Consider the following 72,089-nt stretch of genomic DNA (forward strand, 5'->3'; position numbering starts at 1 on the left):
CTACTCGTCAAGTCCATGGCCAGGTGTCACCATCTGGTGGCTTGCCTTAGGGAGAAAGCCTTGACCCATATTCAGCCATGTCACCCGGTTTCGTACAGCATCCTCGACTTCTAAACCCCGTAACTTTCGCATACGAGCTTCGTTTTTGACGTTCTTTATATCTACATGTAGGTAAAAACAATATCTACAATTTTCATTTAGACTCCGTTGGCTAGTTCTTGACCGATCTTAAATTTAACTAGGAGGAGGTTATATTGTTAAATGTCTGCGTAAAATTAATAACTTCTACATGCAGACTTTGTTTTCATCTGTCTTTTTATCGTTGAGTTCCTATTAATGAGATCTTCAACTCTAATTTAGGTTGCATAGGCCAAAAACCGTTCGAACTAAAATTTGAGTTTCGGGCCGTGCACTGCTATGCCAAATCTTAGAAAATTCATAACTTCCTCATACGAAGTCAGATTTGGGCGTTCTTTTTTTGTATGTTCTCCGTTTAACATATACTACAAATTTTGTTTAGATCACTAAGGCTAAAAAGTCGTCTATCGTAAATTCACTATTTACGTCTCCCGGTGTCATGTCGGTTTTACCGAAAAACTTCGACGAGCCATAACTTCTTCGTTATAACTCGGATTTCGACGTTCTTTATATGTACGGAACCCTTGAGACATATTCTAAAACTTAGTTAAGATTATTTATTCAAAATAATCTTTTTTCGAAAAGTCATTTTCAACCCCTATTATCTCTAAACTGACTAGCCCGGATCTACGGGCGTTACAATTATCTCCCCTTTAGGATGATTATGTCCCAAAATCATCAACGAAACAGGACTCACATGATGACTTAATATGTTATCTCTTCATCCGAAGTAATAATAGTAACTTTGATGTTTCTTCGAACGAGTATCTAACTCTAAGACTTCTTGACTACAGGCGGTACCCGATCTTGGACCCACTCTCTATCTCATGTTAGACTTCCAATCATGATCTTCATGTCACGATCTTGATCTTTATTGTAGACTCCTTATTTAACAAACTTGAGATAAGTTTCTTCCTTCGATGATCATAATAGACCGATGGGTCATGTTCTAATGACCTCTCGTTGTATGTGCATTGCTTGGACTCAGGTCTTTTACAGTCAAATTCCAGAACAGACTATACCTTCCTTCATGTTCTAATCATATCTTAAAAGGTAGCATTTCTAGCTACAAGCAACTATCGCGATACCTCTACCGATCGCCTTGATAATCTTTTATTTCAATCTTCCGGCTTAATTCAGATGCTACATCAAACTTGGTTCTCTGAACCACGTAACACACTTATCGTAGTCGGACTCAATTCAATATGACCACTAGTGTCGGAATAACAATTATCTTCTTAGTCATTATCAAAACGATGGTAAAGACATATTTTGAATAAAACGGTATCAACTACTAGCTTCTTGGTAACCTTGTGACTTTCCCTGATCCAAACGTGAATCCTGTGCTTCTGGTAGTATAGGCCTCTACTACCTTTCACACCTACTCATACTCGTCCCAAGTATTGTCTCGTAGTTTTTCCAAGTCACCATACAAGAAAATCACATAATAGCTTAACACATCAGATAGCAAAACAAAGGTTTTATATCATTCCTTGAAACAATTACATAGGTGTTCAAGTTCACCCTAGACGATGCCTCTAATAGGCTACACCTCCTAATACTAACCGCATGACTACTTTATAACTTGATCTTCGGAGATCAGTTCTCATTCCTGATTCCTTGCATTGTCATCTGCATCATCAAGGATCATATGGAATGCTCTTGCCTACGGCTTTGGCGGTATATTGGGCTTTGCGACTTCATCTTTCCTTGGGCAGTCTTGCTTGAAGTGTCCTTCCTCACCACACTTATAGTAGACTTCTCTCTTGGTGGTGCATTCGTTGGTGTAATGACCAGTCTTCCCGCATTTGGAGTAGGTCATTTCTTTAGAGCATCTCCCAATGTGCTTCCTTCTGCACTTGTCACACCATTATGATCCTTCCCCAGACTTTGAGAATTTTATCTTCTCATCAGACCTTGTGGATCCTTAAAACTTTCTCTTATCGCCAACTTCAACCTTGTTGGCGGCTCTTCCCTTGATCATATCTTCAACAGACTTGGCAGCCCAGATGGCTACCTCTAGAGTAGGTTCTAGACATACCGGCATCGCATACTACCAGGGAAGTCCTTTTGTGTACTTGTCAACTTTTTGTTAGCTCGTCTGGGATAAGGCGCAAAGCAAACTCCATTTTGTCCGTGAAGTTTTTGGTGTATTCATCTATGGACATGCTTCCTTTCTTCAAAGTTAGGAATTGGTTATCTAGCTCGAGCAGGTTTTAGGCTGAGTAGTACTTATGCTTGAATTGCACCAAAAACTCTGCCTAAGTCAGTTGCAGGGGCTCATTGGGGCTTAGAATCTTCCCCAGGGTGTTCCACCAGTGAACAAAGCCTCCTCTAAACTTTCATACTGCAAACGTGGTTTGTAGCTTGCCTTTGTAACCACATGTCATGAAGGCTAATTCCATCTATGAGATCCAATCCATGACTTCGATCAGATCTTCCTTTCAAGTGAAAGTCGATGGCTTGCATGTTAGAAAATCTTTGTACTTGCATCCATTCCTCTCAACTCTGTCATCTTGATTGTTCCTCCTAATCACCGGTGGATCAGCTTGACCAACGGTCCTACTGTCATTCCCTTCCTCAGACTGCCCGTCATTCAGCTCAGGCTATTCAATAGGCACCGTAAGTTCCTCTTGATTTTTTTGAAGTAAACGCCTTGTTTCCTCCATTTGACGATCCAACATCATCTGGGTTAACGCGATTGGCTCAGCAGCAGCTACTACAACATGTATTTGCTCAATCACTGGTGGTTGATTCCTGTTTCCATTCGTGTTCCCGGCTCCACTGCAGGTTCTTGACATTTCAATCTATTCACAAATTTAAACGTTCGGTGTGTAATGACGAGAATTAAGATAGGAGAGATTTTATTTACCATCGATGTGTAAACCTCCCCATCACTCCGAAAAGTTACATGCCAGTTCTAATACCGTATTTAAACGTTTAGAAATCTGAACACATAAAGTTTCCAAATCCGGTCAACAACAGACCATAGATCCGATAAAACGATAACATAAAGCATCACAAATCATTTAGTACATAAAAGCTTTTTAGGCATATTCCCTAATTAAGCTAGTACTTGTGTTAATTCAGGTGTACTTCCTAAAATATATTAGACACACTCCTCACGATCATCGCTTAGCATTCAAAGTTTAAGTTTAGAAATAAATCCTTATTCCTAGTTCGCTTAAACTAATGCTCTAATACCAACTGTGACATCCCCATTTTTATGGCCAGAAAAGACTGATTTTGTTTATGCTTTATAAAGATCATAGTACCTCTTTTAATAAAAATATTGCGGAATTTGTTCCCAGAAAAACATGATAAATGTGTTATCAAAGCATTTCCGAAGAAATGTATTTTTATTCCTTTTAAAAACTTGGGATGTCATCGTCAATATAGAAACACAAGCATAAACAAAACTCACATTTATTTACACTAGTGATCTACAACTCTAATCTCTCAATGTAACGTAACTTCATATCGACACATGTGATACAAATAAGCTTGAATGGGTCAGGTTGGGAAACCTGGTGAGTACATAGGGATTTCAATCCCGCAATGTTATATCATATATATATATATATATATATATATATATATATATATATATATATAATTTAGAACTCACAAAATATACAATTTCCTCATATTTATAATCAACTCTTACCCCACCCTGTCAATCCTCATAACAAGAATATCAATACTCTCCGACCTTAAATTTTACCTCTTACTCCTAGATCTAATCCATGTTCTCAAATCAATAATTGTGCCGATTCCATACTCTCGGATTAGGGACAAGTGTCTACGTCTAAATTCATACTCTCAGATTAATGACAGATAACTATGTCCTGTTCGTACTCCCAGACTAAGGACAACTGACTATGTCTTAATCCATACTCTCGGACTAGGGACAATGACTATGTCTAATCCATGCTCCCGGATCAATGATATATATTAAAGTTCTATTCTTTGAGTATAACTTACTCGTACTCTGTAACATCCGGATTCCCAGGTATCTCATTTTAAGTATTTATATTGAAGATTAGAGAGGGACTCGGCGAGTAGGCGCACATACTCGTTGAGTGGGATCGCGCATGTGTTGGTCTGATTAAATGGAGGACTCGGCGAGTCCATGCTGTTTAATGAAACCCTAATGTCTTGGGTTTGGGACCTATTTAAGGACCCTTATATCCACCATTTGCTGCTACCAAAACCTTGAGAGAAACCCTAATAGTGCTGGAGCGTTTGTGAGAGAGAAGAAGCCATTATTGGACCTTTGTGGATTTGTTTTGCAAGAAGAAGTTGATTCCGACTTAGTGGATGCCAAGGAGGTTGCTTATTTTTGCATTTCAAGCAAAGGACATCATCCTTGAGGTAGCATATCGATCCTTTTTCTGTTTTGTTAAAGAATCCATGGATCTAGGGTTTTCTATACCCTTTATTGGGTTGATTTGTTGGGAATATGGTCCCTTATCATGTTTAGATATCAGATCTGGATCCATAGTGGTCCAGAGAACTTATTCCATTTTCCTTTATGAGGAGTTATGGAAGAAATGGACTTAGGATGTTGTATTTGGGGCTAAATCATCAAGTAGAGTCATTTGGACGTTGCATGAGTATCAAGTTCAAACCTTTTCGTGTTTATTGAGCTTGGGAAGGTCAGATCTATGGTTTAGAGGAACATATCTAACCTCAGAAGGTCATTTGAGTGTGAGCATGGAATGAACTCGCCGAGTCCATGAGCAGACTCGACGAGTCGAGTCGGGGTTGCCACGCGATTTGTGACAGGTGTAACTTGTCGAGTAGAAGAAAGACTCGACGATCCAAGAGAGACTGAAAGGATTCGGAGGACCCGCATGGACTCGCCGAGTCACCTTTGTGCACTCGACGAGTCGGGTCAAAGTTGACCGTTGACTTTCGTTGACTTTAAGGTTCTGGTCAACACTGATTCAGGAGAGTTCAGGGAAGGGTAAAATGGCCTTCTACCCAGTTTGTAGAGATGAGATCATGAGAGAGTATTGATCGGGAATGTTATTTGAATAATAGGAGGAGGCTAGGTCGGGACGTTGAGCACGAGAGCTTATCCGACTTCATTGAGGTGAGTCTTCTCACTACACTGTACCTGGAAGGGTACCTATATGTGACTGGAAGGTCATGTATGCTATGATGTATGTGCTATATGCAGTTATGTGATATGTATGTGCTATGTATGTTATGTATAATAAGAACTAGAAGGTCAAGATGATATTTATGTATGTGTTGTGTATGTTACGTATGGTAAGGACCGGAAGGTAAAGATGATATGGACCGGAAGGTCAAGAGGGTACGGACCGGAAGGTCTACCGGGATTTGGGACGGAAGTCCCCTGAGACACATGGATCGGAAGATCTTACAGAGTCATGGCCTGGAAAGGCGTATGTGGGGTATGTGGTATTTTGGGGAACTCGCTAAGCATTTATGCTTACAGTTGTTGTGTTATGTGTTTCAGGTACTAGCAAGGATCGTGGGAAGGCGTCGGCATGATCCATACACACTTATAGAGTTTTTCTCATTTAGATTCTGGGGACATGTGTTGTTATGATACAGTGGACACATTATGTTTTTATGATTATCGTATGAATGAAAGTATGTGTTAAAATGAAAAATTGTTTTGAAAATTTACGTCGTTACATACTCGTAAGAAGATACTACCCAATATTCCTCATAATTAATTTAGGTTTACTCTTTATCCTAAATCATCATATATAATCCGGTATGTTCTTTAACACGTATTTCAGGAAACATCAGATAACTCACACATAAACATATATTTAATACTTCAATCAATACTCGTATTAAAATCATGTTCATGAAAGGGACTATGCACTCACTTGATAAGCTGGTGACTCGGCAATCGGACAACACTTTGTTATTGTTAAAACAATTTCCCTCGGACAAAACCTAGTATCATTACCACTAGAGTTTAGTCTAATGTTTGACGAGACTAATTAATAGTCTAGATATTATTACTATTATATAAGCGTTCAACAATACTCTTCACCCACTATGTAGAGACAGGGGCCAGACATGGAACATCGGAGGGCAAGATCATTTTGACATATAACACTTCTGAATCCAGCAACCCAAGCGACCCTCCAAACCAAATTCCCCGTACCATGAGTGGTTAAAAAGATATTATAACAACACTTATATAACTCATAATAATAGCCCAAATACTCATTATAAGATCCTAATAACATTACTATGTTGAAACATAAGCTATACTAAAGATAGGTTAGACATAGCTCACTTAAAGCGGGTTTTCTCAAAAACCAGGCTTCGCTAGAGCAATGTTCCCGAGCCGAAAGGCTCTTTTATCAGGGCTTTGGGAGCCTTGGGGCTTCCTTCGGGTGCTAGGGGGTTTACCTAGGCTTACGGGGGTGGGGGGTTTGGGGGCTTAGAGAGAGAAAGTGAAGTTGGGAAGGTGTGAAGAATGAGGGAACCCGACACCTCTATTTATAGGTTGGAATCTTGCTCTACTCGTCGAGTAGGAGGTCCTACTCGTCAATTCGAAAGCCAGGTGTCACCATCTGGTGGCTTGCCTTGGGGAGAAAGCCTTGGCCCATAATCAGCCACGTCACCCGGTTTCGTACAGCATCCTGCCGACTTCTAAACCCCGTAACTTTCGCATACGAGCTTCATTTTTGACGTGGATATCTGATGTTGAGGGGTGTTTTTACACGTTTCATGTCTGGAGAACCAAAATGTGAAGTTTACGCTAAACCTTCATCGCCCGGGGGCGAAGGACTGGTGAAAGTTTTCCACTCAGGGTATTTCCATTACGGATCAGGCCGCATTAACTTGGGATCAGTTCACTGCGATGATTCTTGTTGAGTATGTTCCACTGGTCGAGAGAGAGAGAGAGAGAGAGAGAGAGAGAGAGAGAGAAGAGACATTAGCTCCACAATATCTGTTGTTGAAGCAGGAGATATAATCGGTGATGGAGATCACCAAGATGTTAACTGAGAGAGCCCTCTTCTACCCCGAGTATGCTGCTTCGAAGCATGTTTAGATGTCACAATACTTGAGCATGCTCAAGACCGAGCTTCAGGAGTTTATGTCGACTCAAAATTATCATTCTCTTTCATAGCTATAGTCATTTTCCCAAAGAAAGGAGATTGAGATTGAGTTGCAGACGAAGGAGAAGAGGTAGGCCCTAGTTCAGATTCAGCCTGGAGCGAAGAGATTTAAGCCCGCTGATTCCCGATCTCGAGAATAGAGAGGTCATAATTGTGGAAACTACAGGAGTGTTGGGTTTTTATTCAAAAATCCGGTTTCACAACTGGTAAAAATGACAACGGAAGCTTTAAAAATGTTGAATAAAACTAAAACTATTTTACCCACCAAGGATCGTTTTGCAAGAGTTAGAAAGATTAAAACAACCATAGAAGGGAAAACATAACAAACTTTGAAGACTTTGATCCTCATGGGAGGTTGTGAGTTGATGAAGTGTGGCATGAAACTCTAAAACAATAATTCTCTACAAGTACTCACCAATGAAGAGTAGAACCATCAAAACATGCTAGTATTCACTTGTAATTTGTTTTTCATAAGCCTTTGAAATATATACGAAATATATGTTCAAAGGTGAAGAAACAAAGGGACATTCTTAAACATCAAAATGCAAGAGAATAGAGGAGAAGGGAGGATTGCAAAACTCGAAATTTGGCAGCCCCATTGGAGCTCTTCATGCCCACGGTTTCATAGCCAAAAGGAAGAAGAAGAAGATGCAAGAACTTATCTCAAAAGCCTTCCAAGCCCTTCCTTATATAATGGCCCAAAAAGTGTAAGGGAGACAATAAATTAAAAGGAGGGACAAAATTGTCCCAAGCATGGCAAAAGAAGACCATGTTTGGTCTTCTTACAATATTTGAAAAAGCATGCACAAAAGAAGACAAAAATTGTCTCATAGCTAGTTCATATACACCTGCTTGTTATGTTTATAAAAATCAATCATTTTTATAAAGAATTCCAATATATATATATATATATATATATATATATATATATATATATATATATATATAACTAGTCATATATAAATATCTTATTTTATATAAAACTATCTTTTATATAAATTGTAACTAGCTTATTTTTATATAAAACTATCTTTTATATAAATTGAATTAGTTTATTAAGATATAAATATAACTTATAAATGATCATACTTTATGATGTATTTCATAAGTTGTTATTTCTCCAATAAATATTATTTCCACAAATAATAAATTCCCAATAAGTAAAATATTATTTTCATGAAATAATAATTTTACAATTAAATACAAGTGTTGATATATATATTAATAATCAAATTATATTAATAAACAATCAATTGATGGTAACTTGGTATATGGTGTGACCCTATAGGTTCATATATTATTAGCAATATCATTCTATAATAACTATTGGGTATACAAGATCTTTCAATCTCCCACTCGCACAAGACTCATCATAGATTGATATCGATAGTGGTGAATGTATAGTAACATTTCACAGCCCCCAATAACATATGACGAAGAATTCCATTCATCAACATCCAATTCCTAAAAGCTCTAAGCTTCAATTGATCTATTAAGGTAAGTTTATCAATTATCCCTTTGTTATAGACATCCTATTGAAACATGAGCCTTGGATCTCAATTAATCTCATTTATAATTCAGCTTTGGGTAACACGCGTTAGATGTCTAAATCTCAACAAATAAGAGGAACAAATCCCATCATGACTACATAAGCCTCTTGCATAGTTCACACCATACCTGAGTATGAATTTTATAACTGCCTGGTCAAGGAACATCATTTGGCTATATCAAAGCACATCACTCCCTACACTTAAGTTCGATTATGTGTCTCATGTGTTAAGGATACAAAGATAATACATTTTAATCAAGTGTCACTCACGACTGTGATCTATGAGTTGATCTTGATGCGGGTCCGTTCAATACTAGTTCCCTGACAAGTACTTATGAAACTTGGTTACAATTTCTTGCCTACTTTCACCTGGTGACAGTCAACCAATCCATTTCATATTAGTCTTACTTCATAATTGCTCCTACAATTATGACCGACTATGAACCTTTAGAATAATAATATTATTCATGGATTAAACATGTTAATATAGAACACAACAAGTATTAATGTAATGATTATATCCCAGTATATCAAAACATTATTTAATAGTTGTTGTTACAATGTTCCAATATCCAAATACTAAATTCAAATCGAATCCCATTACTAGAATAATGAAGTCCTATAGCTAATCATGCTTAGCCCATATATGGACTTTATTAATGGGCCCGACTAATTTTAATTTTTATGAATTCTGAATACAATTATCTCCATATTTGACACTACTCTAAGTATAGTTAAATATTTTAGAGAATATAATTGGTGCTCTTATGTGACATAGAGTTTCTTAGTTTGATTAAGTACACTCTATCACTCACAAAAGATTTCTAGGTTATCCCTAAATGGAAGGATTCAACCTATTTTTTCTCAATGATCTAGCTCATCCAATTATATTTGATTTCAACTTCTGAAAAATAGTGTATTCTTATTTAGTAGATTGTGTTGTTTTGTTTTGCTTGGACCTCATTCCAACTAAACTTACTCTTCATTCCATAATGAATTTATAATCCAATTATAATTCATAATTATCTATATTTATTTAGAAATCAAAATCATATGTAGCTCTTTACATTCGTTCTAAACTAATTATCTCATATACATTCTCTTTGCTCTTCTTAAGTACTCTTAGAATGATCACAGTCATCTAGTGACTTAACCATGTATTCAACTTTGTATCTCATGATATGACATAAATGATCGATTCATTTTCCAAACAAATAGAATATAAATCATTTCATCTAGCTCAACCTATGTGCTAGATCCTTTGAGACGTACTCAAAAGGTGTCATGTAACATTGCAAAGAATTATCCAAAGGAATCCTGTATCTTGACCTTTATCAAGATATTGTCATTTCATGCAAAAGGAATTTAAAACCTTTAACAATCATCTTTATCTATATCTTATAGATTTTACATGCCAAGAATGTGTATTTTCATTCCTAAGTCTTTCATTTTAGAAATACTTTTCGAGTCAAGGTGAAGACCACCTTGCATAGTCAGAGTGTCATTTCAAATGATTAAGTATGTCTCTTTCGTACAAGATTAGGAATATCACTATTCTCCCACTAGTTCTTAGTAAACACACACACACGTTCTTTTTTTCATTTTGATATAATGGCATACCTTGTATCTTTATATTAAAATGACTATTCCAACCTTGAGATGTTTTCTTTATATCCACAAGTGGATCTTAAGCTTTACACATTTGGTTAGGATAACATGGATTAAGAAAACCTCCAGGCTAAGCTATACATATATCTTCTAGTAGATTTCTATTAAGAAAAAAGGTATTTCTTGAAATCTATTTGTTATATCTCATATTAAGAATATGAAGTTATAGTAAATAATATCCTTGTTGATCTAATCATTGATACTTGTGAAAAGGTTTGATCACAGTCAATGTCATAAGTATGATAAGGACTATAGTCAATGACATGAGTATGAGAAAATACTTATATAAAAAGTATTACTAAATGTGTATATATATATATCCATGTATACATTCTTTCTAGAAGAAACTCTTACTCCTTCTAGCCTTGCTAAAGAGAGGAAGATTAATCAAGCCCATACTTGATTATTAAGCATGTATTACATCTCAATGTTCATGACTCTAAGTCATTTGTCAGATCCAAGATCTGATATAACATTTTGATAGTTGGTGGTTTAACTAGAAACCATCAAGAACTCATCAATGAGAGATTCCACATTTCTCAAGTCATAGATGATTTCTAACATTATTGTGAACAATTTGTGTTTATGAATAGCTATTATTCATGCTTAACAATTCCTTATTGAAACTAGTGCTAACAATTGTTACATTCGGCTATGGTTCTTGAGTTGCTTCAAGTTCCATGTGCCTCCCACTTGCTTTGTCATTAGAAGCTTGCTTTCTACTAACTCGGCTTTCAGAGGAATAAATGAACTTATTCTTGGTGGGTTTGTATATAATAATCTAAATGCCCTTTTAGAATATTCTACAATTATGTAATTTGTTGATGTTTGTATTCTAGATACAATTAATAGTGATTAAATTATAATCCCAAAAAGGTTAAAAGGAGGACATTTCCACCGATTAGAAAGTAAACTATATCAAGTAAAGTTTAATTCATCCTTTATCATCACAAATTCCTTAGATGATATTAATGGGTTGTATCTTGTGCTCAATCATAGACATTCATTAGAAAGTAAGTCATACACTAATGTGTATGGTTCCTTAATAATTATTTTAATTCTCTACACTTTAGTGAAAATATTATAAGGAAACTTTTATATATAAATAAGATTCACGTATGTTAAATAAACTACTTTATTTGCCTTCAGAGATCCCTTTCTTGAAGTTGGAATATGTGGATTTCATTTATATAATAAAGATAACAATGTCATGGATAAGTTTGATTTAAAACAAGTTTAAATCAAAAGTACTTGCATATAAAACTTAATTTTATTTATAAACTATTGATATTTACTTTGTAATTCTAATAAGAGATCTAGTCTCAGAAACAGAAGTCAACCATTTAAGAATATGAGTATTATCGTTACAAAAAATGATCTAGTAAATAATCAAACATTTAAATAAATAACTGAGACATAAATATTTAAAGATGCTAAATTTAAAACATACATTGTTCCAAAACAAACATTGTTTTATATTACAAGCAATTTATGTTCTAAGCATAAATAATAAACTAAACTTTGAGAGTGTAGTTCCAACTTGCTTGTGCTCAGCTAGTTACTCTTCTGTAAATATTTGCAATCAAGTTACAAATATTAGATTAACATTTAAGTACCAAGTACTTGAGTGTTACACGAAAAATATGAGTTCTATCCAACAAATACCTGAAGTACTAGTCTCTTCCAGACTTTCTTTCTAGATAATAGGAGCAGTTCCTCTACCAGTGTCCAGTTTTTTCACAAAAGAAACAAGATCCATCTATGCGGGCCTTATTGGATTTCTTGGGCTTAAAGGTGTTTATTCCATAAAACAAGGGTCTTTTAGATCACACAAGGTGACTCTTTTAGGCTTGCAAAATATCACTATATTTATTGGAATATTACTTAACATGTTATATTATCATATATATATATATATATATATATATATATATATATATATATATATATATATATATATATATATATATATTATCCAAAACTTCCTAGAAGTCATGCATAATTGTTCCTAGTATGATGTTAGTAGCAACTTGAGCATCACTGTGATGCATTTACTAGGTATCATATTCAGGTTTATTGCTCAAAGCAATTTGTTTAGCAAAAGGTCCTTTAACTGTATACAATTTCACATCTCTCACGAGATTGTCTCTTAAGACATGAACCCATTCATTGAAGTTGTATCTATTGAATGTTATGGTTTCATAAGTCATTTAAAGAGAAATGACAATTCATGATTATGAGAGTGGATTATATATCTACACAATTTTAACAAAATTCATTTAGTATTTTCAATATTTAATCTTTAATAATTAATACCCATTTAGTTTCTAAAAACATTAATTATCAAAGTCTAGGATCCAAGTTGCAAAATAAATAAATAGTTAGGTATCCTTTATCCCATCCATCTGAATTCAACCCGGTAGATATCGATTATCAATTATATACTAATATATAATTCCTATATTTATGGGATTGTTAATAACAAATTTAATTAGAAATTTTTAATCCCATCTATGCCTCGGAACTCTTTTGCTTAGGTATCCTTTATCACAAGAGATTTCAAATCAAATAATCTAATTTGAAAAAAATTGTGTAATCGGCCTATAACTTAGTTATAGAAATCGCGAAAACAACCCTACTATCTAAAGATAACACTAAGCGGTTAGGTATCCTTTATCCCACTAGTGCATACAAGAGACGTGCGAGTGTTCTTCAAAAGGATTGCATAGATTTGAGGTTTGTATGGGGTCTTTGATGGTTTTATAATTCTAGTTTTAAAAACATCTTATATCATGGTTATTGCATGCATTCAATAAACCATATTATATTTTAAAAAATCTCATTCATGTTAAAATCATATTTTTAACAATGTTCTAAATATAAACCCAATTCTATATAATTGACGGATCAAAGTTTTAAATTAATAATTGGTATTAAGTTATATCGTTTGAGCGCTTTAGAACATACCTTTTAATAAAACTTTCTTTTATAACATAAAGTTTGAAGTTTGATAAGTTTACAAATCTCATTTTTACACTTATATAATATTAATCCCGAAATTTTACTAGTTACTAGTTTTAACGATAAAGTTTGTTTTATTGTAAAACTATTTTTAGTATCTTATGTTAAAATGTAAATTTCAATTAAACTAAACTCTTGTGATGTTTATTAATGTGCAAATGTTCTTTTGCATTTGAAAAACTAATTTATCAACTAACATAATAATAATAACATAAACATAAAACAACACAATCATGCATAACAATTATAACATGTGCATAAACCAAGCCTTTAACTAGTAATAATTTTGTGAGTCATCACAAAATTACGAAGTCCATTCCTAAAGGGGCATAATAGACCTTTATCTTGTAAATTCTTCATATGTTCTCATTTGCTTCAACACCTTGTAACAGGTTTATAAAAATAATTTTATAAAGTTTGAGAAACTTTAATAAAATCAAGTTTAAAAACTTTTAATATTCAAAATGCCCACCATCTTCATTATTGTTACATTTTTATAAAAATAAACTATTTCTAAAACTAATCTATTACTTACAAAAATTAACAAATGAAAACTATCTATTTAATTATTACATACCATATGAATAACTAAACAATTACAACCATTTTAAATAAATCAACACATGCAACAACACAAATGTCCATGGCTAGTTTATGCACATCATACATATTTATATACTCAAAAATATATAAAACAATTCTTTGTTTTTCTAAGACAACTTTTATGACCAAAAAGATGCATGTAAACTTTTGGTCAAAAAATAACAATTATAAACATTTTAAAGTAGTCACAGAAAATATATATGAATTTTTATTGCAAAGAGAAAACCATCTATGTTTTCCAAAAACAAAGATTTCATCAACTAAAGAAATAATCTAACTAATCTTGCAAAAATGGCTCGGATACCAATTGTTGGGTTTTTATTGAAAAATCCGGTTTCACAACCGGTAAAAATGACAATGAAAGCTTTAAAAATGTTGACTAAAACTAAAACTATTTTACCCACCAAGGATCATTTTGCAAGAGTTAGAAAGATTAAAACAACCATAGAAGGGAAAGCATAACAAACTTTGAAGACTTTGATCCTCATGGGAGGTTAGAAGTTGATGAAGTGTGGCATGAAACTCTAAAACAAGAATTCTCTACAAGTATCCACCAAGCAAGAGTAGAACCATCAAAACATGCTAGTATTCACTTGTAATTTGTTTTTCATAAGCCTTTGAAATATATACCAAATATATGTTCAAAGGTGAAGCAACAAAGTGACATTCTTAAACATCAAAATGCAAGAGAATGGAGGAGAAGGGAGGCTTGCAAAACTCAAATTTTGGCTGGCCCATTGGAGCTCTTCATGCCCACGGTTTCATAGCCAAAAGGAAGAAGAAGAAGATGCAAGAACTTATCTCAAAAGTCTTCCAGGCCCTTCCATATATAATGGCCCAAAAAGTGTAATGGAGACAATAAAGTAAAAGGAAGGAGAACATTGTCCCAAGCATGGCAAAAGAAGACCATGCTTGGTCTCCTTACAATTTTCGAAAAAGCATGCACAAAAGAAGACAAAAATATTATCATGGCTAGTTTATATACACATACAAGTTATCTTTATAAAAATCAATCATTTTTATAAATAATTCCCAACATATATATATATATATATATATATATATATATATATATATATATATAGTTAGGTTCAAATGTTTTGACTATCTATTGTGAGCATGTATGATTGATTCTGGACCAATCCTTTTAATTATTTTAACAAAGTAATTAATGGATATAAAATGCTTAAGATGTAATTAATACCCATTATATTTTCAACATGTAATATAAATTAATTACTTTCTTAAAATAACTAAAATGATTGGTCCATAATCAATCATACATGCACACAATAGATAGTCAAAACAAAATAACCTAACCCTATATAGAGTTATATATAAATATATATATATATATATATATATATATATATATATATATATATAGTCATATATAAATATCTTATTTTATATAAAACTATATTTTATATAAATTGTAACCAACTTATTTTTATATAAAACTATCTTATATATAAATTAAACTAATTTATTAAGATATAAATATAACTTATAAATAATCCTACATCATGATATATTCCATAAGTTGTTATTTCTCCAGTAAATATTATTTCCACAAATAATAAGTTTCCAATTAGTAAAATATTATTTTCGTGAAATAATAATTTTCAAATTAAATACAAGTGTTGATATATTTATTAATAATCAAATTATATTAATAAATAATCAATTAACGGTAACTTGCTATATGATGTGACCCTATATGATCGTATATTATTAGAAATATCATTCTATAATGACTCTTGGGCATACAAGATCTTTCAGAAAGTGCATGACGGTGTATGTTGATCAGCGACCAGGTTCTACAAATGTGGCATGAAGGGCCATTTTGATAAAGTCAGCAGCAACAGACCCCGCAACAGGGCACTTGAGTTTTGATCACTGAGATCAAGTTGGTAATGTGAAGGTCAGATGTCCATTGCTTGTTGCTAGTCCCGTGCAGGCAGCGAGTCCTACTACTCTTCGGATCACGGATGGCCATCAGGGGAGGGTTGAGGCCTTGAAGCCCAAAGGTTGTGTGTTTTGGATGACTGTAGAGGAGGTCGGGCGGCGCCTGACGCCATTATTGGTATATATTCATTTATAATTCTATCAAATTAGTTTTTGTATGTTTATATTTATGCTTCTGGTAGGTACCTTCTTAATGAATTCATTTCATGCTCTTGTGCTTTTCGATTCGGGTACGGGTCGGTCTTTTGTGTCTTAGTCTTTTAGTAAGGATTTTGATGTGACCCTTAGGGAGTTGAAATGTCCGTTGTGAGTTTCCATCACCAACAAAGACAAGGTTTCTGCTTCTAGCTTTTTCCATGACTGTACCTTGGAGATATTCAGAGTGCTCTACCTGATTAACCTGATCCCATCTCTATGGGGGATGTGTGGTTTTAGGGATGTATTGATTGAGAAATTTCCGAGCTATGATCGATCGTGAGAGGTAGCTTGTGGTAGTTTAAACCCCATGGGGGGGGGACTAACCATTTATGGCGTTGGTACCAAGGTTGGTTTAACTTTTTGTCCAATTGCCAGGGATAGGCAGTACCTACAACATGAATGTTCTGGTTAGGGAGTTTCAGAATGTTCACCCGAAAGATTTACCTGGTGTGGTGTGCCTCCCCGTGAAGCAGTTGGAGTTTAGGATCAATCTGATTCCAGGTGCGGCCTTGATTGCTACGACATCGTATCACCTTGCACTACCATAGATTCATGAGTTGTCCTCTCAACTCCATGAGCTACTGGGCAAGCAGTTCATCCGAACGAGCAGTTCGCCCTGGGGAGTGTCAATTTTTTGTGAAGAAGGACGGTTCTCATAAAATGTGCATAGATTATTAGGAACTGAATAAGTTAATAGTGAAGAACCGTTATCCACCACAAAGCAGCATGCTCCTGCTGAGTAGGCTGCAACAATTCAATGGGGGGGGGGGGACTACATAAAATAATATATAAAGGTTAATCTTAAGTTATTTTCTCATAGAAACTTATAAATTATAAGGCGAACTAAGCTACATACATCAGTAACATCAAAAATACGTTCACACTTAGCAGCATGCAGACAACTCATCCTAGGGTATGCAACTGCGCGAGGGATAACACCCGATCTAGGGAACCAACTATACTACTATTGGGAAATGTCTCCATGATCCAAATTGTAACACCCACAGATTCAGGCTAGTCAATTAAAATATACGTTAAAATGATTTTTTTTTTATAGAAGATTATTTAGGATAAATAATCTTAACCAAAGTAATAGTTAGGGTTAACAATTGTAACCTATTTGACATCATAAAGAATAATTATTTGAATATTATATGTTTCATGATTATTATAATATAATAAAATAGGAAAAATCTGTCGAATCGTCCGTAAATCGTAAAAATAAGTGTGTCAAAACATATATATATATATATATATATATATATATATAATATTTAGGAAGTATATATCGTCTCGATCTCAAAAATATAAATTTCGTCGAGATCCGAATCCGTATGAATTAGATATAATTTTTATATATAAAAGTCAGCCGAGCACAACGAGTATATGATGTAAAAAGTTATGAAGAGAATGGTTGACTTTTAGCTAATGCGACCAAAATAAAAATCGTAGTACTCCTTAAAATAGGAATTTTGAGAAAAACAATGTCAAAAACGGAGTCTGTACCAGAGAGTTATACTTTTAGAAAAAATATTTAATTTTATAAAAATATGGACAAAAGTATAAATTCAAAATTAGCCGACGGAGTCTAAACGAAACTTGTAGATATCGTCAATAGCTACGCGTAGATATAAAGAACGTCAAAAACGGAGTTTGTATGAACGAGTTATAATTTTTAATAGCACATTTACGTATTAAATAAAGTGTAAATCATATATACGTATACATATATATATATATATATATATATATATATATATATATATATATATATATATATATATATATATATACATACATATCTATATATCATTAGAAAGTTATCGACGATGCGGTCATTATAAGACTAGTGTTGAGTACTTTCGAAATTAGTTTAGTACAAATATTATTAAATTTATTTAAAATAGTATTATAAAGGGATGTTTAATCATTTAAGTAAATATAGAGGGTGGTTTTTGAAAATTCAATTGCTATAAATATGAGCCTCTAGGATCTCATATTTCTTGCTCCAATCTCTTGATTTGAGAGTCTTTCTCTTCTTATCCCCCGAGCATTTCGGTCCCTCATGATTCAACTTCTCTTTGTGTAGTTTTTAGTATAGTAAGGTGAGCGTTGAAGCGCTGCAAGAATCTTTCTTAGAAAGATTCAGTGATGAAGTTCTGCCTCTGTAGAGCTTGGCTCCTAGATAAGTAAGTTATGCTACCCTACTTTAAATATAGCTTATAATATCATTATTATGAACCTATAAATAAAATTTATCAGTGATTCAAAGTCATTATACTGATTGATCTACTTAATGAGATAATGTCTAGGTTGTGATTTAGTGAGGTGTTTAAAGTGGGACTTCCAAACAGTGTACTTTGTATACCAAACGGACCCTACCTCCGATATGATCCTACCTGGTTGTTCCTTACTTGATAGATCATTAAGTAGACTTTGAGTTAATGGTGAATCTAGACTAATAATTATTCTCAATAAATATTAGATTAAAACTCAGCGATAATAATGCTAGCTTTTGTCGAAGGGAAATAGAATCATTAAAAGCGAAGCGCTGCCCGAGTTTGGAATCATCACTTTAACAAGTGAGTGCATAGTTGCTTTCATCTTACACATAGATATGAAGCATTTAATATAAATTACATGCTGTGAGTGCATAGTTACTTTCATCTTACACATAGATATGAAGTATTTTATATAAATTATGTGCTATGTGTGCATATAACCTGTATACTTGCTATCTATGCTGGATGAACGATCTTATACATATTATAAATAATTTAAACTATATATGTATTTTATTTCTACGAATATGTTGGGTAAAACATGGGTAGATGAATGATGATATGAGTGAACATTGGCAGCTATAGACTTAGTGCCTAATAAATAACATCGGCAGCTATGGACTTAGTGCCTATCGGTAAATGTTGGTAGCTATGGACTTAGTACCCGTTAGATAAAAGTTGGTAGTTATGGAATTAGTACCTATTAGATAAACACTAGTAGCTATAGATTTAGTACCCGATGAATGAACTTTAGCAGCTATGGAATTAGTGCTTTACGAACGAGCATTGACAGCTATGGACTTAGTGTCTGTCGTATAAACCCTGGAAGCAATGGACTTCGGACTGAACGAATGTAGGATAAATGATTCTTAAGGTAGATCCTTAAGAATAAAGAAGATATTGGGGATGGGTAATTGGGTTTATTGTTTGATGATTAAACACAATAATTATAATATTGTGGGTTGAAAACCCTATGTACCCACCAGGTTTCCTAACCTGACCTACTCAGTTTATTTGTATCACAGGTGTCGATATGAAGTTACATTACACTGAGAGATTAAGGAGATGTAAATCACTAGTGATAATGAATGTAAGTTCTGTTTATGCTTATGTTTCTGTATTGACGATGACATCCCAATGTGTTAAAAATGAATAAAATACATTTCTTCGGAAATGCTTGATAACGTATTTATCATGTTTTTTCTGGGAACAAATTCCACAAAACTTTTCTTTAAAATGTTACTATGATTTTCAAAATAAAACATAAACAAATCATTTTTTCTGGCCGTGAAAATAGGGATGTCACACAAATCTACAAAATTAAGATGTCAAACAGCTAATCAACTTAACAAAATTACTATACTTGTTTCTTAAAAACATATTAAACATAGCGGACATACCTTAAATGCATAGACAAATCCTTGCAGAGTATATGTGTGTCTATTGCTGACTCTTGGCGCATCAGGGTTCAAATGCTCCTCAATATTGTCAAGCATAGTACACAGTTTTCTGTAAGTGAAATCTCATATCACTCTACCACATAGGCACCTATATCAACAATTACATTTAATAAGTATATGTATCATTTGATATAACGTGTGTAAAAAAGTTTTATACATGTTAAACTCGTCTAAATTAGAGACGAATGCCATACGTTTATCGGTAACCGGCTGTCGAGAGTATTTCCCCAAAAATCCTTGCTCTAGCATATACAACAAGGAGACTCTCACTGCGTCTGCATTACTTAATTAATGAAGTAAGTTATTAAACACATGCATAACATCAACCACTCTCACTGAATGTGAAAGCGGCACGAATGGAACCACACATTTTCTAAACTCTGCAAAACCAGAATTGGGTGGGAAATACTCCTCGAACTGCAAGCTGGTGACCAAGCAAGATGTTTTTATGTCAATGTAAACCCAATAGTTGCCAACCAAAAATAGAAGCTCTTGTAGGTCAACTGGATTAAAAGTAGTAAATTCATTTCACATAAGATAGTGACAGAGTAAAGGGTGACATTCCACACACATTTACATGTTCAGGTAATCACCAAAACATGATTTCCTAAACATGTCTCCACAAACTGGTCGGTTTTGTAACCTAGCCATGATTTTGCTTCCAAGTTGAGGCCTACAGGTTGTAGTAACAACCATTTCGTACGTTCTATTGTTCTACAATCAAAAGAATAATTAATTAGACAATTTTGTATGTATGTTCTAGGGAGGACCTTAATGAATACACAATTCCGGAACACAAGTCTGAAGTAACAATCCGGAACGCAATTCCAAAGTTGGATTCCAGAATGTTCATCGTATTCCGGACATGTTTTTCGGATTCCGGACTTGTTTTGGACTACTCAAAATGAAGATTTTTTGTAAGATTTTTTGGTATTATTAGTTTATTTGTAAATTTTATTGGTTTAAAAACAATTATATGATTATATATATATATATATATATATATATATATATATATATATATATATATATATATATATATATATATATATATATATTCCTACATGTAATCATATAATTATCTTTAAACCAATAAAATTCACAGATAAATTAATAATATCTATATAAGTGCAGAAATTATATAGGTTATAACGTATAATCTAAAATAAAGATGTATAACTATAAACATAAGGAAAACTTACATATAAAAAATGCATCTCATCACTGCTATCAGAAGACATTTTCAATTTTATTGGTGTCCGGAATGTTGTCTGTAGCGTAATTCAAAATAACAAAGTTCGAAATGAAGTCTGAAACAGTTTAAAATGATATTATCGCGTTAGATCAATTACCCATAGACTAAATAACCCATTCCGGATGGAGTGGTCATTTAAGAAAAAGGTTATTATTATTAAAATAACATTAAAAAGTTCATTATATTTTCCGGATGGAGTGGTTAGCTCACTATATTTTCCGGACTAAATTTTATTTAATTATTAAAATTTGCTTAATTAAATTTCATTTAATTAAACAAGGCTTATACGCTATTGCTCCCGATATTACCTCACCTCCTGTTTGTTCAACCGTCGCATGCCCCTGTCTCGCACTCTCGATCAAGAATCCGCATAGCTGCATAGTGACAGGCGATTGGCAACCGTGCTCCGCCACAGCACCATTGTCTGCTGCTAGTCTCGTCGCCAGGCTCTCTCCACATCGTTCCTCCGCTGCCTGTATGTGTTTCATTCTCTATTAACCTTCCGATATTCTTAAAGTTTCCTTTTTTTATTGCTACTGACTACAATGCATATGTGTATGCATGTCATTCAGTTTCGCTTTTCTTGGATTCCTTTTAAATTGCTTTGGAGTATTCAGTCAAAGTTCATTAGCTTTTCTGGAATCAAGAATAAAATTCATTGTTATTTTTGGCGCTATATAAAGTTTTCCGTCAAGGGGCTTTTTTTTTTCCTTCATTGCTTTGTTGTTTTGGTGTTATCAATTGGCATTGGATACTCTGTATTTACTTTAGTCTTCAAACAGCGCTTGTCCTAGGGTTTTCTATGACCTGGGTGAAAAATACAAAAAAGCCCTATTGTTAGTAGCATACAACTATAACATAAAAATTCTTATTAAAAAATATCCAAATATACATTTTTTCATAGGAGCAGCTTCAACCATGACCTAATCCTTGACATACTAGAGTTGAAGTTTGGTTATTTATAAAAAAATGGATACATAAAATAAAACCTATGAATTCCATATGCATGTGTGCTAGAAGACATAAACATAAGATATGAATAAGTATTTTACATAGATATATATATATATATATATATATATATATATATATATATATATATATATATATATATATATATATATGGCACACTTCAAGCTTCCGCATAACACTTAACATATTCACTCTATTAAAAAACAACTCTACTCCTTCCAATCTATTTGTGATAGTTTTATTAATCAGGTTGAATGTTATTGTATTTTACGAAAGATAAAATGCAAGTTTTTGGTCATATTTTATGAACTTATCCCTATTAATAAAGTTGCTGCGTGCATAATTATCACTCCCATTTGCAAGGTGCGTAGAAAATGACAATCACTCTTTTTTCATGATGTAAAATAAAGTACATTTATCAAAAGTTACTACACTTGTAAGTAAAGTTTTGGGGCTTTTAGCAAAGTATGCTTGTTGCATGTGTGAGACTTGGGTTTCCATATATTATATTGTCAATGAAGGGAATGCTTATTCTAAATCCTAAACCTTGTTAAAACAGAAACTTATAAACGAATCTATTGATGGTAAAGAAAAAGACATTAATCAGTTTCATCCGATGTCAAAACAGAAAATGTTTTTTTTTTCTGTAGAATCGGTTTAATCAGATGATGATGATGATGATGATGTAATAGAGTATTCTGTGAAGCCTGAGTTGTATGATCCAAATCTTGATGATAAAGACCAACTCTGGATTCAAAAGAAAAGAAAAGGTCAATATTCTGATGCAATATGATAATAATGTTTTTACAACCCAATGCCTCGACTCTCAAAGCTATTTTCATAATTATAACCAGACATCACATAATAACCACTTAATGAGTTAACCCAAAAATATGCTTGCCTTAATTTAGTATTAAGATACTAACCATTTTCTTCACCTCCAAATTGATGAATCAATGCTGTGAAATTTGTTTTTTTAGAAAAAAAATAAATCTTATGTATACAACACACTTTATTCACTTTATCTAAAAAGCCACCAAGCAATGTTTACCATTTGTATAATGTTGTTCGATTTGTGAGACGGAGGTTGGGGTTATTGATGATGATGAGGTTTACCATTTCTATAATGTTGTTAGTGAATGTTAATTTCATTTTTGTAATCTTCGGATTTTTTTTCTTCAAGTTTAGATTAATTATGGTATACTGTTTCACTTTGTTATGGATAACCGACATGAATTATGGTATAGTGTTTCACTTCTAATGGAATTCTTGTTGCAAAGGATTTCCATGAGCACCACACTTTAACCAAATTCTTTAGGATAAAAAGGCAAAGATTTTGTTCAAGGCAAAGTTAAAGTGAGAAAAAGATATATTAAGATAATCATGTTTTCAAAATCTTTTAGAGCTTAACAAAAAAAGAATTCAAACATTTACGTCTCATCATCTACATAATACATATTTTATTATAGACGGACCAAAACGGTGGACACTTGTCCTCGTTGAAATTCTTAGATTTCATCTTAATTCTGTGGATTCTAGAAAACATAAAGTCTTTTATTGTTTTGTTTTTCAAAATAATGAAAGCATGACAACTTATTCTTAATAATTAAAGGCCAACTGATGTACTCATAAGGTTGTGCGTGTTATGCGGACATGTAACTCGTTATAACGGGTGAACACCGCCCCATGTACTCATAAAGTGGGCCAACTTGTTCGTCAAGTAATACCAAGTAATTTGAAGACTAGAAGCAGAATAGAGGCCGAAGAACACATTTGAAGCAAGCTTTTGACAATCTGATGCGGATCCGATAATACCAAATAATGTGGATGCAGAGGAGTAGCGCCCAAGCAAAGCTATTTTATTTATGTCAAGTCTTTTCTTTATTTTTCCAATATTTAATTTCCTAAATTATAAGTTATAGACTTCTTCTAGGTTACGTTTAGTAGCATTATATAAAGAGATCAAAGACTATTCTTTTGGGAGAGGTTATTTTATTTTAATACAAAAGAGTCAGAGAAGAGTTCCTCTATATATTTGTGTTCTTGTGTCTGATACACATAGTATCCCCAAGTTTTCATTGTGTCCGACAAAACATAATCCAATTTGTCTAAATCTGTAGCTGTCGCTACATCAATTGGTATCAGAGCCTTCGATGGCCGAAGAAGAAGACGATTGTTCGAATTGCAAGGATCGAACAAACCATGCTCACGTTTCAACAATCACTACAAGCGATCACAGAAGGTTTAACAGCCCTCACTGCTGTGCAAAACCGGAACAATCAAAATAACCCACCCAATTAACAACCAAATCGACAAAGGAATCAAACAGATGAGTGACTGAGACAACAAGAATAGGGTCGTTTTGGGGAGAATTCCGATTTGGAAGATGACAACGGTGATGAAGAGGTAAGAGGGGGTCGATTTGGAAGGCGCAAGGACAACCGAGACTTCGATTACAAGCAACGAGCCAAGGATGTTCTGTCGTTCAACGGCTCCATGAACATCGAAGATTTCTTAGATTGGAAAAGTTGAGATTCCAATGGAGAAGCGATTCACGTTGGTGGCTTATAAGCTTAAAACGGGAGCCCAAAATTGGTGGAAAAACTTGCAAATCAATCGGGAACGACAAGGTAAGTTACCTATTTCTAATTGGGATCGTATGGAACGAGAGCTAGATAGACGGTTTTTGCCCCCTAATCATGATCAAATGTTGTTTACTATGTTCCAACAATGCATGCAAAGAGACCGTTCAGTAGAAGTATATACTTCTGAATTTCATAGGTTATCTTCCAGAAATAACTTATCCGAAACAGAATCATAGCAAGTTTCTCGATTTATTAATGGACTACGTCCAATATTCAAGACAGGATTTCTTTAGTTCTTGTTTACACCTTAGATGATGCCTACAATTTAGCAATTCGAGCAGAATCCCAAATCCTTAAGAATAAACAAACATGGAACACTAACTATACTTGTTCCAAACCACCCTCCACCACATTCCCTGCACCTGTTACTGAAAACACTCAACCAATAACCAAAACCATTGTCTTGGACCGCGAGAAAAGTATTGACACTTCATCTACACAATCCACCAAAACTATGGCTAACCCTTATACTCGACCAATAACAGGAAAATGTCTTAAATGCGAGGTTCCTGGTCATCGCTCGAGTGATTGCAGGGCCTTGGCCAAAGTAAATTTAACCACCAGGGAGGATGAGTTGCATGAAGAAGGTAGCAACACCGAGACCGAAGAAGAGGTTGCAGAAGTATGTTACCCGACGGATGAGGCCTCTTGGGACGATCATACAGCAAAAAATTGTGTGGTTCGTCGCATCCTATTAGCTCCTAAAGAAACTGAGAAACCGTCACAACGACATACTCTTTTCCGTACCTGTTGTGTTGTGCATCAAAAGATCTTTGATGTTGTCATTGACAGCGGAAGCACTGAGAATATTGTATCACGCGACATTGTTCACCGTTTAAACTTACCCACCACAAAACATCCCAACCCTTATAAAATAGGGTGAATCAAATCGGTTGGGGACATTCGAGTCACTGAACAGTGCAAGATTCCTTTTTCTATTGGTAAATATCAGGACAAAGCAAAATTTGATATTGTAGACATGGATGCTTGTCACCTCCTACTCGGACGACCTTGGGAGTTTGATCTAAATGCAATACACAAAGGAAGGGATAACACATGTACATTCACATTTAACAGAGTTAAAATGATGCTTGTTTCTTTGAAAGAACATGTTCCCTCAGTTACTAAACCAACAACTACTACAAAGAACTACCTGATAATTCTGGCCCATCGTGACTTTGAGGAAGAAATCAAGGGCAATTTAGTAATTTATGCAGTCATAGCTACTGGTGCGATACAAGAAGGCATACATAACGACATTCCTGATAAGTTATTGCCTCTTATGCACAAATTTCAGTCCTTAGTTACCGACGAATTACCATCTGAGTTACCTCCCCTGCGTGATATTCAACATCACATCGATTTTGTTCCGGGTGCGAAGCTCGCTAATTTGGCGCATTATAGGATGAGTCCTAAAGAACACTTGATATTACAGGAACAAGTGGAAGATTTATTGCACAATGGGCTGATTCGTGAAAGTATGAGTCTGTGCGTCGTTCTGGCATTGTTAGTTCCAAAGAAAGATGGTAGTTAGCGCATGTGTGTTAATAGTCGGGCCATTAATATAATTACCGTCACATATCGTTTTCCTATTCCTCGTCTCGATGATATGCTTAACATGTTGGAAGGATCAAAATTCTTTTCTAAACTTGATCTCCGCATCGGATATCATCAGATTCGCATTAGACTCGGTGACGAGTGGAAACGGATTTAAAACCAAGGAAGGGTTATATGAATGGTTGGTCATGCCATTTGGTCTCTTTAATGCTCCAAGCACTTTTTCACGGCTGATGAATCAAGTGCTCAAACCTTTTCTTGGATCTTTTGTCGTCGTATACTTTGACGATATCCTCATTTATAGTAAAACTGAGGATGATCATCTCGTCCATTTGTGGGAGGTTCTCTCCATTCTCACCACTAATAAACTATCTTCACCTCAAAAAGTGTACTTTCCTGATCATTTGTTATTTTTGGGTTTTATGATCACCTCAACTGGCATTCAAGTGGATGACGAGAAGGTTCGTGCTATTTGCGACTGGCCGATTCCACGCACACTTAGTAAAGTTGGAAGCTTTCATGGTTTGGTCACTTTTTATCGCCGATTTGTTCGTAATTTTAGCAGCATCATGGCCCCAATCACTCAATGCATGAAAAAGGGTCAATTTCAGTGGGGTGATGAGGCCACTCGTAGTTTCAATCTTATTAAAGATAAATTAACCACGACTCCTTTATTAGTTTTGCCCAACTTTGATAAAGTCTTCACTTTAGAGTGTGATGCCTCGATTGTTGGTATTGGTGCCGTCTTATCTCAAGACAACAAACATGTTGCATTTTTTAGTGTGAAGCTATGTGCCGCAAGACAGAAATGGACGACATACGAACCGGAGTTTTATGCCATTTTTCGTTCGATACAACATTGGGAACAATATTTGTTTTATATAAGTTTATTCTCTACACTGATCATCAGGCATTAAAATACTTCAATAATCAACAAAAGATCAGTCGAATGCATGGTAGATGGATTTCTTATCTTCAGCGTTTTTCTTTCATCTTAAAACACAAATCTGGGGAGCAAAATAAGGTCGCTGATGCCTGAAGTAGACGTGTTGAATTATTAGTTATTTTAAAATCTAGTATCATTGATTTTTATCATTTGAAAGATTTGTATGCTAATGATGATGATTTCAAACAAATGTGGAACGACCCACTCAAACCACCGATGCTTAAGCTCGATGGTTATTTATTTTATAATAACCGTCTATGTATCCCTCGTACTTCTTTACGTGAAGAACTTATCCGAGAACTACATGTAGGTGGTTTAGGCGGTCATTTTGGAAGGGACAAGACTTTTGTTGTACTTGAAGAACGGTACTATTGGCCCCAATTAAGACGTGATGTTGGGAGATTTGTTGCAAAATGTCTTTTTTGTCAAACCGCCAAGGGGCAAGCTCAGAATACAGATTTATACACCCCTCTTCTTGTTCCTGATGGTCCCTGGGAAGACATTTCCATGGACTTTGTGCTTGGTTTACCAAAGACATCTAGGCGTAATGATTCGGTCTTTGTGGTCGTTGATAGTTTCTCTAAAATGGTGCATTTTATTCCTTGTAAAAAGACGGATGACACTTCTAATGTTTCTATGTTGTTTTTTCGAGAAGTAGTTCGCCTTCATGGTGTTCCTTCCACCATCACTTTTGATCGCAACACTAAGTTTTTGAGTCACATTTGGAGGACCTTATGGCGTTTATTTCAAACAGCTCTCCAGTATAGCACTTCCTTTCACCCACAAACAGACGGTCAGACTGAAATTGTTAATAAGACCCTTGGTAATTTGATTAGGAGTCTTTGTGGGGATCACCCTAAACAATGGGAACAATTTTTAGCACTAGCGGAATTTGCTTTTAACAACATGGTGAACCGATCCACTGGTAAAACCCCATTCCAAATCGTTTACCAACGCCAACCTAAGCACGCTATTGATCTCATTGCTCTTCCAAAATTACAGGGTCATAGCATTACAGCAGAGAATCTCGCTCAGAAGATGGAAGAGATACAATTTGAAGTCAGGAATAAGTTGCAAACTTCCAATTCTTCCTACAAGTATGCTCGTGACAAGCATCGAAGGGAGAAGATTTTTCATGAGGGAGATCTCGTGATGGTTCATTTACGGAAGGAAAGATTCCCGGTGGGTACTTACAATAAGCTAAAAATGAAAAAGATTGGGCCTTGCAAAATCCTTGACGGATCAATGACAATGCTTATGTTGTTGACCTCCCTGATAACCTCTCTATTTCATCCACTTTCAATGTTGCTGACTTGACAAAATTTATACCAGATGTTCCTTTATACCCTTTACCGCACTCGAGGATGAGTTTTCTTCAAGCTTGGGAGAATGATGGGGATCCGATAGTACCAAATAACGTGGATACAGAGGAGTAGCACCCAAGCAAAGCTATTTTATTTATGTCAAGTCTTTTCTTTATTTTTCCAATATTTAGTTTCCTAAATTATAAGTTATAGACTTCTTCTAGGTTACGTTTAGTAGCATTATATAAACCGGTCAAAGACTATTCTTTTGGGAAAGGCTATTTTATTTTAATACAAAAGAGTTAGAGAAGAGATTCTCTATCTATTTGTGTTCTTGCGTCTGATACACGTAGTATCCCCAAGTTTTCATTGTGTCCGACAAAACATAACCCAATTTGTCTAAATCTGTAGCTGTCGCTACATCACAATTGAAGACTTGCATCATTAGACTTCACTTTCATTTGCATTTACATTCATGCTTTTCAAATTCAATATCTCTTTTTAATGTTTTCTAGTTTCGATTATGGGCTAATAACCCTCTATTTTTGCTTAGATGTAGATGAACCCCTTGATATTATTGTTTGATTAAGTGATTTTGAAGTTATTAGTTGTTTATTTATTATGTTTGATTTTTTGAAGATATTTATGTTTTAAAGGTATTATGATGAGGTGGCCACCCTTTATGGCACATTTACATGTCTTGCATACAAGATGGTGTTACGCTAAGAGCATCTCCAACTCACTCCGATTCTCCATTTTTTCCCTCATTTTTTCTCTCATTCTTCTCCAACCCTCCCTCATTTATTCCCCCATTTTAGAGGATATAAATAGTATTACACCAAATATGGTGTTAATACTATTCATTTCTCCCAAAATGAGGATGAACTTTGCGTTGTCGGTTTTAGTCCCTCTGTTTATATATTTATACATTGCTAGTTCATTTTTACCGACTAATTATAATTTAAATATAATATTTAATACTTATAATATTTTGTTATATATTAAATTATATTAATTAATTATAATTTTAAAGTTTGTTTTTTGTTCATCTAATTCATATAAAAATTTAAATATATATTGAAATTTAAAAAAACGATAATGTATTTTACAAAAACTTATAATTAAAAGTGTGTATGTCTGATATTTATATAAATGTATGTATAATATTTATTTAAAAGTGTGTATGTGTAATATTTTTTATAAATGCATGTATATTATTTATTTATAAGTTTATTATAAATATAATCTTTTGTATTTAATATTAATGTAATGAAAAAAAATATAGATTATATATTTGTTAAAACTAAATTAGTAGAATGATGTGTTTGACAATCTATGGAAGTTTGAATAATGAAATATACTAAGAATATACTTTTTGAGGGTAAAAATGGAAAGAAAAAAATAAAATAGGGTTGGAGATGAAACACTATATGCTCTGTTTTTTACTTCATTTTTTAGGGAAAATATTGAGGTGGGTTGTAGATGGTTTAAGAAATATCTACCATTCCACCTCCACAAAATAATTTCCACCTCATTATTTATTTATTTAAAACAAATCATTTTAATATTGATTTAGTATGTAATATTTAATTAGATAAAAACATTTAATTTACTTAAAATAAAAAAAGACATTACATAAATAAAACTAAAAAATATTACATAAAATGTTGATTGTATTATACGAACCTCATAACGATAGTATTTAGACTATAAGAGTTTTTGTGTGAAGATGTTTTCATGTTTTGGTTTGGATGGTGGTGTGTTTGGGGGTTGCTCCATTTTTTTCTAGAATGGAAGTAAGAATATTGAGATACAAAAGTGTTGTTTGAAATTATTGTGAATAAACTATTAAGATTCAATTGGTATTTATAAGTATATTGGTTAGAAAAAAAATTAACCCAACGAGGTCACATTGCCACCTTATCTTCGTTAGACCTAGTTACATGAGGGCGGTGTTCACCCGTTATAACGAGTTACATGTCTGCATAACATGCACAACGTTATGAGTACATCAGTTGGCTTTTAATTATTAGGGTTGAGGAGATCATCTATTTACAGAGTCTGATTTCGAGAGAAACGTGTCGCGTAAGGCTATTTGACGTGTCACATACCGAGAAGTTTTTGCGTTATATTTGAATTGCATAGCTTTGACGCGTTGATGGAATGCAACTCGTACTCTCAAGTTTTGGTAGCTATCTTATTTCGATCCTTATTAGCTCCATATCTTTCCTTATTCTTCGCAATATAAAGTATGAATTCAAAGCATTTATCTTTTATCTTAAAATATATTTATTAAGCTCGTAATATTAAGATAATGGCCTAGAATACATATATAAATATGACCATATCAAAATACCTCACACTAATCTTTTGTTTGTCCCTCCCCCCCCCCCCCCCCCCCCCACCACACACCCCCCCACAAAAAAAAAAAACCTAGAATATCATTACATCAAAACTTTAATTACCAACATTACACAAAATAATGCAATTCAAATCCACCAAGTATGCCTAGCTTCGGTATGCATATCTATGTCTCATCCTAATTACTTTCCAATTTTCAAATACTCACAATACTAATCAATGCTTAACACTTAGTACGAACAATACTCATTTCTAAATCCCTTCGAATATACCATATAAAAATTCCTTAACCTCAAGCTAGTTTTGTCAAGTTTCCAAGGTTCATAGATTCAAAATAAAGAGAAAAATAACAAAGAAAATAAAATCTTAAAAACTCTTAACTTTGTAACTATTGGCTTATGCCTTATTTCCTCATCTTTTTTATGAATATTCATTATTTGCAATCTCTTAATGTCTCATTGTAACGTCCCAAAATTTAAAACCAAAAATTTCATTTTCCTAATAATAAGAACATCAACCAAACGTGTTCATAAAAACATAAAGGAAAACCAGAGTATGTCAATCAATCATCCTAATACATCAAAGTCAGATAAGGCGGAAAACATGGTGTGTGTGATACGATCACCCTAAGCTCTTCCCTTTCAATCCGGAAGTATCTGAAACATAAACTGAAAACCGTAAGCATGAAGCTTAGTGAGCTCCCCAAAATACCTCATACCTTGCATATCAAACATACAATGAACCATGCCTGACAGCCATCGAACCCCGCTCGGAATAGATCTGTCTGTATCATGTAACGGTCCCCACCCATTAGGCCCTGCTCAACATATATACAATACATACACACGTGTAACTTCACATAGACAACTAGCATACAGATAAACATAATCCATGGGTTGGCATTGGTGCCTTCATCCTACTAAGCACTTGGAGGAAACTCACCTCAAACTGCTGAAAAATCAGATAAATGCTTGGGCTGCTAATCTAGGAAGTCTCCACACTAAATACGATCGAATAACATCCTAATTAATAATTAAAACATACACCATATCCAAGAGTCTAAGTCTTTAATCCCGTCTCCTAGGGTAAAAAGACCGTTTTACCCTTCCCTTACTGGGCCTAAAATATGAAAGCCCAAAATGGCCAACTCACCCAAAAGGCTCAAAAGTGGCCCAAAATCAAATGTAGCCCACTATATGGCGTACACCCCGCGTACCCAAAACATATGCCCTACGTATGCTCGTTGACCTGAAAGCGGGCTACTGACCCAATACTCGCAGTGTACCAAGGAGTATGCCCAGTGTACCGGATAGAGTCTCAAAAGCTAACCAAGGTTCTTAATCACTTAAGACCTTTACGTCCAAACCTTAGATCGATTACTAAATAAGGTCTTAAACCATAAAGTCCACAACTTTACTAATTTGCATGGCTAAAATGACCCAAAACCAAACCCTAGGTCCAAAACTACATAAAAAGGCCAATAACTCAAGCATAAGTAAATCTCAACCCCCAAGATCCGACTTTTATGACTTCATACACTCCTAAATGCCCAAAAGGACAGCTCAAATTGTATGAAGTAATCCATATTGCACAAGACCAAGGTTTTGGGGACAAAAAGTGCATAAACAAGAACAATATGAGATCTAGAACATAGAACTCCAAGGTATGAGCTTGATACATTCTAAGGGTGCATAAGTAAGTGTAGAATCTAGATCCAAAGCTTGACTTTACGACTTCTTCTTCGAGGAACTCTTCTTCCTCACCAAGAACCACCTAAAAGTGCTACAAAAGCACTTCAAAGCTTAAGAACACTCAAAAGAGGGCTATGGTTTTATAGGTTATTTTCTAGGGCAAGGAGGCTGATGAGGGGGGCAGCCTCAAGCTCCATAATGATAAATGCTCGACCTGCTAATCCGGGAAATCTCCACACAAAATACGATCAAATAACATCCTAATTAATAATTAGGGCATAAAATATCTAAAAGTCTAAGTCTTTAATCCCGTCTCCTAGGCTAAAGATACCATTTTACCCTTCCAGGCCTAATATATGAAAGCCCATAACCCCAAAATGGCCCAACTCACCTAAAAGGCCCAAAAGTGGCCCAAAATCGAATGTAGCCCACCACATGGTGCCCCTAGACACCGTACGCCCATCGTACCGAGACTCCGAGAGTACGCCCAACATACTCCCTTCTTCCTAAAAGTTTCACCTTCGCCTCCATGGGACCAAATTTGCAAAATTAATTTAATAATAAGGTTCGAAAGAGTAAATACCTTGGAACCGGGTGTTACACTCATAACTTGAATTTTTACAACTTATTATTTATTTTTTTTGTTTTCAACTTTTCACTTTTTTTCCTTTTTATAACTCACCTTGCCACTCTTATTTTTAACCACACAACTAAAATAGATAGAATTATTAACTAAGGTGGAAGAAAAACATCCCTAGGGGATAAACATATCTAAGAGTCTAAGACTTTCTATGAAACCATGTAACCGTATTCTTCCCAATCCGATCCGACTTATTGTATGTTAGATGGATAGAAGAAAACCATCCCTAGGGGATATATAAACCTATTTGTGTGCATATAAAACATAAATATAAAATAGTTTATTATGAAAAAGGTGTTTGTATAAATTAATTTATAAAAACATGTTTTTATTCATTTTTTTACAAAATTGTGTTTGTATATATATTTTTTTATAAATTTTTTTGTATATAAATTCATTTATTATAAATTAGATGTTTGTATATCTTTTTTATTAAATACATGTTTGTATATATATTTTTTTTATAAAATACGTGTTTGTATATATTTTTTTCTAAAATAAACATATTTATAAAAGTTTTTATATATAAAAAAGAAGGTTTTTATAAGAAAATATGTTTTTTGTATAAATATGATTTTATAAAGAAAAAAACATATCCGAAATAAAATTTTGAAAAAAAAAAGTTGTAAAAAAACTAAATTTAGGGTGAATTTGTAAAACTTTTAAAATCTCAGTCAAAAGTGTAAATTTCAGACCAAATTTGTAACAGACTTTAGACCTAATTATAATAAAATTTAAAAGCTAGGCCAAAAGCATAAATTTTGGACCAAATATATACTAAAATTTATAATATGCGCCAAAAGTATAATTGTTGAAAATTGAATGACCTGTTGACCGATAAAATTGTCAAAATGAATATATTTTCCGCTTTTTGGAAATTAATCGACTAAAAAAATAGATAAATACTAAATCGATTATAAAGCATAAACATAAAAAAAAAATTTAAATAGATTTCTCATATTTTTACATGAATGGTTAATATTGAGCGATATACACGACCAGATAGATGCTTAGCCTAAAATGTCAGATAGTAGTGTCAACACCATAGCCGTTAGGGGTGTGCGCGGTGCGGTTTGGTACGGTTTCAAGTCAAAACCGCAAACCGTACCGCATATGTGGTTTGAATATTTTAGAAACCGCAAACCGCACCACTGATGTTCAAAACCGCGTGATGCGATGCGGTTTGATGCGGGCGGTTTATATGGTTTAGTTGCGGTTTGTGCGGTTTGATGAGTTGTTTAACATAAAATCTATCAAAAAATCAAAAACGTTATCGGGTTAAAAAAATTGATTGTTTTCATTTTATAAAAACAAATACAATTTTCAAGTTAAATCGTTTTTAATAAATTGTGACTCATGCTACTATAGTTTTGTAAGTATCATTGTTATTGCATTATATTGCCGTTATAGTTGCTATTTTCTTGTAAATCATGGGATCTTGATCTAAAAGTGGTTTAATGTTACGTTATAGATATTTGGTTATTGTAGGAAATTTATTTATATACATCATTTCTAAATTATGATTTGAAGTTATAACAAAGTTAAGAAAAAAATATATATATATATAACATGCGGTGTGGTGCGGTTTGAACCGCAGTTTTATAAATACAAACCGCAAACCACACAACATAGTGCGGTTTAATAAAATGATGAACCGCAAACCACACCACGAAATTCTAAACCGCATTATACGGTGCGGTTTGATGCGGTATGGGTGGTTTGTACGGTTTGTGCAGTTTTTTGCACAGCCCTAATAGCCGTGGCATACAACTTCGGACGTTAATTTTTTTACAATGGCAAACTCACCTTTCCGTTGGCATATCATTTATCTAAATAGAAATCCTTAGATGTACACTTATGTTTCCCACATATGGCTTAAGACCATTTGGCTTGTTTATTACTTTTTTTTTTTTTTTTTTAAATTGTAGACTCATGGTTTATATCTTCGGCTAAGCAAACTAAAGTTGGAACTTGAGTATTTTAATGTACATTTATGTTTTTTCAATATGTGTACATCTATTGGGTTAAGGTTTAAGACCATTTGGATTGTCTTTGAAAGCTACTCGGATCAACTATTGGGCTAAAATAAGGACTTTTTTCCCCCAATTCTATTCACCAAACCAATACTACTTTTGCACTCCCAAAAAATATCAATAATCAGTTTTCCTTCTCTCCCCAAACTGAAGATAAACAAAGTAACAAAATGGAATAATAATCACATCAAACAAAAAACACAAGTTAAAATGTGAACAAATAATCCTCTATCAATAAACTTTAACTTCTACAACACCACCACCACCAATCATAAAGACTAAAAGTTCTATGTATGAAAGCTCTAATAGACATGCAACATTGGTTAAAAAAAAAAGGATTACCCGGTGTATGAGAGCATAAAAAGGTACAAATCACAACATGTCACGCTTCCTCCATCAATCCTAAAGTCAATTCCTTCTCTCAAGACTCGAAAATGGTTGTTGACCTAATTGTATAATAAGCTTTTATAACAAATTTTTTCATCATGTTGTTAACTGTCACCTTTTCTTGTTTGAGATTGAAGTTGTGTATCGAGTTTTGACACAGCTTCGGGTCCCAAAAACCGAGTCAACTCATCCTATTCAATAAATAAAAAAACATAATTACAAAAATAGACATGTACAAATAAAAGGGTGTATTAGTATATCATTTGATAACAAACTCAAAAGGTAGAATAGGACAGATTGGGACTGATGTTGATGGGACAAAAACTTAGTACTTTTTTCCAGGTGGGACAATAGACTGTGAAAAGACGTAAATGTCCTCTTTCATTATCTGAAAGTAATTTTTTAAATGGATATTACGGAATTAATAAAAGCACCTTTATGGAATTATTTTCAGATGTAAGATTCCCGCATTCCTCTGAAAGCCTTCGAAGTTCATCCCTAAGTGAATGGTTTTCGTTGCTTAATGCTTCTACTCTTGCTTGTAGTTCTTCACACTCGGCCTAAAAAAAACAAAATACATTACCAAAATAAAGTCTAAATTAAAAATAATTAAATTCGTTCCAATTTAAAAAGATTTAAATCTATTTCATTTTTCATTACCTGTTTCCGCAATCTAGATCTTCTAGCCGACTCTCTATTAGATTGCTTCCTCTTCTGCCTTTTAAGTTCCCGTTCATCCTGAAAGAGGACTGTTTATCAGTAAACCTGAACCCTAAACCCTAAACCCTAGACAGGCTTCAGGTATACCTGAACCCAATGATCAGACATCATTGGTGGTGGGGCCGGTGTTTGGTGGACACCGGAATGGTTTTTTTGTAATTTCATGGATCCGGTTCCGGTGGATGGATTCCATAGGTCAATTCCCATGTTGAGATCGGTTGGAGGCATAGAAGCTATAGGATTCCCGGGGACTGGCGTCTGAATGTTGGAACCGGAATTGTTATTCCGGGCGTTTGCTGCGGAAATGGAATTGAACATTTATGATAAATTTGACATTCATGGAGATGTGAAGGTAAAAGTTTGTAGGATCACCATCTGCAAGCATTTGATGGAAGCTTCCCTTCTTGCTTCCGGAATATTCCTGAATGTATTGATTCGATAAGTCAATACATTAAAAAAAATGTAAATTTTTTTAATAAATTAAAAAAAAATGTTGAATGTATACCTGTTGGTCATCTTCATCGGTTCCATCTGATGAAACATCATTTCCACTTTCAGCGCTGTAGAAACGGAATAAATTTGAATTTTGAATTTTTTTTATATTATAAGTAAAGACAAGGTATAGTTTTAAGTTTTAACACTATTTGTATATGATTTTATTATATGAATTATCATTTACAAAATGGAAAGGAATCAGATTCCATTCCATTCCATTGGACAAAACAAAACAAACAGCTTATTTTCATTCCAACGGAATTAGCCTTTCCGATTCCGTTCCACCAAAAGCTACTTAAAGTTCAAGTTTGCAAACCTTTGGGTGGCACCATCGTTCCCTGAACTTGATGCTGCCCTACCACCACCGGCATTGGAATTTCCCGAATTGCCCTTGGGCTTTTTGTTTGGAGCCCTGTCCTTCCCATTAGAGGCCTTCACTTCCAATTCTAGATTCGTCTGGCCAGGGGTCTGGAAGAATAAACATTAAAAGAAAAAGAGAAATAAATTAACATCAAAAAAAAAAAAATGAAATATTAAAAGAAATGCAGGGTATGTTTTTTACCCTAGGCATACTAGGATGACTATAAATTCCTGGTGGAGGGTACATAGTAGGGTATGGAACCGGCGTCCCATATGGTGGCATCATAGGATGCTGAAATAAGAATGTAAATTATGTAATATGACCAAAATGCCCTTTATCCCTTTGTTTTGTAATGAGTTTTAAGAGGCCTAATTTGGTTTTCTAATAAAAAAAAATGAAACTCAATTCTTCCCACCCTCTTTTAGGAACGATGAAATCTCTCAAGTATGGATTGTGAAGGAATCTCCACGAATTCAATTCCGTTGGTTTGGCAACCAACTTCGGAATGGAATTCAAGATTCCGATTCCGTCGGAATCGGCAAACCAAACACACACTCAAGATTTTACATGCAAGTGGAGATGCTGACCTGGCCACCCCACATATACGGAGGAGCTGGAGATGAGGCAAAGAAAGGTGGAGCAATTCCAGAGCTATAACATGCCTGAATAAAATGTCATAAAAAAATCATTGGATCATTTAAAATAAAATTAATAATCATTGTTTATTAAAATTTACACACACCTGTGACCAATCTGGATATGGAGGTGGAGTTGTTTCCTATAATTAAGAAAATAAAATAACTACTAATTATAATCAATTAATCACAGAAATGAGAAAACTTTATATCATGCAAAAAAAATAAAAAAAACATGAGTTGAAGTAGGCTTTGAATGCTTGGCAGGTGAGCTTTGTTCCTCAGCCCCCATGAAACCACGGGATCAAATATCAAAATGCTGCCAAAAAATCTGGTGACGTGGACTCTTTATATCTTTATAATATCTTCTGCATAATTACATGAAAGATTGGAGATGATGACATGGATAAAAGGGTAATAGTTAAAGAATATAAAAGCCTAAGCACGTATATATTGCAGAAAGTGGTAAAAGAATAACAGTTTCCCCTATGCTACATAATATGGAATCATCTATTTGTTTTTATGGTTTTCTTTAAGATATATCTGTTAATTTATTTTCCTGTAATTATCAGTTTTAGATGATAAATCGACTAGTTCTGACTTCTGAGCATGTAATTTTCATCAATTTAACGCAAATTTCTTCTATGAAATACATAAACCACAATTATAAAAAACTGAAAATTCTAGGCTTTTACTTAAACCACAAATTATCCAAAAATGACGATCACATCCAGCTCCTTTAATTCGATCAGTAAACCAACACATACTTTGACATGCTCGATGTGTGTATGTTATACATGCGAGTATAGAGGCATACATGGAAGAAAGAAATTCTGACCTGTTCTTCCGTCGCTTTAAACGGAGATGCGAGGTGGAGAACGGCAGTCGTACTGGTACGGATGAAATCGTGCGAAATTGTGCGAATTTAGTCGAGAAATTTCAAAATTATGTGAGAGATTGAAGGAGATGCGAGAGGTGAAATCTTGGTTTGGTTAATTTAGCAAGTTGCTATATCCAGTGATTCCAAATTTGGGTATTTGGTGGACAAAGACCGCCGCGAGAGAGTGATGGGGGAGAATGGCGGTGCCGGGGTGGCTGCGGATGGGTAGTGTTAGAGAGACGACACGTGAGGGATGAGAGGGATCCAGCTGTCAAAGGGAGACTGGATAAGCATGTTGCAAATAAAACGGGGTAATTTATTTTGTAGAAATTAAATGTTTTTTTTTTAATATTGTTTTTACGGAAAACGTCTCTTGAAGGTAACTAATTTTTGTGTTTGTTTTTATTTGGTCCATTTCTTTTCTTTTTTTACTTAATATACTATCGAACTTGTTGTTTGTGTTCATCATAACCCTTTTGACCGACTTTTGACATGTGATAGTCGGTCAAAGGGTTATGGTGAACACAAACAAGCAATGTTTTAAAAACCGGTTTTTTAGTTGAACCGGTATGGTGATCGGTTCCCGGTTCAACCGGTTCGACCGCCGGGTGAACCGAATTTTATATTTTTCATGTTTTTTTCTATTTTCCTACACATACATACATATATAAATTATGAATTTGATTTTAAAAGTTCAAACATTAAATATACATATAAAAATAATTTGTTGATAAATTTAAATACATTAAAATAACACATAACCATAAGTTTTAGTTTTTTACATCAATCCATATACGTCAAAATGAAAATAAAATATAATACCGAAACAAAAGAGAGTTTTAGATGAATACAAACACATCAAAAAAATTTATAAAATTTACCATATGTTTTTATTTAGAAAAAACTAAATAGATTTGAAAAAAATCACCAAAGTTTATTATGTAAATGGTTCTTTTTCATGTGGTTTATTAGGTTTAACCGGTTCAACCGGTTTATTTTGACCGGTTCAACCAGGTTTTTCTAAAAACCGGCCGGTTCAATCCGGTTCAGAAATAAATATAAAACCGATGATAGTTGAACCGCTTCCTCTCCTGGTTCCCTGTCCAACCGGTTCGACCGGCCGGTTCAAACCAGTTTTTAAAACATTGCAAACAAGTTCGATAGTATATTGAGTACAAAAAAAGGAAATTGACCAAATGAGAACAAATGCAACAGTTGGTTACCTTCTTGATTCATTTTCCCTTTACTCATTTACAGCAAATCTCACGTCATCTCCTGCTGATATTAATGACTTTATGATATTCATTCTTGCTTCTATTCAAAACATAACACGCGAAAGAACATTATTCATACATGTACAACTTTGTGATGCATTTAAATATTTATTAGGGGAATCTTGACTAAGCAGGTGCATTTCATGACTACATTTACATTTCCAATCAAATGACTTATCATATCATGGATTCTAGACAAGTCTACAAAGGAGTGAAATCACAAGTGCTGTGATTTTTGAGCTTACTTAGCTTTAAGATCGAACTAATGGGATAAGATACAACATCAATATGTACAATATCATGCACCTTTTGCAGACACATCACCATAATATACCTTGATGTAAACGTTTATGCTGATAAATATACCTCTCATACACAGACATATCCTTTTGTAGAGAGGTGTTGACAGCTAACCACAGTAAGCATAGCATAGACCATGTTTTAACGAAGTTACCCCTCTGAAACGCTCTTCATATACGTTATGGCCAAAGAAAGTTGCATTCTTTGATAATTTTGCAACTTTAGTTTCATTTAACTTTTCGGGGAAAGTGACTTAAGAGAGTAACCAACTGTTGAGTTTGTTTTCATTTGGTCCCCTTTTTTGTACTCAATATACCATCGAACTTTTTGTTTGTGTTCACCATAACGCTTTGACCGGCTATCAGCGGTCAAAAGCAGGTCAAAAGGGTTATAGTGAACACAAACAACAAGTTCGATGGTATATTGAGTACAAAAAAAAAAGGAAAGGGACCAAATGAAAATAAACGCAACATGTAACACTCCGTTTGAAATTAAATAAGATCAATTAAATAAATAATAAACTCTAAAGCCCCAAGATGTAATTTTATTATTATTTTATAGCCAAATCAATAATATTTAGCGGGGGTGTTGGATTCGGGGAGCCAAACGATATAATTTGGACTTTCGGGGGTTAAAATGTAATTTTCAGACTAGTTTGTAAAGAAATTTGAAGTTTGAGGGTTGTTTGGTAAATTATGGATTTAATATGAAAAGGATTCCAAAAGTCGGGGTTTGTTTGGTATCATTTGGACTTAATATGAAAGGATTTTGGATGGTTAGGGCTAAAAGGGTAAATTATGTACCTAAGTGGAAAAGGATTTGTCATGGAGGTGCTATATGGTAACTTCTGGGACTTGATTTGTAATGAATCTTAGATGTTGGAGGTTGCTTTGTAAATTGTAGCCTTGAATTGGAAAAGATCTCATGGGGAGGGACCAAATGTGTAAACGTGTATAAGCTTTAAGAATGAGCGGGCATAACAACCCGTCACCCCTATGTTTCGTAACCCTAAACCTAATATCGTCCTCAGCCACCACTTGGAGAGTACCAACCGTCACCACCCCTTTTACTCTCATTTTCCGATCAGTTAGCGGCCACCAAGCAACCACCGTCGAGGAACCTACTCTAAGGACCGTCCTTCTTCTCCTTCAAATGTCGCTGCTGTCGGCAACGTGTGTGCAACCGCAAGGACCGACACATTCTTCTTATTTTGATGCTAATGCGGTCGTTCACGGTGGCACTTCTTCTCGGATCATCGGTGCTACATCACAGCCACGTCTGCCGCCCGTCGTTCGTCGTCACTCCTCGATCGCCCACCTCCATGTATTAAATGCTACAGCTCGGTGTGTGTGTTCTGCTCGTGCGTGGGTGCATGTTTTGGTTGTTGTACGATTGTGGAAGTTCGTTTGGCCAGAAAAACCCTAAGAAAACCATCATGGCTGCCAACCATGGTGGTTGTCACCTCTATTTTTGTCCTGTCACCACCAACCGCCGTATGGTGGTGGTTGTGTGTGTTATGATGTATTGCGTGTGTTTAGTAGTGTGATGTTGTAAATATATATATATATATATATATATATATATATATATATATATATATATATATATATATATTTGTAGCCGAAAAATCTGAAGAAAAAAAACCCACCACCACCGTGAGGTGGTGACTGCCACCTCACACCCCATTCTGCCGCCACCAGTTGCCGTGTTGGTGGCGGTGTGCATTTTGTGTATGATTTGATGCTTAGACATGATTTGGACTAGAATCATAACCACCACCACGAGGTGGTGGCCGCCGCCGTGAGCCATCGTTGACCATCATTACCGGATGTGGTAGTGGATGGTGCCCGATGTAGCTAACCCTAATTGACCTAGTGAAACTCTAATTTGACCCAAAACTTCACAAATGGACTAATTGGAATGCTATTGGGTTGGAAACCCTAATTAGGGTTTGTAAAACCCTAATTTTGGAAATGTGAGATTTGGAATTGTCGGGACCCGCATTCGGACTATTAGATTGGAATTTTTTAATTATGTCCGACTAAATCGTATGAATGGCCTAGTAGATTGATAGACTTAATGGATTAAGTCTTTAATGGGTTAAGTAAGAAACACTTAATCCTAATCGCCATTTTATGTGAAAAAACCCTAATTGGGTTTGGGTTCTTATTGGGCCATTTCTTGGACTAACTTGTTGTAGGCCTTCGTGGGCCAAATGGGAAAGAAATTATTGGGCCTTAGGATAAGCCCCATTAGAGAGGCTTGGGCCTAATTGGAAAATTGGGCCATAAGTAGGCCATAATGTTGGACAATTATCTCTATACCATATGCATATGTATTATCTGGAACCCTATCGAATTCAACAATTATCTCTTCACAATCATAGGAAATATAGTCAATTTTCTCCCTTTCGAATGCTAAAAAGGGCAAAAGTTTCCTATGTTGTTCTTTGCTAATATGCGATGAATGATGCAATGTTGTCAGTTTACCATATAAACGTTTGGCTGAATTACAATAGATATTTCTTTGTTTTAACAGCTTAACATTAGCACTTAAACTATCCCTATTACACATAAGATTTGTTATTTGTAAATCTAAGTATTCTAGTTTCGCTTTCTTCGATTCCAACATCCTATGAATTTCTAACAATAGTGTGCTCAACTTCTTAGCATCATTACTAGCAGCAATAAGTAGATCATTAACATAAGTAATTGTTGCATCACACTCAGATAAAATCGAATCATATGCACTGAATGGAATATTAAAAGATTGTAAAAGAGAATGTACCTTTGACGTCATTGATGCTTGATAAGTGGAAGTTGAAACAAAGCACTTCCCAGTCACTTTATCTTCGTTCTTATCCTTATGCATCGAGAACATCGCCCCATGTGTAGGGTTTCACATCTCATCATCATCAGAACCAGATCACCAAATCTGTTATGTTCCATCTTCTTCATCCATACCTTTGGCCACCAGAGACAATCCCTTCGTCTTTGCACGCACCTCTTCCAATCTCTCAACATAGTAAGCTTCGTCTTATACCTTGTTCTTCTTTGCATCACGCTTTCGCAACATAGGGTCATTGTCCATATGATTTGCTCCATTGCAGTAATGTCAATCGAATCCATAATCACCTTTAAACTTTTTCTCTTTCTTCTCTTCCTCAACACGAACTTCCTTTTTCTCAACTTTCTTCTCATCAATCCCAGATTTTCCAACAAAACTCCCCTTCACTTCACTTGTTTTCAACTTTGCGTTGAAAGGCTTCTAAAAAATTTATTTACTCGATTGTTTGAGTAAAGTGACATGGCTTTGTCATCAGAGTTGACGATCAAACCTTCATCTTCCGAATTCTCCTTCTCAACAACCTCTTTCTCAGCTTCTCTTCCAGTAACCTTCAACATAAGAGAAAGTAGACCTCCTAAGCTGATCTTTGATTCCTCAACAATTTCATTCACTTCGGATTCATGTCCTTTCATCACATTGTAAAGATCATTCAGAGAAAAGTTATCAAAACTTTGATGTGTCTTTATCATCAGGCTTACATTTCTCCGTTCTTTCCGAAGACCCATGATGAAAGTGAGATTGAACTCCATTGTTGATCATATGACTCCATATCGGTTATGTAACGTCCCAAAAATACGAGCCACAATTTTCATTTTTAAAACATATACTTAGTAAAACATTAGAAATAAAACGTTCACCGATCATAACATTTCATAAAAGATAGCGCATGTCTGGAAAACATTTTCATAAAACATAATAAATGTCAGAGTACAAATCCCCAGGAAGATCTCATAGTGCGGAATACGAGGCATGTGTGTGATCGGCCGCTACCGCGCCAGCTCTTTCCCCTTCGAAGAAGAGGTACCTGAAACCAAAACTGAAAACTGTAAGCACGAAGCTTAGTGAGTTCCCCCCATAATACCTCATACCCTACAAACATACAATGAATAACTAGGAGTTACAGGCCTCGCCCACACTCATGAAGATACGGGCCTCGCCCACACTCCGCTAGCTGGGAGATACGGGCCTCGCCCACACTCCACTATCTGGGAGATACGGGCCTCTCACTCCACTCTCAGAGAGATACGGGCCTCGCCCACACTCAGCTGCTAACCCATAATATACACGTATCACACAGACAACGAGTATAGACAATTCTATCATACTGGCATATATCATAATCAACTTAGCCAAGAGATACAGGCTCGGCCCACACTTTAATACTAACATCTCGTCTATACGGGTCGGCCTTGGTGCCTTAGACCCGTTACTAGTGGAAGGAAATGATGGGTTTTATGCATAAGAACAATCCTATGTGCTCATACAAACCCTAATGCTTGGATCTAGGTTTCTCTATTGTACATGCTTTGAATCCAAGACTATAAAACTTAGATCTAACATGTTATAAACTGAATTAGGGTTTAGAGAATTACCTTGGATTGTTATATAGCAATAACAATCAATTCCTTGCTTGGATTGGCTTCAAAAGCTTAGTGCCTCAAATGCTGCACCTCTAATGGAGTCACAAACACCTTATGCAACTTGGATGAAGAGGAGAAGAAGAGAGGCTGCCCAAAAACGACTAGAAACCCTAGAGAATCAATTTTCCACGTTTTTGGAGCCTAAGGGGTCCTTTATATACTTGTGTGGGCTGCTAGGGTTTCAGTCAAAACCCTAATGGACAGCTTAAACTCTAAGCAGCCCATGGAACCTTCTGGATAAGGCCATGGACGAAAATATGATGGGCTTCCATCATAATTTCGTTCACCCCTTGATCCTTTAGCATTCCTTAGCCCAATAACTCAATTATCCAATAATTGCAGTCCAGTCCCCTAAATTTAATTAATCTCTTTTAGCCACAAAATTAATTATCAATTAATTCTTGACTAATATTAATTAAACAATATGATTTCTCCTTTAATATATTATTCTCATAATATATTAATAAATCATATTTAAACCTCTCTCTCCTTAATTCATCCTACATATTGCTATGGTGAAGGCAACCCAAAAGGACCATACTCATAATCGGGTCAAGTACATACCAAAATAGTTATGGACTTAGACACTAATCCAACATGAAACTCACCTCGAAGAGTAGCTACCGAAGGTCTGACCGCTAGATGTCTGGCTGCTGCACCGGTAATCCTCCGGCTACAAACCCATAAACATAGATTAGCCACACATAAATATCATTAGGTCAATTGACTGACCCATCCCTGTTCCAAGGTCAACTCTTGGTCAAAGTCGACTTCCAATTGACTGGACTCGCTGAGTCGTGGCACAGACTTGCCGAGTCCTTCTCCTGCTAACCCGGTCATACTCGCCAAGTCCCTCCTTCCACTCACTGAGTCACCCTTGACTCACTACTCGGGACTATGGAACCGACTCGTGGTCCGACTCGCCGAGTCCGAGAGCAACTCGCCGAGTTCCACGAGCAGGTCCCCCACTCGCTTCCAATCCTCACCAGAACATCCGCAAGAGGATTTGGGGTTTTGGGACTACGTTACCCTGTTGACCCCTCGTACAGATACGAAGGGTTGGACCTTCAACACTTAAATCCCTCTTACTTAGTGAAATTTCATATGACTCGCCGAGTTTGAAGAACAACTCGGCGAGTTCCAGGAAATATTCATAGGACTCGCCGAGTTGTTCTTCCAACTCGCCGAGTCTAAGACCATCTTCATAGAACTCGCCGAGTTCCACTTTGGGACTCGCCGAGTCCCTACGACCCACTCCCCATACAGACCAAAACTGAGACATGCAACACTTCTAACCCATAGATCTAAGCTCCTAGGGCATGCTTATCACGTAAAGTTGCAAACTTTACGTGCATGCATGGCCCTATGAGCTCAAGAAGGCAAATCCAAACTTCTTAAGGGGTCATACACTCAATAGGGACCTCAATAACCCCAACCACAGAGACTTTATACTTCTAGGATGTCCATAAGGTCCTAATCTGAAGTCCTTTAAGAACTTAAAGCATAAATACATGGAATTTAAAGTTTTAGGGCTTGAAACCACTAATTTGGGACAAAAAGGGGATCTAATGAACTAATGATCAAGGTAAGAACTTTTCTTCCTGAATGGAAGCTTCTCACAGTGTAGATCCCGGATCTACCTCCCCTCCTTGCACACTTCAACCTCTTCTTCCTTTCTCTAAGCTCCAATCCTTCTCCACAAGGCGAAAAATCACTCCTAAGAACAATATGGGGGCTAGGGTTTCTCTCTACAGCTCTCTGGAAGTGTTAGGGACTGAAGAGGCCAAGTTAGAGCGTTTAAATAGGGTGCAAATGGCCGGATTAGGGTTTTTGTCCAAACAGGGTCTACTCGCCGAGTTCGGGGACCGACTTGCCGAGTACAAAGTTCAAACCCCGCGCCTTATCCCACTCCTCCTCGGCGAGTTGGTCCTTCAACTCGCCAAGTCCAAGGCAAAAATGCATAAAATTACAATATTAGCCACAAGAAATACGTACCAAGAACCAGGTGCTACAAATCTCCCTCACTTATTTCAGACTTCGTCCTCGAAGTCTGCTGCTCGATCCTGAAACAGCTCGGGGTGATGCTCCATCATCTCCTCCACCGGCTCCCAAGTCTACTCTGATCCCTTTCGGTGCTGCCATTGCACCTTCACGAGTTCCACCCTCTTGTTCCTTAGATCCTTCGACTTCCTGTCGAGGATCGCCACAGGCCGCTCGATGTAATTCAGGCTGTCATCGACCTGAATATCTTCCAAAGGCACCACTGCCGAGTCATCTACGAAACACTTTTGCAATTGAGAGACGTGGAAAGTGTTGTGGATCTGGCTGAGTTCGGCTGGCAGATCCAACCTATCGCCACCTTGCCCACCCGGGCTACAACCCTGAATGGCCCAATGAACCTTGGGCCCAACTTGCCTCGCTTCCTGAACCGGATGACGCCTTTCCACGACGACACCTTTAGGAGAACCATATCCCCGACTTGGAACTCCAAGTCTGAACAGCGCTTGTCGGCATAACTTTTGTGCCGACTCTGGGCAGTCTGGAGCCTACTCCGGACCTGCTGGATCTTCTCTGTCATCTGGAGCACCACTTCGGTGCTTCCCATGACTCTCTGGCCAACCTCTCCCCAACATATCAGGGTCCTACACCTCCTTCCATACAACATCTCGAAAGGAGGACGATCGATGCTTGCATGATAGCTATTATTATATGAGAACTCCGCCAACGGGAGGTAGGTATCCCAACTACCTCCGAAATCTAGAACACATGCCCGCAACATATCCTCCAACGTTTGGATGGCCCGCTCGCTCTGACCATCCGTCTGCGGGTGAAAAGTTGTGCTGAAATGCAGACGAGTACCCAACTCGTCATGGAATTTCTTCCAAAACCTGGAAGTCAATCGCACATCTCTGTCTAAAATCACTGATACGGGCACCCCGTGCCGCGCCACTACCTCCCTGATATAAATGTCGGCCAACTTCTCGGCCAAGATGCTCTCCTGAATTGGGATAAAATGGGCGCTCTTAGTCAACCGGTCCACAATGACCCATATAGAATCCACTCCCCGTGCGGTCCTGGGTAGCTTTGTGATAAAGTCCATCGTAATATCTTCCCATTTCCACAACGGGATATCCAACGGCTGCATCTTGCCGTGCGGTCTCTGATGCTCGGCCTTGACCTTCCTGCAGGTCAAGCACCGCTCGACGTACCAAGCCACATCCCGCTTCATGCAGGGCCACCAATAGTCCAGACGAAGATCCCTATACATCTTCGTCGCCCCGGGATGAATGGAGAATCGAGATTTGTGCGCCTCCTCCATCAAGACCTGGCGCACGCCTCCGAGGTACGGCACCCACACCCTGCGGTGTAATGACAATAATCCCCTGCTATCATAATCGAAGGAGGAAACCTTACCCACTATGCGCTCACTCTTCTGATGTTCCTCCTTCATGGCCTCCTGCTGGGCCTCCCGAATCTGCTCCAAAAGCAGGGTCACCACTGTCATCTGCAGGCAAATATCCCTGATCGGCGCCGCCTTGCGGCTAAGCGCATCGGCCACCACATTGGCCTTCCCCGGGTGGTAAAGGATCTCACAATCATAATCCTTCACCACATCGAGCCACCAACGCTGCCTCATGTTCAGATTCGGCTGATCCATGAGGTACCTCAAACTCTTGTGGTCCGTGTAAATGGTACACCGAACCCCATAGAGGTAATGTCGCCAAATCTTGAGGGCGAAGACCACCGTACCCAACTCTAAATCGTGCGTCGGTTAGTTCGCCTCGTGAGGCTTCAGCTGCCTCGAAGCGTAGGCAATGACATGACCTCTCTGCATCAGCACCGCGCCCAACCCCGAAATGGACGCGTCACAATATACCACAAAATCCTCTACGCCCTATAGCAGGGCTAAGATTTGCGCCTCGCACAATCTCTGTCTCAGAACCTCGAATGTTGCCTGCTGCTCAGGCCCCCATCGAAAGACCACGACTTTCTTAGTCAGCCGCGTCAGGGGTACGACTATCTTGGAGAAGTCCTGAATGAATCTCTGATAGTAGCCCGCTAATCCCAGGAAACTCCGAATCTCGGATGGAGACTTCGGAACCTCCCATCTCATCACGGCCTCCACCTTGGCCGGGTCTACTGAAATCCCGTTCTGGTTGACGAGGTGCCCAAGAAACTGCACCTCGCGCAACCAAAACTCACATTTGGAGAACTTGTGTACAAGCTCTCCCTCCTCAAGGTCTCCAAAACCTCTCTCAGATGCTCCTCGTGCTCCTCCTGCGTCTTGGAATAAACCAAGAGGTCATCAATGAAAACTACCACAGACCGATCCAATATCGGTCTACATACGCGATTCATGAGGTCCATGAATGCGGCAGGAGCATTGGTGAGCCCGAACGACATCACCAAGAACTCATAGTGGCCGTAACGTGTCCGAAACGCGGTCTTCTGTACATCCTCCTCTCTGACCCTCATCTGATGATAACTTGAACGCAAATCGATCTTGGAGAACCAAGATGCTCCCTGCAACTGATCAAAGAGGTCATCAATCCTTGGGAGTGGGTAACAGTTCTTCATTGTTACCTTATTCAGCTCCCGATAATTAATACACATCCGATGAGACCCGTCCTTCTTCTTCACAAACAGGATCGGGGCTCCCCAGTGTGAACTACTTGTTCGAATAAATCCCTTGTCTAGCAGCTCCTGCAGCTGCGTAGACAACTCCTACATCTCGGGAGGAGCCAACCGATAGGGCGCCTTGGCTATCGGAGCCACACCAGGAAATAGGTCGATCCTGAACTCTACCTGACGCTCCGGAGGTATTCCAGGAAGCTCCTCCGGGAACACATCAGCGCAGTCTCGCACCACTGGAACCTCGCTCACCGTCACCTTACCCGCCTCCCCGGTATCCATAACGTACGTGACATATCCCGCACAACCCTACTGAAGGTAGCGCCTAGCCCTTGCTGCTGAACATACTGTGGGTCCACACTGTGGTCTTTTGCCGTGGATCACCAACTCTCCCCCACTCGAGGTCCTGAGCCGCACCAGCTGCTGTGCGCAATCTATCACCGCCCTATTAGGGCTCAACCAATCCATGCCTATAATCACCTTGTTCCCACGCAACAGAATGGGAACCAAATCCACTGTTGACGCTCGTACTGATCGATCATCGGCAATCTCCAACTCTAAAGGGCAATCCAACATGCCCGAAGACTCAGTAAACCTCTTGCTAAGCGCAAGGGAAACAAATGAACGGGTGGCACCTGAGTCAAACAATACCTGGACAGGAATACCGTTCACATGGAACGATCCTAATGCATATATACAGAGCACATATCAATATCTTAACATCATAAAAAAAAGATAAAGGAAAAGAATCATACCCGTAACCACATCGGGTGCGGCGCGTGCCTCCTCTGTCGTTAGCTGAAACGACCGACTCCTCACCACTGGAGCCTCTGCCTTGCCCTGCCGGCCATCTGTAATCCGCAGGGTAGCTGGAGCCGGCGCCTTAACCGGCGCTGATGCTGACAACTAGGGGCAATTGGCCCTCTTGTGGCCCCTCTGGTTGCAGTGGAAACACAGCAACTCAGATGTTTGAACAACCGAGACAGGAGCAGTACAATCCCTGCTAAAGTGCCCCGTCTTGCCGCACTTGTAGCAGCCTGATGATCCCAATCTACATGCTCCCTTATGCAACCTGCCGCATTTCCCGCAGCGGCCCGACCCTCCTTGGCCTTTCGGCCTCCCATCTGATCCTTTGGGCTTCTTCCCCGAAGCCCCAACCACCTGCCCCGCCTCTGCCTTTCTCTTTCAAATGTGTTGTAAATCAATCTCCCTTTCCCTCGCCTTGGCAATCATGGACTCTAGGGTAGGGCAAGCTGAAAAGCTAACATGCTCCCGGATGTCAGCTCGTAGCATGTCATGATAGCCGGTCCTCCTCATATCCTCATCTCCCGCATACTGGGGCACCAACAATTCCCTCTCCCGGAACTTAGTGGTGATCTCCGCTACAGTCTCCGTCGTTTGTCGCATATCCAAGAACTCCCTGGCTAGCTGCTGAAGCTCGACAGCCGGCGCGAACTCTGCCCTGAACCTGGTCGCAAAGTCCGACCAGGTCATAGCCTCGACAGCCGAGGCTCTCAACGAGTCACCCACGGACTCCCACCAATCCCTAGCTCGATCTCGTAAACACCCCGCTGCAAACCTCACCTTCGACCCCTCAGGGCGGAAGCTAATCATCTGTGCAGACTCAATGTCTGCAATCCATTGTCTGGCAGCTATAGGGTCCTTCGCCCCGTGAAAATCTGGCGCACCACTGCCCCGGAAGTCCTTGAAGGACAATGTGCGAGATCCCGACTGGCCGTGAAAGACCCTGTATAGTGGTTTGGTCTAGGCATAGTAGTTGATAGCAGTAGATGTGTAGCTAGAATGTTTTGTCATGAGTTTACGGTCAGAATGTGTTTACGGCCGTAAACTCCTTACGGCCGTAAACACCTTACGGTTGTAAGTCAAGCCTATAAATAGGGAGTTGTGTCAGTCTTTATTTGTTGTTGATGCTTTCGTATTCTCCCAAGTTGTATCAGACGTTTTATAGCATTGAAGCGTATGCAAGCTTGGTCTTTTGTTCTATATTTGCTTATTAATTCGTGTTTGCATCTGTGATTATCTTTGATCATTGGTAGATCTGTTTTTCGGGACTTTACAATTGGTATCAGAGCTAAACCAGTGTCAAAGACGTTCAACAGCTGCGTTTTCAACTAAATCGATATTCACAGCAACATAGAGGGATTCCTTCCAGTCAAAATCAAAGGTTTTCGAAGTTTACGGCCTGAGTTTACGGCCGTAAACTCCTCTTCACAGCCACAAGTTCATTCTACGAAAACGATTATTTTACACATCATTCAAGCCTTCGTGATCAAATTTTAATCCTGGCATTTAATTGAGTTGTTTTTAAAAATAAAATCGAACTTTTATATTTAACTTTCATTGACCGTAAACTCGAGTATTCACGAAAAATTGATTTTCTGTTAAAGGATAATTACACCATTATTTTTTCGGAGTTTAAATCAAAAGGTATCTTTAGACCGTAAACTCGAGTTTACGGCCTAAGGTTTACGGCCAACGAGTTTACGGCCTATTGAGTTTACGGCTAAGTCAGTTACTATATATTAGTTGAAATTAATTCCTGAATTAAAAAAATTAAAATAAAAAAAATAATTAAAATAATAATTAAATTTACAGCCAAATAAATTTACAGCCTTAAAACTTACTACAGATAATTTTTTTAAAAATGGAAACACAAAATTCAACTCAATACCAAGAACTTGATGCTGTGATGGGAACAACCACGCGCATTCCAAGACTTATATCCGCTGATAGTTTCCCCGAGTGGAAATATAGAATTGAAAAGTATATAAAGATGAAGGACTTCAAGATTTGGAAATGTGTCTTAAAGGATCCAGTCAGAATCACCACTACAGTTGGGGGGCAGGTGGTCGACAAGAAAATCGAAAACTACACTGATGAAGACTTTGAGAGTGTAGAAGAACAAGAAAAGGCATTGGCCATTTTGACTATGGCCTTATCTCCAGACATTGCTCAAGGATTCAGAGAGTATACTTCTGCTAAAGCACTGTGGGAAGCTCTCATTGAAGTATATGAGGGAAATGAAGACATGCGAGAAAGTCGCCAAGATATGCTGAGACAACGCTTCAATATGTTTAATTATGTTTCCGGAGAGACTCTCGAAGCTCAACTGCAGCGATTTACAACTCTCAACACAGAGATGACTGTGGCAGGGATCTTCTATACAAAGTCAGAAATTAATAAGAAGCTACTAAATGCACTCCCAAAATCTTGGGACATGAATATAGCCGTAATTAAGAAGACTAAGGATCTCAATCGCCTTTCCCTATCTGAAGTGATGGCTGTCATCAAAGCGTGTGATATTGATGACAAGCAGCGAGAGATCAATCATGTGAACTCCTACTCAGCTGCCAATCTTGGCATTTCAACTAATAATGCTCTCTCTTCTTTCTCTTATACTCCTGTAGGTTCATCTTCCTCTGCACCGGTCATTCCTTACCCACAAAGCCAGCCTCTCATGTCTACCCAAACTGCTTCATCCTCAAATGTGGCTTCCTCTTCAAAGGGAAAGGAGGGTGATGAAAACCTTGTCTTTGCAGCGGGGCTTGTAAATTGCTACAATGCTCTTGTAGCTGGGGAACTTCCACTTCAATTGTCATTTGTAGATCTTGATCAAATCCATCCGGAGGATGTTGAGGAAATGGACATCACATGGCAAATTGCCATGGCTGTATTTAGGGCAAAACAGTTTGCCAAAAAGACAGGGAAGAACAATTGGGGAATGAGCGCTGACAAGAAGGTTGGATTCAACAAAGGAAAGCTTCGATGTTTCAATTGCCACGAGCCAGGGCATTTTGCTCGTGATTGCCCATACCCTGATAGAAGGGTTAATAATGACAGAACAATGGTTGCACTTGGGAACAACCGAAGCAGTGGTCAAGCAAACAATGAAAAGGCTATGGTTGCACAATCCTTTGATTGGGATGATCAAATACAAGCTCTAAATTTGTCCGGACCAGAAAATGCTCATCTAGCACAAGTAAGGGATGACACTCAAGCAGGGACTGCAGTAGCTGAAGACAATATGATGAAGCTACAATTTGGCTTGATGGTATCCTCTTCCCATGAACCTAATTCGTCCAAGGTAAGTCTACTATCATGCTCCAAAGCTTGTGTAGATTATGTGAAAACTTTGCATTATAAAATTGAGACATTAGGAAATGAAGCAGAAAATCTTAGGATTCTTCGTGAACTCAATGACAAATTAATAAGAGACGTAGAAGACCTTAGATATGAAGGGTACCGACTTCGAAAAGGACAAAAACCACTTAAAGCTCAACTAGAATAAAAAATTAAAGACTTTAGGAGACTCCAGGAAGACTACAGCAACAAATGTGAAAACTATGATCATGTAGTCAAACAAAATGCTGAGCTAGTAGCTGAAGTTGAATCCTTGAAAGGAAAATTTGAGACCGCCAAACTTGATGTTAGAAAATATGATTTCTCAAGTGAGGTGGTTGCAAATATGATAGACCAAAGTATGCAGTTTAAAAGGAATCAATCAAAAGGTCTAGGGTATAATCATGTACCTCCTCCTTTCAATCATTCATACGTGTCCAAGCCCTTGTCCAAAGAAGAGATTGCCAATGAATCATTTATGATTTATGGCAAGCCCTCCGGTTTTGTTTCGGGAGGATTTATTAATGTTGAAAGTACTAACATTTCTACTTCTCCTGCAGATCAATCCTTGAATCAGTCAAAGCACAAAGTTGAAGGATGTGTTTCTGAAAATAAAATCGAGTCCAAACCTGAAGCTTTCATTTTAAATAAAGACAATTCTTTGTTAAATGTTTTAAGTGACAATGTCTCTTGTGGGGTTTTTAATTATTCTGATACAGTAGCTGCTACCTCTGATATAGTTTTGAGTGTTTCTAATATGTCTAATAAATCTTTGAATAGTTTGGTTGACAATTTGAATGTTTGTGATAAAAATGTTGAGATACCATTAGTCTCACAACCCTCAATAAGTATAGCACCCTCACTTGCCTCACAACCTAATAACATTGCATGTTTCTGTGAGACAAGCAAGGGTGTTTGTAGGGAAAACAAATCTGATAAATGCAGCACAAGTTCTAACAATAACAATCAGATTTGTTTTAATTGTGGTACTAAGGGTCATATTGCTAGAAATTGTCTTAATCAAATGTTTGTGAGTTATAATCTTCCAAGAGGAGAGAACGAGTTCAGAGGAAGGTCTTTAAATAGAAATTCCTCTAGAAGTCGCTCTAGAAATGATGATTGGGTAGATAAAAGAAATAGAAAAAGGGATATTCTTCACAGACATAAAAGGTTTTTTAATCACCTTGTCCCGAACAGTCTGCCAAAAAGGAGCATAGCCATGCCAAGGTCAAGCTCATCCCAAAGCAATAGTGGATCTTCAACCAATTCTGGTAGAAGTAACACATGCTTTAAGCAGATTGTTAAACATAAAATGACAAAGTTGAATGAATTTTTCAAAAAACCTAATTATAAATGGAAGCCCAAATCTACTCCCAATACATCATCTGTATCCTCAGAGAAGTTCATGTGCAATAAATCTGAAAAGGCATTGGGATCACCCAGGAAGATCATGACCTGGGTGCCCAAATCTAATTAAACCCGCACATTTTGCAGGGGCAGTTGCGGGGAAATGTCGTCAGACCATGGTTCGTCGACATCGGCTGTTCCCGGCACATGACAGGAGACATCACCCAGTTGAACAACATTCAATCATTTAATGGGGGATACGTCTCTTTTACGGGTGGAGATGGAGGAAAAATTACACAAAAGGGCACGGTATCAAATGGAGTTCTGAGTTTTGAAAATGTGAATTTCGCTCCAGAGCTAAAACACAGCTTGCTAAGTGTCTCACAGATCTGTGACAAGGGCTATTCTACGCATTTCACTGACAAGGAATGCATGATCTTAAAGCCAAGCTTTATCATCCCTGAAGAATGGATTCTCGTAAAGTTAAAAAGGGATGGAAATGCTTATATTATCGATATGAATAGCAATCTCCCAGAGCAAGTTACTTGTTTGTTCTCAAAGATCTCTGAGCAAGCTGCAATGTTGTGGCACCGAAGATTAGGTCACGCTAACGCCAAAAATCTCAATCGTCTTGCAAAGAATGAGATGGTCCATGGATTACCTGTCAAAGACTTTATCACGTTTGAGAAATGTGTGTCATGTGCTCAAGGAAAGCATCATCGAAAGCCACATTTTCCGAAGCAAGTTAACTCAATAAGTCAGGTTCTACAACTTCTTCACATGGATTTATTTGGTCCAGTGAATGTGCTAAGCATCAATAGAAGTTCTTACTGCTTAGTTGTGATTGATGATTTCTCTCATTTTACGTGGGTTTTCTTTCTATCCAACAAAGCTGGCGTCACTGAATTGATCAAGAGGTTCATCATACTTGTTGAGAATCAGACCAATCAAAGGGTGAAGGCACTTCGCACTGATAATGGAACAGAATTCAAGAATTCTGTTCTTAATCACTTATGCTCTGAGAAGGGGATCCTGCGTCAATTTAGTTCAGCTCACACACCTCAACAAAATGGTGTTGCTGAGAGGCGAAACAGAACACTTAAAGATGCTGCAAGGACGATGTTGTGTGACTCCAAGCTTCCTGTTTTCTTTTGGGCAGAGGCAATAAACACTGCTTATTATGTTCAGAATCGAGTGCTCATCAACGAAGCTCAAATGAAAACTCCATATGAAATTTACTATGTTCACAAACCGTCAGTCAGTCATTTTCGAGTATTTGGCTGTCCTTGCACCCTTCTTCACCTAGATGCCAATCCGAAGTTCAATGCCAAAGCTGATGACTGCTATTTTGTTGGGTATGCTGCACGTACCGCCTATAGAGTCTATAACAAGAAAACCAAACAGATTGTGGAATCCTATGACGTGCGTTGGTTGGAAGAGAATGAGACAGACACAAGAGTGGGTCCGGACTGGTTGTTTGATTACACGTCACTTTTCAAATCCTTAAATGTGTATTCAAATGATGTATCTAGATCTGATTCGCATTGGAAGAGTATCTCTGAAGATGAAGACGAAGAAGTTGTATACAAGCCTGTATCTAAACCTTCTAATTCATCGAAAGGAAAGTCTAAAGCTTCAACCGAATGGGAATCCTCTGACTCGCGCAAGGGAGAATCTTCTGCTTCATCTAAGGGGGAGCCTTCTGCTTCATCTGAGGAGGAGCCTTTTGCTGCAATTGAGGGGGAGTCTTCTGCAACATCTTCGGAAAATTCCTCTGCTACATCTCAGGGGAGGCCGTTCTTGGAACATGACAGTCCTCAATCAGACCACACTGATTCTTCTGATGCTGAATCGAGACCTCTCATATCATTAGAGAAAGAGTTCGTTCCAAATGATGCTTCCGCTGTCTCTTCAACCCTGATGGAATTACTCTTTCCTGACCTTATTGCAGATGAGTATGTTGCAGAACCATCTGGTTCTACTCAACAAGCAAATGAAGGAGGTCTTAACATTCACACTCTACCTATCTCTATCAATGACATCAGCCAAGAAATACCCTCTAGGGTTCAATGGGATCATCCGATCGAGAACGTTATCGGCCAGCTAGATAGTGGTGTTAAAACTAGAAGTCAAAGTGGAGACGTGAATACATGTCTGTATTCTTGCTTTATCTCTCAAAATGAGCCCAAGAATGTAGAAATGGCTCTAAATGAACCTAGCTGGGTGGATGCAATGCATGAAGAATTGCATCAATTTGAAAAACTCGGTGTTTGGAAGTTAGTTGAGTTACCAAAGGGCAAAAAGTCTCTTGACACACGGTGGGTCTATCGTAACAAGCAGGACGATTCAGGGGTCATTGTGCAAAACAAAGCTAGACTGGTAGTTCGCGGGTTTCGACAAGTCGAGGGTCTTGACTACACTGAGGTTTATGCTCCCGTAGCTCGCTTGGAGGTTATTCATATCTTCTTAGCGTATGCTTCTTATATGAACTTCACTGTTTTTCAAATGGATGTCAAGACTGCCTTCTTGTATGGCAAGGTGAAGGAAGAAATCTACGTTGATCAACCTCCAGGGTTTGTCGACCCGAAGTTTCCTAATCATGTTTACAAGTTGGACAAAGTGTTGTATGGGCTGCATCAAGCTCCTAGAGCATGGTATGCAACTCTAACTAAGCATTTGCTCGAACATGGTTATACACGTGGTACTATCGATCAAACATTGTTTATAAAGCATGTCGACAAGGACCAGATACTTGTTCAAATATACGTCGACGACATAATCTTTGGATCAACCAGCCAACAACTTTGCAAGGAGTTCGAAAGTGTAATGAAGAAAAGATTTGAAATGAGCTCTTTGGGAGAAATGACCATTTTTTTGGGGCTTCAGGTTAAACAGAATTCAACCGGCATCCTTCTCCATCAGGCCAAGTATGTGGAAGATATTCTTGAGAAGTTCGCACTTCATGATGCTAAATCTGCTTCAACACCGATGGCTGAACGACCTCTCCTGACTCCAGATCCAGAAGGCGAACCCGTAGATCAAACTCTTTATCGATCGATGATCGGATCCCTGATGTATCTTACTGCAAGTCGACCAGACATTATGTTTGCAGTTTGTCAATGCGCACGTTATCAGGCTAATCCTAAACTCTCTCATCTTATTGTTGTTAAAAGAATTTTTCGATATATCAAAGGAAGCCCTAAATTGGGTCTTTGGTATCCGAAGAATTCTGAATTTAATCTTTATGCTTTTACTGACATCAATTATGGAGGTTGTGAGCTTGACAGGAAATCAACTTCAGGAGGATGTCAATACCTAGGTGACAGACTAGTTTCATGGCAATGCAAGAAGCAACACACTATCTCGACTTCGACAGCAGAGGCGAAATATGTGGCAGCATCAGCTTGCTGTTCTCAAGTTATTTGGATCCAACATCAGCTGTTGGACTACGGTTTGAATTACTTAGAAACCCCTATCTATTGTGATAATGAAGCTGCCATACAAATTGTTAAGAACCCAGTCCAACACTCTAAAACCAAGCACATCGATATTAAAATTCACTTTATCAGAGACTGTTATGAACGATCTTTAATTCGAATCGAACAAGTCCACACTGATAACAATGTGGCTGACTTGTTCACAAAGCCTTTTAACAAACCTCGTTTTGATGTGCTCGTGGGATTTCTAAAAATGATACGTTTTGAGGATTAAGTTTTTTTGTTTTTTTATTCTTTATTTTTTATTTTTTTTGGTTTTATTAGTCTATATCTTGAATTTTTATTAGGTTTGTTTTCAAATTTTTGTTAGGATTGTTTAAATTTGCGCATTAGTCTATATCTTGAAATAATATGAAACCTTTGTTTTGTTATCTGATGTGTTAAGTTGTTTTTTTCGTGTATGGTGACTTGGAGAGACTGCGGGACAATACTTGGGACGAGTATGAGTAGGTGTGAATGGTAGTAGAGGCCTATACTACCGGAAGCACAGGACTCACACTTGGATCAGGGAAAGTCACAAGGTTACCAAGAAGCTAGTAATTGATTCTGTTTTTTTTTCAAGTATGTCATTACCATCGTTTCGATAATGACCAAAAAGATTGTTGATTTCCGACCCTAGTGGTCATACCGAATTGAGTCTGACTACGATGAGTATGTTGCGTGGTTCAGAGAACCAAGTTTGATGTAGCGTCCGACTTAAACCAAACGATTGAAATCAAAGCAATCAATAGAAGTATCGCGTTCGTTGAAGTTGGTAGCCAGAAACGCTACATGTTAAAGTGTGATTATATCACATTAGAACATGAAGGAAGGCATAGTCTATTTTAGAATTTAACTCTAAGAGACCTAAGTCTAAATGTGCATCACATGATGATAGGTCATAATTTGAAGTCTAGCCCGAGGTAGAGAGCAGGTGCACGATCGAGTACTGCTTACAGTCAATGAGTCTAAGAGATAGACTTGAAGGAATATAGAAGTTATAATTATTAACTAGGATGAAAAGATGACGTATGGAGTCATTATACGAGCCCTGTTTCGTTGATGATTCCGGGACGTAATCATCCTAAGGGGGAGATAATTGTAACGCCCGCAGATCCGGGCTAGTCAATTTAGAGGCAATAGGGGTCGAAAACGACTTTTTGACAAAAAGATTATTTAGAATAAATAATCTTAACCAATTTGTAGAATATGTCACAAGGTTTCCGTACATATAAAGAACGCTGAAATCCGAGTTATAACGAAGAAGTTATGACCCGTCGAAGTTTCGCGTCGGAACCGGCACGGCGCCGGGAAGCGTAAATAGTAAATTTATGATATATAGAGATTTAGCCTTAGCGCTCTAAACAAAAGTCGTAGAATATGTTAAACTAAGAACATCGATAAAAAGAACGCCCAAATCTGACTTCGTATGAAGAAGTTATGATTTTTCGAAGTTTCGGATTAGCGGTGTACAGCCCGAAATTCGAATTTTAGATCGATTGATTTTTAGCCGACACAACCTAAACAAGAATCGAAGATCTCGTTATTAGTAGCGTAACGATAAAAATACAGACGAAAATGGACATCGAATAAAGAAGTTATGAGATTTTAACGGACCAATCCTGTCCTGGCCTGTTAAAAATATAACTTTAAAAATAAAGTCAAAATTAACCAACGGAGTCTAAACGAAAGTTGTAGAGTATGTCTCCACCTACGCGTGGATATAAATAACGTCAAAAACGGAGTTCGTATGAGCGAGTTACAAATTATAGTAGTATATTTACGTATTAAAATAAAGTATAAATCATGTATACGTACACATATATATACATATGTATATGTCATTAGAAAGGTATCGACGATGCGGTTATTATAAAACTAATGTTGAGTTCTTTCGACATTAGTTTAGTACAAAGATCATTAAATCCATTTAAAATAGTATTATAGAGGGGTGTTTAGTTGTTTATATAACTAAAAGGTCATTAAGTAATTATGGAGGGTAGTTTTTGAAAATTCAATTAGTATAAATAAGAGCCTTGGGCTCTCATATTTCTTGCACCATTCTCTTGATTCAAGAGTCTTTCTCTCCTTATCCCCCGAGCATTTCGGTCCCTCGTGATTCGACTTCTCTTTCTGTAGTTTTAGTATAGTAAGGTGAGCGCTGAAGCGCTGCACGAATCTTTCTTAGAAAGATTCAGCGACGAAGTTCTGCCCCTGCAGAGCCTGACTCCTAGCTAAAATCCCCTTGAAAGTAAGTTATGTTTACCCTATTTTAAATATAGTTTATATTTAAAATTAGTATTGTTATTATAAATTTATAATAAATATTATGACTTATATAAGTGTCGTTATAATATCTTTTAACTACTCGCGGTACGGGGAATCTGGTTTAAAAGGCCGCATAGGGTTGTTGGATTTCAGAAGTGGTATACGCCAAAATGGTCCTGCCCTCCGGTGTTTTATGTCTGGCCCCTGTCTGTACATAGTAGTTGGAAAGTATTGTTTAAACGCTTATATAATAATAATAATAATAATAATAATAATAATAATAATAATAAGACTAATAATTAGTCACGGTAATATTAGACTAAAATCTAGTGGTGATAATACTAGGTTTCGTCAAAGGAAATTATTTTAAAGTAAACGAAGCGCTGTCCGAGTACCGAGTCACCACCTTCTCAGGTGAGTGCATAGTTACTTTCAGCTTACACATAGATATGAAGTATTTTATATAAATTACGTGCTGTGTGTGTATATTATCTGTATACTTGCTATCTATGCTGGATGAACGTTTTATACATGTTTTCAATGATTTAAATTGTATATGTATTTTATATCTACAAAATGTGTTGGGTAAAACATGGGTAGATGTATTAGTTGCTGTGTGATAAAATGAAATAATGAGATGCCTCGTTATAGATGTTCTTGATGATCTAGTCATCTAGCGGAGTATAGATGACGACCACGGACTATTCTAGACAGTCCAGTGGAACACTAACAGGCTCGCAACCTGTAGGTGTTTATTCGAACTTTGTGTTTAACCGAACTGTGTGTTTATTCGAACTGTGTGTTTATTCGAACTGTGTGAACTGTGTGCTCACCAGATATACTCCATCCCAATGATAGTCCTTTGACTAGGTCCCTTGTGTTAGATGTTTTAGGGACGTAATGTGAGGATAACGGGAATGGGTAATTGGGTTGATTGTTTGATGTTTAAAAATAATAATTATATTATTGTGGGTTGAAAACCCTATGTGCTCACCAGGTTTCCCAACCTGACCCACTCAGTTTATTTTTATCACAGGTGTTGATATGAAGTCACAATACACTGAGAGATTTAAAGAGATGTAGATCACTAGTGTAAATAATTGTAAGTTCTGTTTATGCTTATGTTTCTGTATTAACGATGACATCCCAAACGTTTTAAAATGAAATAAATACATTTCATCGAAAATGTTTTAATAACGTATTTACCATGTTTTTCTGGGAACAGATTCCGCAAAATTTTTATAAAATGAAGTACTCTGATTTTTATAAAGCATAAACAAAATCGGTCTTTTCTGGCCGTGAAAATGGGGATGTCACAGTTGGTATCAGAGCATTAGTTTAAGCGAACTAGGAATATGGATTCATTTCTAGAATTAAACTTAGAATGCTAAGCGATGATTGTGAGGTGTGAGCACTAGCTTATTTTAGGAATTGTGCCTAAAATGCTTTTATGTGCTAAATACTTGTGCCTGATATGCTGTTAGTTGTTCGGATCTATGGTCTGTTGCCGACCGGATCTGGAAACCTTATGTGTTTAGGATTCTAAACGTACGACTACGATATTAGAACTAGCATATAAACGTTTCGGAGTGATAAGGATGATTTAACCGTCAATCCTAAGTAAAGATCTGGATTCACCTTATTCGGTGTATAGATCAAGATGGCAAGAACCCGTAGTGGAAACGTGAATGCAAATGGGAACGGACACCAACCCCCCGTGATCGAGCAAATACCAGTTGTGGAAGCCGCTGCCGGACCAATAACGATGGCCGGAGTGCAAGCGATGATCCAGGCAATGTTGGATCGTCAAATGGAGGAAACTAGACGTTTGCTCCAGCAAAATCGTGAGGAAGCCACTATTCAGATCGAACAGCCCGAGTTGAACGAAGGGCAGACTGAGGAAGGAAACTACAGTGGGACTGTTGGTCAAGTCAACCCACCAATAGTTCGACAAAACAACCAAGATGACAAAGTCGAGAGGAATGGATGCAAGTACAAGGATTTTCTGACTTGCAAGCCATCGACTTTCACTGGAAAGGAGGATCCGATCGGGGTCATGGATTGGATCTCGGAGATGGAGTTAGCCTTCATGACATGCGGTTGCAGAGGGAAGCTACAGACCACATTTGCAGTGCGTCAGTTTCGAGGAAGTGTTGTACGTTGGTGGAATACCTTGGGGAAGACTCTGAGCCCTAATGAGCCCCTGCAACTGACATGGGCAGAATTTTTGGTGCAATTCAAACGAAAGTACTACTCAGCTCAAAACCTGCTTGAGCTAGAGAACCAGTTTCTAACCCTGAAGAAGGGAAGCATGTCAATCGATGAATACACGAACAACTTCACAGAAAAGATGGAGTTTGCCTTGCGTCTTGTTCCGGATGAGCTGACGAAAATTGACAAGTACGCAAAGGGACTTCCATGGGAGTACGCGGTGCCAGTGCGTCAGGCTCCTACTCTGGAGGCAGCTATCTGGGCTGCCAAGTCTGTGGAAGATATGATTAAGGGAAGAGCTGCCAACAAGATTGAGGTTGGCGAAAAGAGGAAGTTTGAGGAATCTACGAGGCCCAATAAGAAGATCAAGTCTGGTTCAAAGGAGTCTAGCGGAGGAGGAAACAAAGTGAAATGGTGCGAGAAGTGCAAAAAGAATCACTTTGGGAAATGTAGCGAAGAAGTGACTTGCTACAAGTGTGGGAAGACCGGACATTACGCCAACGAGTGCAAAAGGGTGTGTTATGAATGCCGTGAAGAAGGGCATGTTGCTAAGGATTGCCCGAAAAAGAAAGAGGCGGAAAAACCAAACATTCCGCCAAAACCGAAGGCAAGAGCATTCCATATGATCCTAGACGAAGCAGATGACAATGCGAGGATTCAGGAATGACGGCTTGACATCCAAGGATCGAGTTATAATGTAGCCATAGAATCATATGATGTAGCCTGTTAGAGGAATAGTCTAGGGTGAACTTGAACACCTATGTAATCGTTTCAAGAAATAATATGAAACCTTTGTTTTGTTATCTGATGTGTTAAGTTGTTTTTTTCGTGTATGGTGACTTGGAGAGACTGCGGGACAATACTTGGGACGAGTATGAGTAGGTGTGAATGGTAGTAGAGGCCTATACTACCGGAAGCACAGGACTCACACTTGGATCAGGGAAAGTCACAAGGTTACCAAGAAGCTAGTAATTGATTCTGTTTTTTTTTCAAGTATGTCATTACCATCGTTTCGATAATGACCAAAAAGATTGTTGATTTCCGACCCTAGTGGTCATACCGAATTGAGTCTGACTACGATGAGTATGTTGCGTGGTTCAGAGAACCAAGTTTGATGTAGCGTCCGACTTAAACCAAACGATTGAAATCAAAGCAATCAATAGAAGTATCGCGTTCGTTGAAGTTGGTAGCCAGAAACGCTACATGTTAAAGTGTGATTATATCACATTAGAACATGAAGGAAGGCATAGTCTATTTTAGAATTTAACTCTAAGAGACCTAAGTCTAAATGTGCATCACATGATGATAGGTCATAATTTGAAGTCTAGCCCGAGGTAGAGAGCAGGTGCACGATCGAGTACTGCTTACAGTCAATGAGTCTAAGAGATAGACTTGAAGGAATATAGAAGTTATAATTATTAACTAGGATGAAAAGATGACGTATGGAGTCATTATACGAGCCCTGTTTCGTTGATGATTCCGGGACGTAATCATCCTAAGGGGGAGATAATTGTAACGCCCGCAGATCCGGGCTAGTCAATTTAGAGGCAATAGGGGTCGAAAACGACTTTTTGACATAAAGATTATTTAGAATAAATAATCTAAACCAATTTTTAGAATATGTCACAAGGTTTCTGTACATATAAAGAACGCTGAAATCCGAGTTATAACGAAGAAGTTATGACCCGTCGAAGTTTCGCGTCGGAACCGGCACGGCGCCGGGAAGCGTAAATAGTAAATTTATGATATATAGAGATTTAGCCTTAGCGCTCTAAACAAAAGTCGTAGAATATGTTAAACTAAGAACATCGATAAAAAGAACGCCCAAATCTGACTTCGTATGAAGAAGTTATGATTTTTCGAAGTTTCGGATTAGCGGTGTACAGCCCGAAATTCGAATTTTAGATCGATTGATTTTTAGCCGACACAACCTAAACAAGAATCGAAGATCTCGTTATTAGTAGCGTAACGATAAAAATACAGACGAAAATGGACATCGAATAAAGAAGTTATGAGATTTTAACGGACCAATCCTGTCCTGGCCTGTTAAAAATATAACTTTAAAAATAAAGTCAAAATTAACCAACGGAGTCTAAACGAAAGTTGTAGAGTATGTCTCCACCTACGCGTGGATATAAATAACGTCAAAAACGGAGTTCGTATGAGCGAGTTACAAATTATAGTAGTATATTTACGTATTAAAATAAAGTATAAATCATGTATACGTACACATATATATACATATGTATATATCATTAGAAAGGTATCGACGATGCGGTTATTATAAAACTAATGTTGAGTTCTTTCGACATTAGTTTAGTACAAAGATCATTAAATCCATTTAAAATAGTATTATAGAGGGGTGTTTAGTTGTTTATATAACTAAAAGGTCATTAAGTAATTATGGAGGGTAGTTTTTGAAAATTCAATTAGTATAAATAAGAGCCTTGGGCTCTCATATTTCTTGCACCATTCTCTTGATTCAAGAGTCTTTCTCTCCTTATCCCCCGAGCATTTCGGTCCCTCGTGATTCGACTTCTCTTTCTGTAGTTTTAGTATAGTAAGGTGAGCGCTGAAGCGCTGCACGAATCTTTCTTAGAAAGATTCAGCGACGAAGTTCTGCCCCTGCAGAGCCTGACTCCTAGCTAAAATCCCCTTGAAAGTAAGTTATGTTTACCCTATTTTAAATATAGTTTATATTTAAAATTAGTATTGTTATTATAAATTTATAATAAATATTTGGGCTATTATTATGACTTATATAAGTGTCGTTATAATATCTTTTAACTACTCGCGGTACGGGGAATCTGGTTTAAAAGGCCGCATAGGGTTGTTGGATTTCAGAAGTGGTATACGCCAAAATGGTCCTGCCCTCCGGTGTTTTATGTCTGGCCCCTGTCTGTACATAGTAGTTGGAAAGTATTGTTTAAACGCTTATATAATAATAATAATAATAATAATAATAATAATAAGACTAATAATTAGTCACGGTAATATTAGACTAAAATCTAGTGGTGATAATACTAGGTTTCGTCAAAGGAAATTATTTTAAAGTAAACGAAGCGATGTCCGAGTACCGAGTCACCACCTTCTCAGGTGAGTGCATAGTTACTTTCAGCTTACACATAGATATGAAGTATTTTATATAAATTACGTGCTGTGTGTGTATATTATCTGTATACTTGCTATCTATGCTGGATGAACGTTTTATACATGTTTTCAATGATTTAAATTGTATATGTATTTTATATCTACAAAATGTGTTGGGTAAAACATGGGTAGATGTATTAGTTGCTGTGTGATAAAATGAAATAATGAGATGCCTCGTTATAGATGTTCTTGATGATCTAGTCATCTAGCGGAGTATAGATGACGACCACGGACTATTCTAGACAGTCCAGTGGAACACTAACAGGCTCGCAACCTGTAGGTGTTTATTCGAACTTTGTGTTTAACCGAACTGTGTGTTTATTCGAACTGTGTGTTTATTCGAACTGTGTGAACTGTGTGCTCACCAGATATACTCCATCCCAATGATAGTCCTTTGACTAGGTCCCTTGTGTTAGATGTTTTAGGGACGTAATGTGAGGATAACGGGAATGGGTAATTGGGTTGATTGTTTGATGTTTAAAAATAATAATTATATTATTGTGGGTTGAAAACCCTATGTGCTCACCAGGTTTCCCAACCTGACCCACTCAGTTTATTTTTATCACAGGTGTTGATATGAAGTCACAATACACTGAGAGATTTAAAGAGATGTAGATCACTAGTGTAAATAATTGTAAGTTCTGTTTATGCTTATGTTTCTGTATTAACGATGACATCCCAAACGTTTTAAAATGAAATAAATACGTTTCATCGAAAATGTTTTAATAACGTATTTACCATGTTTTTCTGGGAACAGATTCCGCAACATTTTTATAAAATGAAGTACTCTGATTTTTATAAAGCATAAACAAAATCGGTCTTTTCTGGCCGTGAAAATGGGGATGTCACAGTTGGTATCAGAGCATTAGTTTAAGCGAACTAGGAATATGGATTTATTTCTAGACTTAAACTTAGAATGCTAAGCGATGATTGTGAGGTGTGAGCACTAGCTTATTTTAGGAATTGTGCCTAAAATGCTTTTATGTGCTAAATACTTGTGCCTGATATGCTGTTAGTTGTTCGGATCTATGGTCTGTTGCCGACCGGATCTGGAAACCTTATGTGTTTAGGATTCTAAACGTACGACTACGATATTAGAACTAGCATATAAACGTTTCGGAGTGATAAGGATGATTTAACCGTCAATCCTAAGTAAAGATCTGGATTCACCTTATTCGGTGTATAGATCAAGATGGCAAGAACCCGTAGTGGAAACGTGAATGCAAATGGGAACGGACACCAACCCCCCGTGATCGAGCAAATACCAGTTGTGGAAGCCGCTGCCGGACCAATAACGATGGCCGGAGTGCAAGCGATGATCCAGGCAATGTTGGATCGTCAAATGGAGGAAACTAGACGTTTGCTCCAGCAAAATCGTGAGGAAGCCACTATTCAGATCGAACAGCCCGAGTTGAACGAAGGGCAGACTGAGGAAGGAAACTACAGTGGGACTGTTGGTCAAGTCAACCCACCAATAGTTCGACAAAACAACCAAGATGACAAAGTCGAGAGGAATGGATGCAAGTACAAGGATTTTCTGACTTGCAAGCCATCGACTTTCACTGGAAAGGAGGATCCGATCGGGGTCATGGATTGGATCTCGGAGATGGAGTTAGCCTTCATGACATGCGGTTGCAGAGGGAAGCTACAGACCACATTTGCAGTGCGTCAGTTTCGAGGAAGTGTTGTACGTTGGTGGAATACCTTGGGGAAGACTCTGAGCCCTAATGAGCCCCTGCAACTGACATGGGCAGAATTTTTGGTGCAATTCAAACGAAAGTACTACTCAGCTCAAAACCTGCTTGAGCTAGAGAACCAGTTTCTAACCCTGAAGAAGGGAAGCATGTCAATCGATGAATACACGAACAACTTCACAGAAAAGATGGAGTTTGCCTTGCGTCTTGTTCCGGATGAGCTGACGAAAATTGACAAGTACGCAAAGGGACTTCCATGGGAGTACGCGGTGCCAGTGCGTCAGGCTCCTACTCTGGAGGCAGCTATCTGGGCTGCCAAGTCTGTGGAAGATATGATTAAGGGAAGAGCTGCCAACAAGATTGAGGTTGGCGAAAAGAGGAAGTTTGAGGAATCTACGAGGCCCAATAAGAAGATCAAGTCTGGTTCAAAGGAGTCTAGCGGAGGAGGAAACAAAGTGAAATGGTGCGAGAAGTGCAAAAAGAATCACTTTGGGAAATGTAGCGAAGAAGTGACTTGCTACAAGTGTGGGAAGACCGGACATTACGCCAACGAGTGCAAAAGGGTGTGTTATGAATGCCGTGAAGAAGGGCATGTTGCTAAGGATTGCCCGAAAAAGAAAGAGGCGGAAAAACCAAACATTCCGCCAAAACCGAAGGCAAGAGCATTCCATATGATCCTAGACGAAGCAGATGACAATGCGAGGATTCAGGAATGACGGCTTGACATCCAAGGATCGAGTTATAATGTAGCCATAGAATCATATGATGTAGCCTGTTAGAGGAATAGTCTAGGGTGAACTTGAACACCTATGTAATCGTTTCAAGAAATAATATGAAACCTTTGTTTTGTTATCTGATGTGTTAAGTTGTTTTTTTCGTGTATGGTGACTTGGAGAGACTGCGGGACAATACTTGGGACGAGTATGAGTAGGTGTGAATGGTAGTAGAGGCCTATACTACCAGAAGCACAAGACTCACACTTGGATCAGGGAAAGTCACAAGGTTACCAAGAAGCTAGTAATTGGTTCTGTTTTTTTTTCAAGTATGTCATTACCATCGTTTCGATAATGACCAAAAAGATTGTTGATTTCCGACCCTAGTGGTCATACCGAATTGAGTCTGACTACGATGAGTATGTTGCGTGGTTCAGAGAACCAAGTTTGATGTAGCGTCCGACTTAAACCAAACGATTGAAATCAAAGCAATCAATAGAAGTATCGCGTTCGTTGAAGTTGGTAGCTAGAAACGCTACATGTTAAAGTGTGATTATATCACATTAGAACATGAAGGAAGGCATAGTCTATTTTAGAATTTAACTCTAAGAGACCTAAGTCTAAATGTGCATCACATGATGATAGGTCATAATTTGAAGTCTAGCCCGAGGTAGAGAGCAGGTGCACGATCGAGTACTGCTTACAGTCAATGAGTCTAAGAGATAGACTTGAAGGAATATAGAAGTTATAATTATTAACTAGGATGAAAAGATGACGTATGGAGTCATTATACGAGCCCTGTTTCGTTGATGATTCCGGGACGTAATCATCCTAAGGGGGAGATAATTGTAACGCCCGCAGATCCGGGCTAGTCAATTTAGAGGCAATAGGGGTCGAAAACGACTTTTTGACAAAAAGATTATTTAGAATAAATAATCTTAACCAATTTGTAGAATATGTCACAAGGTTTCCGTACATATAAAGAACGCTGAAATCCGAGTTATAACGAAGAAGTTATGACCCGTCGAAGTTTCGCGTCGGAACCGGCACGGCGCCGGGAAGCGTAAATACTAAATTTATGATATATAGAGATTTAGACTTAGCGCTCTAAACAAAAGTCATAGAATATGTTAAACTAAGAACATCGATAAAAAGAACGCCCAAATCTGACTTCGTATGAAGAAGTTATGATTTTTCGAAGTTTCGGATTAGCGGTGTACAGCCCGAAATTCGAATTTTAGATCGATTGATTTTTAGCCGACACAACCTAAACAAGAATCGAAGATCTCGTTATTAGTAGCGTAACGATAAAAATACAGACGAAAATGGACATCGAATAAAGAAGTTATGAGATTTTAACGGACCAATCCTGTCCTGGCCTGTTAAAAATATAACTTTAAAAATAAAGTCAAAATTAACCAACGGAGTCTAAACGAAAGTTGTAGAGTATGTCTCCACCTACGCGTGGATATAAATAACGTCAAAAACGGACTTCGTATGAGCGAGTTACAAATTATAGTAGTATATTTACGTATTAAAATAAAGTATAAATCATGTATACGTACACATATATATACATATGTATATATCATTAGAAAGGTATCGACGATGCGGTTATTATAAAACTAATGTTGAGTTCTTTCGACATTAGTTTAGTACAAAGATCATTAAATCCATTTAAAATAGTATTATAGAGGGGTGTTTAGTTGTTTATATAACTAAAAGGTCATTAAGTAATTATGGAGGGTAGTTTTTGAAAATTCAATTAGTATAAATAAGAGCCTTGGGCTCTCATATTTCTTGCACCATTCTCTTGATTCAAGAGTCTTTCTCTCCTTATCCCCCGAGCATTTCGGTCCCTCGTGATTCGACTTCTCTTTCTGTAGTTTTAGTATAGTAAGGTGAGCGCTGAAGCGCTGCACGAATCTTTCTTAGAAAGATTCAGCGACGAAGTTTTGCCCCTGCAGAGCCTGACTCCTAGCTAAAATCCCCTTGAAAGTAAGTTATGTTTACCCTATTTTAAATATAGTTTATATTTAAAATTAGTATTGTTATTATAAATTTATAATAAATATTTGGGCTATTATTATGACTTATATAAGTGTCGTTATAATATCTTTTAACTACTCGCGGTACGGGGAATCTGGTTTAAAGGGCCGCATAGGGTTGTTGGATTTCAGAAGTGGTATACGCCAAAATGGTCCTGCCCTCCGGTGTTTTATGTCTGGCCCCTGTCTGTACATAGTAGTTGGAAAGTATTGTTTAAACGCTTATATAATAATAATAATAATAATAATAATAATAATAATAAGACTAATAATTAGTCACGGTAATATTAGACTAAAATCTAGTGGTGATAATACTAGGTTTCGTCAAAGGAAATTATTTTAAAGTAAACGAAGCGCTGTCCGAGTACCGAGTCACCACCTTCTCAGGTGAGTGCATAGTTACTTTCAGCTTACACATAGATATGAAGTATTTTATATAAATTACGTGCTGTGTGTGTATATTATCTGTATACTTGCTATCTATGCTGGATGAACGTTTTATACATGTTTTCAATGATTTAAATTGTATATGTATTTTATATCTACAAAATGTGTTGGGTAAAACATGGGTAGATGTATTAGTTGCTGTGTGATAAAATGAAATAATGAGATGCCTCGTTATAGATGTTCTTGATGATCTAGTCATCTAGCGGAGTATAGATGACGACCACGGACTATTCTAGACAGTCCAGTGGAACACTAACAGGCTCGCAACCTGTAGGTGTTTATTCGAACTTTGTGTTTAACCGAACTGTGTGTTTATTCGAACTGTGTGTTTATTCGAACTGTGTGAACTGTGTGCTCACCAGATATACTCCATCCCAATGATAGTCCTTTGACTAGGTCCCTTGTGTTAGATGTTTTAGGGACGTAATGTGAGGATAACGGGAATGGGTAATTGGGTTGATTGTTTGATGTTTAAAAATAATAATTATATTATTGTGGGTTGAAAACCCTATGTGCTCACCAGGTTTCCCAACCTGACCCACTCAGTTTATTTTTATCACAGGTGTTGATATGAAGTCACAATACACTGAGAGATTTAAAGAGATGTAGATCACTAGTGTAAATAATTGTAAGTTCTGTTTATGCTTATGTTTCTGTATTAACGATGACATCCCAAACGTTTTAAAATGAAATAAATACGTTTCATCGAAAATGTTTTAATAACGTATTTACCATGTTTTTCTGGGAACAGATTCCGCAACATTTTTATAAAATGAAGTACTCTGATTTTTATAAAGCATAAACAAAATCGGTCTTTTCTGGCCGTGAAAATGGGGATGTCACAGTTGGTATCAGAGCATTAGTTTAAGCGAACTAGGAATATGGATTTATTTCTAGACTTAAACTTAGAATGCTAAGCGATGATTGTGAGGTGTGAGCACTAGCTTATTTTAGGAATTGTGCCTAAAATGCTTTTATGTGCTAAATACTTGTGCCTGATATGCTGTTAGTTGTT

The 72,089-nt window shown here is 37.1% G+C and overlaps 1 protein-coding gene across 3 annotated transcripts; it reads right to left on the reverse strand.

The window, feature by feature from the left end:
• Nucleotides 1-35,572: 35,572 nt before the first annotated feature.
• Nucleotides 35,573-39,159, reverse strand: LOC145097370 (G-box-binding factor 1-like). 3 transcript variants are annotated; one of them, XM_079034915.1, is made up of 12 exons: nucleotides 38,846-39,158; nucleotides 38,243-38,375; nucleotides 38,115-38,150; nucleotides 37,960-38,034; nucleotides 37,574-37,663; nucleotides 37,328-37,479; nucleotides 37,022-37,076; nucleotides 36,889-36,937; nucleotides 36,604-36,812; nucleotides 36,457-36,534; nucleotides 36,231-36,356; nucleotides 35,573-35,987 (listed from the first exon to the last, which is right to left on the reverse strand). In XM_079034915.1, the coding sequence occupies exons 2-12, from the start codon at nucleotides 38,297-38,299 to the stop codon at nucleotides 35,901-35,903; spliced, it is 1,014 nt and encodes a 337-aa protein (XP_078891041.1). In that variant the 5' UTR covers nucleotides 38,300-38,375; nucleotides 38,846-39,158; the 3' UTR covers nucleotides 35,573-35,900. The 3 variants fall into 3 exon arrangements, with proteins under 3 accessions (XP_078891041.1, XP_078891042.1, XP_078891043.1); XM_079034916.1 differs by lacking the exon at nucleotides 37,574-37,663 and having other exon boundaries at nucleotides 38,846-39,159; XM_079034917.1 differs by lacking the exons at nucleotides 37,960-38,034; nucleotides 38,115-38,150; nucleotides 38,243-38,375; nucleotides 38,846-39,158 and adding an exon at nucleotides 37,788-37,922.
• Nucleotides 39,160-72,089: the final 32,930 nt, after the last annotated feature.

This window comes from Lactuca serriola, chromosome 4, assembly GCF_051521515.1.
Source record: "Lactuca serriola cultivar US96UC23 chromosome 4, Lser_US96UC23_V15, whole genome shotgun sequence".
In the NCBI taxonomy this organism is placed as follows: domain Eukaryota; kingdom Viridiplantae; phylum Streptophyta; class Magnoliopsida; order Asterales; family Asteraceae; genus Lactuca; species Lactuca serriola.

What these genes read in the sequence shown, in the direction of transcription:
- LOC145097370 (XM_079034915.1), bottom strand. Translation starts at nt 38,299, where the DNA reads ATGGGGGCTGAGGAACAAAGCTCACCTGCCAAGCATTCAAAGCCTACT. An exon ending in CCATCAAATGCTTGCAGATG is followed by an intron (nt 36,813 to 36,888) that starts GTGATCCTACAA and finishes CCATTTCCGCAG; the next exon opens with CAAACGCCCGGAATAACAAT. An exon ending in GATCTAGATTGCGGAAACAG is followed by an intron (nt 36,357 to 36,456) that starts GTAATGAAAAAT and finishes TGTTTTTTTTAG; the next exon opens with GCCGAGTGTGAAGAACTACA.